Source organism: Leptidea sinapis, chromosome 29, assembly GCF_905404315.1.
Source record: "Leptidea sinapis chromosome 29, ilLepSina1.1, whole genome shotgun sequence".
NCBI classification, from domain to species: Eukaryota; Metazoa; Arthropoda; class Insecta; order Lepidoptera; family Pieridae; genus Leptidea; species Leptidea sinapis.
Genome location: NC_066293.1, coordinates 5527351 through 5599439, shown reverse-complemented (window position 1 = coordinate 5599439; position 72089 = coordinate 5527351). Strand labels below are relative to the sequence as shown.

The 72089-nt window shown below is 35.1% G+C and overlaps 7 protein-coding genes and 1 pseudogene across 7 annotated transcripts; 4 read left to right on the top strand and 4 right to left on the bottom strand.

The window, feature by feature from the left end:
• Positions 1-36760: 36760 nt before the first annotated feature.
• Positions 36761-37506, top strand: LOC126973558 (uncharacterized; annotated as a pseudogene).
• An 8288-nt stretch (positions 37507-45794) lies between these two features.
• LOC126973622 (uncharacterized) lies at positions 45795-49256 on the top strand. Its single transcript, XM_050820960.1, has 2 exons — positions 45795-46355; positions 48509-49256. Exons 1-2 carry the CDS (start codon positions 45986-45988, stop codon positions 49207-49209), a joined length of 1071 nt encoding a protein of 356 aa, XP_050676917.1. The 5' UTR covers positions 45795-45985; the 3' UTR covers positions 49210-49256.
• Positions 46350-49768, bottom strand: LOC126973614 (uncharacterized). Its single transcript, XM_050820951.1, has 2 exons — positions 49283-49768; positions 46350-47294 (listed from the first exon to the last, which is right to left on the bottom strand). The coding sequence occupies exons 1-2, from the start codon at positions 49552-49554 to the stop codon at positions 46400-46402; spliced, it is 1167 nt and encodes a 388-aa protein (XP_050676908.1). The 5' UTR covers positions 49555-49768; the 3' UTR covers positions 46350-46399.
• A 41-nt stretch (positions 49769-49809) lies between these two features.
• On the bottom strand, positions 49810-52495 carry LOC126973628 (uncharacterized). The gene is made up of 2 exons (XM_050820965.1): positions 52041-52495; positions 49810-51150 (listed from the first exon to the last, which is right to left on the bottom strand). The coding sequence occupies exons 1-2, from the start codon at positions 52412-52414 to the stop codon at positions 50505-50507; spliced, it is 1020 nt and encodes a 339-aa protein (XP_050676922.1). The 5' UTR covers positions 52415-52495; the 3' UTR covers positions 49810-50504.
• Positions 52496-55887: 3392 nt separating this feature from the next.
• LOC126973557 (uncharacterized) lies at positions 55888-59573 on the top strand. Its single transcript, XM_050820892.1, has 2 exons — positions 55888-56065; positions 59309-59573. Exons 1-2 carry the CDS (start codon positions 55888-55890, stop codon positions 59497-59499), a joined length of 369 nt encoding a protein of 122 aa, XP_050676849.1. The 3' UTR covers positions 59500-59573.
• LOC126973636 (uncharacterized) lies at positions 56453-58586 on the top strand. Its single transcript, XM_050820980.1, has 2 exons — positions 56453-56779; positions 57860-58586. The coding sequence occupies exons 1-2, from the start codon at positions 56453-56455 to the stop codon at positions 58466-58468; spliced, it is 936 nt and encodes a 311-aa protein (XP_050676937.1). The 3' UTR covers positions 58469-58586.
• On the bottom strand, positions 56572-59225 carry LOC126973606 (putative nuclease HARBI1). Its single transcript, XM_050820943.1, has 2 exons — positions 58602-59225; positions 56572-57611 (listed from the first exon to the last, which is right to left on the bottom strand). The coding sequence occupies exons 1-2, from the start codon at positions 59007-59009 to the stop codon at positions 56802-56804; spliced, it is 1218 nt and encodes a 405-aa protein (XP_050676900.1). The 5' UTR covers positions 59010-59225; the 3' UTR covers positions 56572-56801.
• A 2408-nt stretch (positions 59574-61981) lies between the features above and the next one.
• On the bottom strand, positions 61982-71317 carry LOC126973638 (uncharacterized). The gene is made up of 2 exons (XM_050820982.1): positions 63851-71317; positions 61982-62882 (listed from the first exon to the last, which is right to left on the bottom strand). Exons 1-2 carry the CDS (start codon positions 64017-64019, stop codon positions 62161-62163), a joined length of 891 nt encoding a protein of 296 aa, XP_050676939.1. The 5' UTR covers positions 64020-71317; the 3' UTR covers positions 61982-62160.
• Positions 71318-72089: the final 772 nt, after the last annotated feature.

The window sequence follows — 72089 nt, the reverse complement described above, 5'->3', positions numbered from 1 at the left end:
TCAGCTCTTACACAAACAATTAACTGTATTGTTTATGCGGAATTCGATAATGTTATTGAAATTGATAAAAATCGTAATATTTCTGTAGATTACAGCAGTTAGAATATAATAATTAATGTTTTAATCGTTTGTATCCTTGTGTATTTTTTATGTTGATTAAATACTAGATTACCTTATAAATTTATATAATAAAAATATGTATATAAAATGATATTTTGTTTTATTGTGGTGAAACATAATGGCACTTAAATGATAAGTTCAATTATTGATAGTTTAATGGAGTCAACATTTCCAGATTGTACTAATGACTACGTAAGTATGTAGGTACAAAGTTCGTTTTCAATCAGCTTTTATATTATAATAAAATTGATGAAAATATAATTTCATCAAATGTTCATAGATTTATATTTGAATCGCTTGTAATGATATTTTGTTTTATTGTAACCATAAAAGTTTTAAATACATGAATAAGATACATTAAAGCCTTATTTATTGAGTGCTTATGTTATTATGATCCACATAACTATTCAATCCTCGCAACTGACAAGACCTTACAGACCTTGACAAGCTCTCAACTAATATGAATACAATCGAGATACAGAATTATTTGAACAAAATTGATCCCAGTATTAAAAATAATGTTTACGCGGCAAACCAATTGCCGATATATGTTGTAACGCCCTGTTATATTGTCAGCAATTTAGATAGTGATAATAAGCCAGGCACTCACTGGGTTGCAATACACATTGATGAGCAGGGTATTGGACAATACTTCGATTCATATGGTCGTCCACCTCCAGCTGATGTTTTTACAAAGGAATTGCAGAATGTATAACTACAATACTGCAAGAGTACAGAATGAATATACCGCAGTGTGTGGCGAGTACTGCATAATGTATCTATACTTTAAGTTTAATAAGAAGAGTTTGAATGATTTCATCAAATATTTTGAAAATGATACAATCTGCAATGATGTTTTATTATATACTTTATTTAAATCATGTTTTAAAAATAAATAATAAATACAGAAACAGTCTTTTTAATCGTAGTAACGAATGTAATAGAGGTAATTAGTAAATTACCTGTATCACGTTCATGGAAATTTAGACATTGAGTCGCTCACCAATCATTAGCTAAACGACCAGTGAATTTTAATGATTATGGATCTGTTTAATTTAAAAAGCTAACTTTGAAACTATAAGAGATATCGAAAAACGGATCAGCGCAATCGCTCTGAAATACATCAAAACCCCCAGTTTGACACCAAACTTCTTTTTTTTTTTTTAGTAGGCATCACGAACAAGTGAGCCAGAATCGAGGAGCCAGAACCGGCGAATCCCTACTACTATTTTCTGTATCGTCGTATTTTAATACTACTAGCCATGATTTTAAAGATTTTGTCAAAGAGTATTTATTTATTTTACTTATATTTTTATTATATTTACTGAAGTAGTTATAAGCGTATGCCGAATTAAATTCATATTGTGACTGAGCTGGTTATTCTGTTATGATCATTAGAGTTTATATAACTTTTTACATGAAATCTTGAAATTATTCCATAAATATTTTGCTGACGGACACTAAGAAGTTTACTCTATTCATGTAATTGGTTGGTTGGGTACCTAAACGGCTTATTGAAAATTGTTTTTAGTAGAGTTCTGTTCGCTCGTTCTAACTGAAGCAGAAACGTTTTGCCAGCTCCACCCCATGCACAAATACAATAGGTCATGATTGGAACACAGAGGGATTTATACACCATCATAGTTGTCTCGACTGGGGCCACGTCTCTTAAATTTCTAAATAGTGGAATGAGACGTTTTATTTTATTTTTTGTATTATAAATGTGACAAACTTGATCCGGTCCAGTAATATTGAATTCTAGTTGTGATGATTCATGTCGACGAGATCTTTCATAATCTTTTATAGAAGGGGAAACATACTAGTCAGAAATGATGTCATATCTCGTTGCTTTCAACTGGGTCACCATTTGTAACATTTTTTTTGAGGTACTCCCAAAGGTTTTAGGCACATTTTTCATGGTATAAAGCAAACAAAACCATCAATAACACGACTCTACAAAAAAAATTTCGTTCTTTGTCCTAAAGTTTATACTATTATTTTCCAGTTAGTTATGCACAAAAACGAAAAGAAAATAGCTTTTTTCGGTAAAAAGTTTGCTATTGTGATAGTTATAATAATAATACTCATTTTTCAATTTTTTTCATAATTTTTAATTGATTTTAATATTTTTAAAAAGACCGCGCGGTGAGAGCGGGGTATTAACATTTACACTGTGCCGCTAGATGGCACCCGAGTGATAAACAACCATCAGGTGTTATTTACAAGCCCAGAATAACTTAAAAATGTCGTCACGAAAGTGCAAATACGATGCTGATGCATTTTGTTTTATATGTGGTCAATTTATTAAAGTTCGAGACGTGAAATATGAACTAAAGACATCTCACGTTCTCTGTGAAGCCTATGAAGCATATTTTGACTGTCCTGTACGGAATCAAGTTAACCTATGGGCTCCACGTGTTGCTTGTAGTTATTGTAAAAGGTGTTTGGAAGGTAAGCAATTTTTATTTAATTAAGCGATGAATCCAAAATAATAGACATATTAATTTTTATTTTTATATTTTTAGGTTGGTATCGAGGTGAGAAAAGGTCTATGAAATTTGTAATACCAAGGATTTGGCGAGAACCAAAAGACCATATTACTGACTGCTACTTTTGTATGGTGAATCCGAGTAAAAGACGTAGAGGTAAAAATGCAAAACCTATTGAATATCCTGACCTCGAATCTTCTTCTGCTCCAATTGCTCACGACCTGACACGACCAGTACCTGAGCCACCAAAAAAATTATCGCAGAAAAGTGGCTCATCTTTTAGTTCTTATAAAAGTAATTCCGATAAGGGGTTTTTGCCTACACCTGAACAACCAAAACACTATCTCATTACTTCAGAAGATTTTAACGATCTAATTAGAGATTTAAATTTGCCAAAAAATAAAGCAGAGCTTCTAGGCTCTCGGTTAAAACAGTGGAATTTGCTTGATGCTGTTAAGATCACGGATCAGCGGACTAGGCATGAAATGTTTGCAACGTTTTTCACGAAGGAAGATGGACTTTGTTTTTGTAATGACATTAAAGGTATGTTTGAAGCAATTTGCATACCCTGTGTCCCTAGCGAATGGCGTTTATTCACTGACAGCTCTACAAAAAGTTTAAAAGCAGTTCTATTGCACAACGGAAATAAATTTCCGTCTCTTCCAATTGCTCACTCAGTACATCCTAAAGAAAATTATGAAAGTGTCAAAATTTTGCTTGAATCTGTAAAGTATCGTGAGTATAACTGGGAGCTGATTGGAGATTTTAAAATGGTGGGATTTTTAATGGGGCTACAGGGTGGATATACAAAGTATCCGTGTTATTTGTGCTTGTGGGATAGCAGAGCGGATTCTAAACACTATATTCAACGGTCATGGCCTGTAAGAACAGAATTGTGTGTCGGAAAACAGAACGTCAAATTCGAGCCGATTCTTGAAGCGGAAAAAGTGTTAATGCCGCCTTTGCACATTAAGTTAGGGTTGATGAAACAATTTGTTAAAAAACTGGATGAAACTTCAGAAGCTTTTGGATACTTAAAAAATTTTTTTCCGAAGTTATCGGAAGCAAAGGTTAAAGCTGGGGTTTTTGTTGGTCCGCAAATAAGACAGATTTTCGCCGATGGAAAATTTCCAACGTTGCTGAATCGTACTCAAAAAGCAAGTTGGAACAGTTTTAAAGCACTAGTTTCTGGATTTTTAGGAAATAATAAAGCTGAAAACTACGAAAAGTTGGTTGAGGATATGCTTACAAATTTTAAGGCCATGGGCTGCAGGATGTCATTAAAAGTACATATGCTGCATGCTCATTTGGATAAATTTAAAAACAATATGGGAGCCTATTCCGAAGAGCAAGGAGAAAGTTTCCATCAGGACATCATGCATTTTGAACAACGCTATCAAGGCCAATACAATGAAAACATGATGGGCGACTATATTTGGGGTTTATTGAGAGAAAGTAGCTATGAACATAAAAGAAAAAGTAAAAGTGTGCACTTTTAAGTTATTTTCCACTTTTCTGTAAGCTAATTTGATAGTAAAACTTAATAAAAATAATAAACATTTTTATTTCAATAGTTTTATTTTCAATCAAAAATTAAATTCCGAGATTTTTAAAAATTTCGTTCAATCAGTCTTCTAAGCACAAAAGCAAAGTTTTTCATGCCATATATTTTTTTTCCGTCTAATTACGACCTAAACTACCGAAATTTAATGCTTTGCAATCAAAGTCAAATTTCATGTTGACCCGTGTAATCAAAACATCAATGCGAGAAGGTGGATCGTGTTGTACGCCTTTTTCCAAAGATTTTATTAATACGGATTTTTGAGTCTTACAAATGCCACCTTCGAAATGACACATGGATAAATGGCATTGGAGTTATGGGGTATGATAAGATTTTTGACATATCCACTTTGTGATCAATCGATATACCAAGCATTCGCCCACACAGATCTCTCTGAATACGTAGTTCCTGCACCTTGCCACCTACCTTCGTTTTGATTTTCTTACTAACATAATCTACAGAAAAGTTGTCTAGTGGTACTTTTTTATGCTTTTCTCAAACCTATTTTCATCCTCTTTACATTCTGCAATGAATGTTTGACGCCGTATGTTACCATTTTTTCAATATTAAGGAGAAATTTTTCTACTTTCTCTGAGGCCGCTTTTCCAGATTAAATATTTAGTAAAATATCTCGAGGGATTTCAGCACTGAACGGATTAATAAATTGGTTAAATGTGTCAGCAAATTGTTGCAATTGCTTGCTATTATTTTTCATATTATGATTTGATAACTCTGCTGTCACATCTTGTTCTTTTAGCAAATTTAAATTTTTATATACACTACTAATTACAGTTGATCTTACATCATGACTTAGAGCCCATCGTTGACGTGCTGAGATGGATTTGGTAAATTGTTATTATACCTGAAAAAATATAAATTTTACAATGTTAAAAATTATGCTTGAAATTTTTTTCAAGGGAAAGTTATGATAAATTTATGTAAATGTTTACGTTTGTTGTAAATTAATTGTGCCCTGAGTTTATTACCTGTAAGTCTCCTGGCTGCATGTGCATTGATTGTTTGTTCTAGTACCAAGTCAATTAGTTGCTTTGAGAAAGGTTTATTAGTTTTTTGAATGCAAAAAAAACCATTCGGAAACTGTTCAAACAAGTCAGGATGCCTTTGGCATTTTTTTGTAAATTATCACTGTATTTAACTGTCCAACGAGCATAATTCTGTTCATTACACATGAAAAGAAAATTAGTAATTTTTGGCAGTACAAATTTAAATAGTTCAAAATAATAATAGTTATCATTTATTCAACTAATAATATGTGGTACAAAATGTTTTGTGCCCTACCCACTGCGATAGGATACCCTGAGTTGCAGAGGCTAGGTCCTTCCGAAAGGCTATACATTATTAAACATAATTAGCAAACTCACTAAAAAGGGGTATGTGTGTGTGCGTGTGTTTGTTTTATTTATTTTTAATAAGTCTTTGTTAGTATGTCAAACTGTGCACAAGATTAAATAAATGATAGTAATTGAATATTAAGTTTTAATTTTAAGAACATTTTCTGTATCGTCGTATTTTAATACTACTAGCCATGATTTTAAAGATTTTGTCAAATAGTATTTATTTATTTTACTTATATTTTTATTATATTTACTGAAGTAGTTATAAGCGTATGCCGAATTAAATTCATATTGTGACTGAGCAAAGCCTGTTTTAGTGATTGGGGTATGAAATGTGGTTATTCTGTTATGATCATTAGAGTTTATATTACTTTTTACATGAAATCTTGAAATTATTCCATAAATATATTGCTGACGGACACTAAGAAGTTTACTCTATTCGTGTAATTGGTTGGTTGGGTACCTAAACGGCTTATTGAAAATTGATTTTAGTAGAGTTCTGTGCGCTCGTTCTAACTGAAGCAGAAACGTTTTGCCAGCTCCACCCCATGCACAAATACAATAGGTCATGATTGGAACACAGAGGGATTTATACACCATCATAGTTGTCTCGACTGGGGCCACGTCTCTTAAATTTCTAAATAGTGGAATGAGACGTTTTATTTTATTTTTTGTATTATAAATGTGACAAACTTGATCTGGTCCAGTAATATTGAATTCTAGTTGTGATGATTCATGTCGACGAGATCTTTCATAATCTTTTATAGAAGGGGAAACATACTAGTCAGAAATGATGTCATATCTCGTTGCTTTCAACTGGGTCACCATTTGTAACATTTTTTTTGAGGTACTCCCAAAGGTTTTAGGCACATTTTTCATGGTATAAAGCAAACAAAACCATCAATAACACGACTCTACAAAAAAAATTTCGTTCTTTGTCCTAAAGTTTATACTATTATTTTCCAGTTAGTTATGCACAAAAACGAAAAGAAAATAGCTTTTTTCGGTAAAAAGTTTGCTATTGTGATAGTTATAATAATAATACTCATTTTTCAATTTTTTTCATAATTTTTAATTGATTTTAATATTTTTAAAAAGACCGCGCGGTGAGAGCGGGGTATTAACGTTTACACTGTGCCGCTAGATGGCACCCGAGTGATAAACAACCATCAGGTGTTATTTACAAGCCCAGAATAACTTAAAAAGTCGTCACGAAAGTGCAAATACGATGCTGATGCATTTTGTTTTATATGTGGTCAATTTATTAAAGTTCGAGACGTGAAATATGAACTAAAGACATCTCACGTTCTCTGTGAAGCCTATGAAGCATATTTTGACTGTCCTGTACGGAATCAAGTTAACCTATGGGCTCCACGTGTTGCTTGTAGTTATTGTAAAAGGTGTTTGGAAGGTAAGCAATTTTTATTTAATTAAGCGATGAATCCAAAATAATAGACATATTAATTTTTATTTTTATATTTTTAGGTTGGTATCGAGGTGAGAAAAGGTCTATGAAATTTGTAATACCAAGGATTTGGCGAGAACCAAAAGACCATATTACTGACTGCTACTTTTGTATGGTGAATCCGAGTAAAAGACGTAGAGGTAAAAATGCAAAACCTATTCAATATCCTGACCTCGAATCTTCTTCTGCTCCAATTGCTCACGACCTGACACGACCAGTACCTGAGCCACCAAAAAAATTATCGCAGAAAAGTGGCTCATCTTTTAGTTCTTATAAAAGTAATTCCGATAAGGAGTTTTTGCCTACACCTGAACAACCAAAACACTATCTCATTACTTCAGAAGATTTTAACGATCTAATTAGAGATTTAAATTTGCCAAAAAATAAAGCAGAGCTTCTAGGCTCTCGGTTAAAACAGTGGAATTTGCTTGATGCTGTTAAGATCACGGATCAGCGGACTAGGCATGAAATGTTTGCAACGTTTTTCACGAAGGAAGATGGACTTCGTTTTTGTAATGACATTAAAGGTATGTTTGAAGCAATTTGCATACCCTGTGTCCCTAGCGAATGGCGTTTATTCACTGACAGCTCTACAAAAAGTTTAAAAGCAGTTCTATTGCACAACGGAAATAAATTTCCGTCTCTTCCAATTGCTCACTCAGTACATCCTAAAGAAAATTATGAAAGTGTCAAAATTTTGCTTGAATCTGTAAAGTATCGTGAGTATAACTGGGAGCTGATTGGAGATTTTAAAATGGTGGGATTTTTAATGGGGCTACAGGGTGGATATACAAAGTATCCGTGTTATTTGTGCTTGTGGGATAGCAGAGCGGATTCTAAACACTATATTCAACGGTCATGGCCTGTAAGAACAGAATTGTGTGTCGGAAAACAGAACGTCAAATTCGAGCCGATTCTTGAAGCGGAAAAAGTGTTAATGCCGCCTTTGCACATTAAGTTAGGGTTGATGAAACAATTTGTTAAAAAACTGGATGAAACTTCAGAAGCTTTTGGATACTTAAAAAAATTTTTTCCGAAGTTATCGGAAGCAAAGGTTAAAGCTGGGGTTTTTGTTGGTCCGCAAATAAGACAGATTTTCGCCGATGGAAAATTTCCAACGTTGCTGAATCGTACTCAAAAAGCAAGTTGGAACAGTTTTAAAGCACTAGTTTCTGGATTTTTAGGAAATAATAAAGCTGAAAACTACGAAAAGTTGGTTGCGGATATGCTTACAAATTTTAAGGCCATGGGCTGCAGGATGTCATTAAAAGTACATATGCTGCATGCTCATTTGGATAAATTTAAAAACAATATGGGAGCCTATTCCGAAGAGCAAGGAGAAAGTTTCCATCAGGACATCATGCATTTTGAACAACGCTATCAAGGCCAATACAATGAAAACATGATGGGCGACTATATTTGGGGTTTATTGAGAGAAAGTAGCTATGAACATAAAAGAAAAAGTAAAAGTGTGCACTTTTAAGTTATTTTCCACTTTTCTGTAAGCTAATTTGATAGTAAAACTTAATAAAAATAATAAACATTTTTATTTCAATAGTTTTATTTTCAATCAAAAATTAAATTCCGAGATTTTTAAAAATTTCGTTCAATCAGTCTTCTAAGCACAAAAGCAAAGTTTTTCATGCCATATATTTTTTTTCCGTCTAATTACGACCTAAACTACCGAAATTTAATGCTTTGCAATCAAAGTCAAATTTCATGTTGACCCGTGTAATCAAAACATCAATGCGAGAAGGTGGATCGTGTTGTACGCCTTTTTCCAAAGATTTTATTAATACGGATTTTTGAGTCTTACAAATGCCACCTTCGAAATGACACATGGATAAATGGCATTGGAGTTATGGGGTATGATAAGATTTTTGACATATCCACTTTGTGATCAATCGATATACCAAGCATTCGCCCACACAGATCTCTCTGAATACGTAGTTCCTGCACCTTGCCACCTACCTTCGTTTTGATTTTCTTACTAACATAATCTACAGAAAAGTTGTCTAGTGGTACTTTTTTATGCTTTTCTCAAACCTATTTTCATCCTCTTTACATTCTGCAATGAATGTTTGACGCCGTATGTTACCATTTTTTCAATATTAAGGAGAAATTTTTCTACTTTCTCTGAGGCCGCTTTTCCAGATTAAATATTTAGTAAAATATCTCGAGGGATTTCAGCACTGAACGGATTAATAAATTGGTTAAATGTGTCAGCAAATTGTTGCAATTGCTTGCTATTATTTTTCATATTATGATTTGATAACTCTGCTGTCACATCTTGTTCTTTTAGCAAATTTAAATTTTTATATACACTACTAATTACAGTTGATCTTACATCATGACTTAGAGCCCATCGTTGACGTGCTGAGATGGATTTGGTAAATTGTTATTATACCTGAAAAAATATAAATTTTACAATGTTAAAAATTATGCTTGAAATTTTTTTCAAGGGAAAGTTATGATAAATTTATGTAAATGTTTACGTTTGTTGTAAATTAATTGTGCCCTGAGTTTATTACCTGTAAGTCTCCTGGCTGCATGTGCATTGATTGTTTGTTCTAGTACCAAGTCAATTAGTTGCTTTGAGAAAGGTTTATTAGTTTTTTGAATGCAAAAAAAACCATTCGGAAACTGTTCAAACAAGTCAGGATGCCTTTGGCATTTTTTTGTAAATTATCACTGTATTTAACTGTCCAACGAGCATAATTCTGTTCATTACACATGAAAAGAAAATTAGTAATTTTTGGCAGAACAAATTTAAATAGTTCAAAATAATAATAGTTATCATTTATTCAACTAATAATATGTGGTACAAAATGTTTTGTGCCCTACCCACTGCGATAGGATACCCTGAGTTGCAGAGGCTAGGTCCTTCCGAAAGGCTATACATTATTAAACATAATTAGCAAACTCACTAAAAAGGGGTATGTGTGTGTGCGTGTGTTTGTTTTATTTATTTTTAATAAGTCTTTGTTAGTATGTCAAACTGTGCACAAGATTAAATAAATGATAGTAATTGAATATTAAGTTTTAATTTTAAGAACATTTTCTGTATCGTCGTATTTTAATACTACTAGCCATGATTTTAAAGATTTTGTCAAATAGTATTTATTTATTTTACTTATATTTTTATTATATTTACTGAAGTAGTTATAAGCGTATGCCGAATTAAATTCATATTGTGACTGAGCAAAGCCTGTTTTAGTGATTGGGGTACGAAATGTGGTTATTCTGTTATGATCATTAGAGTTTATATTACTTTTTACATGAAATCTTGAAATTATTCCATAAATATATTGCTGACGGACACTAAGCAGTTTACTCTATTCGTGTAATTGGTTGGTTGGGTACCTAAACGGCTTATTGAAAATTGATTTTAGTAGAGTTCTGTGCGCTCGTTCTAACTGAAGCAGAAACGTTTTGCCAGCTCCACCCCATGCACAAATACAATAGGTCATGATTGGAACACAGAGGGATTTATACACCATCATAGTTGTCTCGACTGGGGCCACGTCTCTTAAATTTCTAAATAGTGGAATGAGACGTTTTATTTTATTTTTTGTATTATAAATGTGACAAACTTGATCTGGTCCAGTAATATTGAATTCTAGTTGTGATGATTCATGTCGACGAGATCTTTCATAATCTTTTATAGAAGGGGAAACATACTAGTCAGAAATGATGTCATATCTCGTTGCTTTCAACTGGGTCACCATTTGTAACATTTTTTTTGAGGTACTCCCACAGGTTTTAGGCACATTTTTCATGGTATAAAGCAAACAAAACCATCAATAACACGACTCTACAAAAAAAATTTCGTTCTTTGTCCTAAAGTTTATACTATTATTTTCCAGTTAGTTATGCACAAAAACGAAAAGAAAATAGCTTTTTTCGGTAAAAAGTTTGCTATTGTGATAGTTATAATAATAATACTCATTTTTCAATTTTTTTCATAATTTTTAATTGATTTTAATATTTTTAAAAAGACCGCGCGGTGAGAGCGGGGTATTAACGTTTACACTGTGCCGCTAGATGGCACCCGAGTGATAAACCATCAGGTGTTATTTACAAGCCCAGAATAACTTAAAAAGTCGTCACGAAAGTGCAAATACGATGCTGATGCATTTTGTTTTATATGTGGTCAATTTATTAAAGTTCGAGACGTGAAATATGAACTAAAGACATCTCACGTTCTCTGTGAAGCCTATGAAGCATATTTTGACTGTCCTGTACGGAATCAAGTTAACCTATGGGCTCCACGTGTTGCTTGTAGTTATTGTAAAAGGTGTTTGGAAGGTAAGCAATTTTTATTTAATTAAGCGATGAATCCAAAATAATAGACATATTAATTTTTATTTTTATATTTTTAGGTTGGTATCGAGGTGAGAAAAGGTCTATGAAATTTGTAATACCAAGGATTTGGCGAGAACCAAAAGACCATATTACTGACTGCTACTTTTGTATGGTGAATCCGAGTAAAAGACGTAGAGGTAAAAATGCAAAACCTATTGAATATCCTGACCTCGAATCTTCTTCTGCTCCAATTGCTCACGACCTGACACGACCAGTACCTGAGCCACCAAAAAAATTATCGCAGAAAAGTGGCTCATCTTTTAGTTCTTATAAAAGTAATTCCGATAAGGAGTTTTTGCCTACACCTGAACAACCAAAACACTATCTCATTACTTCAGAAGATTTTAACGATCTAATTAGAGATTTAAATTTGCCAAAAAATAAAGCAGAGCTTCTAGGCTCTCGGTTAAAACAGTGGAATTTGCTTGATGCTGTTAAGATCACGGATCAGCGGACTAGGCATGAAATGTTTGCAACGTTTTTCACGAAGGAAGATGGACTTTGTTTTTGTAATGACATTAAAGGTATGTTTGAAGCAATTTGCATACCCTGTGTCCCTAGCGAATGGCGTTTATTCACTGACAGCTCTACAAAAAGTTTAAAAGCAGTTCTATTGCACAACGGAAATAAATTTCCGTCTCTTCCAATTGCTCACTCAGTACATCCTAAAGAAAATTATGAAAGTGTCAAAATTTTGCTTGAATCTGTAAAGTATCGTGAGTATAACTGGGAGCTGATTGGAGATTTTAAAATGGTGGGATTTTTAATGGGGCTACAGGGTGGATATACAAAGTATCCGTGTTATTTGTGCTTGTGGGATAGCAGAGCGGATTCTAAACACTATATTCAACGGTCATGGCCTGTAAGAACAGAATTGTGTGTCGGAAAACAGAACGTCAAATTCGAGCCGATTCTTGAAGCGGAAAAAGTGTTAATGCCGCCTTTGCACATTAAGTTAGGGTTGATGAAACAATTTGTTAAAAAACTGGATGAAACTTCAGAAGCTTTTGGATACTTAAAAAAATTTTTTCCGAAGTTATCGGAAGCAAAGGTTAAAGCTGGGGTTTTTGTTGGTCCGCAAATAAGACAGATTTTCGCCGATGGAAAATTTCCAACGTTGCTGAATCGTACTCAAAAAGCAAGTTGGAACAGTTTTAAAGCACTAGTTTCTGGATTTTTAGGAAATAATAAAGCTGAAAACTACGAAAAGTTGGTTGAGGATATGCTTACAAATTTTAAGGCCATGGGCTGCAGGATGTCATTAAAAGTACATATGCTGCATGCTCATTTGGATAAATTTAAAAACAATATGGGAGCCTATTCCGAAGAGCAAGGAGAAAGTTTCCATCAGGACATCATGCATTTTGAACAACGCTATCAAGGCCAATACAATGAAAACATGATGGGCGACTATATTTGGGGTTTATTGAGAGAAAGTAGCTATGAACATAAAAGAAAAAGTAAAAGTGTGCACTTTTAAGTTATTTTCCACTTTTCTGTAAGCTAATTTGATAGTAAAACTTAATAAAAATAATAAACATTTTTATTTCAATAGTTTTATTTTCAATCAAAAATTAAATTCCGAGATTTTTAAAAATTTCGTTCAATCAGTCTTCTAAGCACAAAAGCAAAGTTTTTCATGCCATATATTTTTTTTCCGTCTAATTACGACCTAAACTACCGAAATTTAATGCTTTGCAATCAAAGTCAAATTTCATGTTGACCCGTGTAATCAAAACATCAATGCGAGAAGGTGGATCGTGTTGTACGCCTTTTTCCAAAGATTTTATTAATACGGATTTTTGAGTCTTACAAATGCCACCTTCGAAATGACACATGGATAAATGGCATTGGAGTTATGGGGTATGATAAGATTTTTGACATATCCACTTTGTGATCAATCGATATACCAAGCATTCGCCCACACAGATCTCTCTGAATACGTAGTTCCTGCACCTTGCCACCTACCTTCGTTTTGATTTTCTTACTAACATAATCTACAGAAAAGTTGTCTAGTGGTACTTTTTTATGCTTTTCTCAAACCTATTTTCATCCTCTTTACATTCTGCAATGAATGTTTGACGCCGTATGTTACCATTTTTTCAATATTAAGGAGAAATTTTTCTACTTTCTCTGAGGCCGCTTTTCCAGATTAAATATTTAGTAAAATATCTCGAGGGATTTCAGCACTGAACGGATTAATAAATTGGTTAAATGTGTCAGCAAATTGTTGCAATTGCTTGCTATTATTTTTCATATTATGATTTGATAACTCTGCTGTCACATCTTGTTCTTTTAGCAAATTTAAATTTTTATATACACTACTAATTACAGTTGATCTTACATCATGACTTAGAGCCCATCGTTGACGTGCTGAGATGGATTTGGTAAATTGTTATTATACCTGAAAAAATATAAATTTTACAATGTTAAAAATTATGCTTGAAATTTTTTTCAAGGGAAAGTTATGATAAATTTATGTAAATGTTTACGTTTGTTGTAAATTAATTGTGCCCTGAGTTTATTACCTGTAAGTCTCCTGGCTGCATGTGCATTGATTGTTTGTTCTAGTACCAAGTCAATTAGTTGCTTTGAGAAAGGTTTATTAGTTTTTTGAATGCAAAAAAAACCATTCGGAAACTGTTCAAACAAGTCAGGATGCCTTTGGCATTTTTTTGTAAATTATCACTGTATTTAACTGTCCAACGAGCATAATTCTGTTCATTACACATGAAAAGAAAATTAGTAATTTTTGGCAGTACAAATTTAAATAGTTCAAAATAATAATAGTTATCATTTATTCAACTAATAATATGTGGTACAAAATGTTTTGTGCCCTACCCACTGCGATAGGATACCCTGAGTTGCAGAGGCTAGGTCCTTCCGAAAGGCTATACATTATTAAACATAATTAGCAAACTCACTAAAAAGGGGTATGTGTGTGTGCGTGTGTTTGTTTTATTTATTTTTAATAAGTCTTTGTTAGTATGTCAAACTGTGCACAAGATTAAATAAATGATAGTAATTGAATATTAAGTTTTAATTTTAAGAACATTTTCTGTATCGTCGTATTTTAATACTACTAGCCATGATTTTAAAGATTTTGTCAAATAGTATTTATTTATTTTACTTATATTTTTATTATATTTACTGAAGTAGTTATAAGCGTATGCCGAATTAAATTCATATTGTGACTGAGCAAAGCCTGTTTTAGTGATTGGGGTACGAAATGTGGTTATTCTGTTATGATCATTAGAGTTTATATTACTTTTTACATGAAATCTTGAAATTATTCCATAAATATATTGCTGACGGACACTAAGAAGTTTACTCTATTCGTGTAATTGGTTGGTTGGGTACCTAAACGGCTTATTGAAAATTGTTTTTAGTAGAGTTCTGTGCGCTCGTTCTAACTGAAGCAGAAACGTTTTGCCAGCTCCACCCCATGCACAAATACAATAGGTCATGATTGGAACACAGAGGGATTTATACACCATCATAGTTGTCTCGACTGGGGCCACGTCTCTTAAATTTCTAAATAGTGGAATGAGACGTTTTATTTTATTTTTTGTGTTATAAATGTGACAAACTTGATCTGGTCCAGTAATATTGAATTCTAGTTGTGATGATTCATGTCGACGAGATCTTTCATAATCTTTTATAGAAGGGGAAACATACTAGTCAGAAATGATGTCATATCTCGTTGCTTTCAACTGGGTCACCATTTGTAACATTTTTTTTGAGGTACTCCCAAAGGTTTTAGGCACATTTTTCATGGTATAAAGCAAACAAAACCATCAATAACACGACTCTACAAAAAAAATTTCGTTCTTTGTCCTAAAGTTTATACTATTATTTTCCAGTTAGTTATGCACAAAAACGAAAAGAAAATAGCTTTTTTCGGTAAAAAGTTTGCTATTGTGATAGTTATAATAATAATACTCATTTTTCAATTTTTTTCATAATTTTTAATTGATTTTAATATTTTTAAAAAGACCGCGCGGTGAGAGCGGGGTATTAACGTTTAAACTGTGCCGCTAGATGGCACCCGAGTGATAAACAACCATCAGGTGTTATTTACAAGCCCAGAATAACTTAAAAAGTCGTCACGAAAGTGCAAATACGATGCTGATGCATTTTGTTTTATATGTGGTCAATTTATTAAAGTTCGAGACGTGAAATATGAACTAAAGACATCTCACGTTCTCTGTGAAGCCTATGAAGCATATTTTGACTGTCCTGTACGGAATCAAGTTAACCTATGGGCTCCACGTGTTGCTTGTAGTTATTGTAAAAGGTGTTTGGAAGGTAAGCAATTTTTATTTAATTAAGCGATGAATCCAAAATAATAGACATATTAATTTTTATTTTTATATTTTTAGGTTGGTATCGAGGTGAGAAAAGGTCTATGAAATTTGTAATACCAAGGATTTGGCGAGAACCAAAAGACCATATTACTGACTGCTACTTTTGTATGGTGAATCCGAGTAAAAGACGTAGAGGTAAAAATGCAAAACCTATTGAATATCCTGACCTCGAATCTTCTTCTGCTCCAATTGCTCACGACCTGACACGACCAGTACCTGAGCCACCAAAAAAATTATCGCAGAAAAGTGGCTCATCTTTTAGTTCTTATAAAAGTAATTCCGATAAGGAGTTTTTGCCTACACTTGAACAACCAAAACACTATCTCATTACTTCAGAAGATTTTAACGATCTAATTAGAGATTTAAATTTGCCAAAAAATAAAGCAGAGCTTCTAGGCTCTCGGTTAAAACAGTGGAATTTGCTTGATGCTGTTAAGATCACGGATCAGCGGACTAGGCATGAAATGTTTGCAACGTTTTTCACGAAGGAAGATGGACTTTGTTTTTGTAATGACATTAAAGGTATGTTTGAAGCAATTTGCATACCCTGTGTCCCTAGCGAATGGCGTTTATTCACTGACAGCTCTACAAAAAGTTTAAAAGCAGTTCTATTGCACAACGGAAATAAATTTCCGTCTCTTCCAATTGCTCACTCAGTACATCCTAAAGAAAATTATGAAAGTGTCAAAATTTTGCTTGAATCTGTAAAGTATCGTGAGTATAACTGGGAGCTGATTGGAGATTTTAAAATGGTGGGATTTTTAATGGGGCTACAGGGTGGATATACAAAGTATCCGTGTTATTTGTGCTTGTGGGATAGCAGAGCGGATTCTAAACACTATATTCAACGGTCATGGCCTGTAAGAACAGAATTGTGTGTCGGAAAACAGAACGTCAAATTCGAGCCGATTCTTGAAGCGGAAAAAGTGTTAATGCCGCCTTTGCACATTAAGTTAGGGTTGATGAAACAATTTGTTAAAAAACTGGATGAAACTTCAGAAGCTTTTGGATACTTAAAAAAATTTTTTCCGAAGTTATCGGAAGCAAAGGTTAAAGCTGGGGTTTTTGTTGGTCCGCAAATAAGACAGATTTTCGCCGATGGAAAATTTCCAACGTTGCTGAATCGTACTCAAAAAGCAAGTTGGAACAGTTTTAAAGCACTAGTTTCTGGATTTTTAGGAAATAATAAAGCTGAAAACTACGAAAAGTTGGTTGAGGATATGCTTACAAATTTTAAGGCCATGGGCTGCAGGATGTCATTAAAAGTACATATGCTGCATGCTCATTTGGATAAATTTAAAAACAATATGGGAGCCTATTCCGAAGAGCAAGGAGAAAGTTTCCATCAGGACATCATGCATTTTGAACAACGCTATCAAGGCCAATACAATGAAAACATGATGGGCGACTATATTTGGGGTTTATTGAGAGAAAGTAGCTATGAACATAAAAGAAAAAGTAAAAGTGTGCACTTTTAAGTTATTTTCCACTTTTCTGTAAGCTAATTTGATAGTAAAACTTAATAAAAATAATAAACATTTTTATTTCAATAGTTTTATTTTCAATCAAAAATTAAATTCCGAGATTTTTAAGAATTTCGTTCAATCAGTCTTTTAAGCACAAAAGCAAAGTTTTTCATGCCATATATTTTTTTTCCGTCTAATTACGACCTAAACTACCGAAATTTAATGCTTTGCAATCAAAGTCAAATTTCATGTTGACCCGTGTAATCAAAACATCAATGCGAGAAGGTGGATCGTGTTGTACGCCTTTTTCCAAAGATTTTATTAATACGGATTTTTGAGTCTTACAAATGCCACCTTCGAAATGACACATGGATAAATGGCATTGGAGTTATGGGGTATGATAAGATTTTTGACATATCCACTTTGTGATCAATCGATATACCAAGCATTCGCCCACACAGATCTCTCTGAATACGTAGTTCCTGCACCTTGCCACCTACCTTCGTTTTGATTTTCTTACTAACATAATCTACAGAAAAGTTGTCTAGTGGTACTTTTTTATGCTTTTCTCAAACCTATTTTCATCCTCTTTACATTCTGCAATGAATGTTTGACGCCGTATGTTACCATTTTTTCAATATTAAGGAGAAATTTTTCTACTTTCTCTGAGGCCGCTTTTCCAGATGAAATATTTAGTAAAATATCTCGAGGGATTTCAGCACTGTACGGATTAATAAATTGGTTAAATGTGTCAGCAAATTGTTGCAATTGCTTGCTATTATTTTTCATATTATGATTTGATAACTCTGCTGTCACATCTTGTTCTTTTTGCAAATTTAAATTTTTATATACACTACTAATTACAGTTGATCTTACATCATGACTTAGAGCCCATCGTTGACGTGCTGAGATGGATTTGGTAAATTGTTATTATACCTGAAAAAATATAAATTTTACAATGTTAAAAATTATGCTTGAAATTTTTTTCAATGGAAAGTTATGATAAATTTATGTAAATGTTTACGTTTGTTGTAAATTAATTGTGCCCTGAGTTTATTACCTGTAAGTCTCCTGGCTGCATGTGCATTGCTTGTTTGTTCTAGTACCAAGTCAATTGGTTGCTTTGAGAAAGGTTTATTAGTTATTTGAATGCTAAAAAAACCATTCGGAAACTGTTCAAACAAGTCAGGATGACTTTGGGCAATCTTTTGTAAATTATCACTGTATTTAACTGTCCAACGAGCATAATTCTGTTGATTACACATGAAAAGAAAAGTTGTAATTTTTGGCAGTTCAAATTTAAATAGTTTAAAATAATAATAATCATTTATTCAACTAATAATATGTGGTACAAAATGTTTTGTGCCCTACCCACTGCGATAGGATACCCTGAGTTGCAGAGGCTAGGTCCTTCCGAAAGACTATACATTATTAAACATAATTAGCAAACTCACTAAGAAGAGGTATGTGTGTGTGCGTGTGTTTGTTTTATTTATTTTTATTAAGTCTTTGTTAGTATGTCAAACTGTGCACAAGATTATTAGTAATTGAATATTAAGTATTAAATTTAAGAACGTTTTCTGTATCGTCGTATTTTAATACTCCTAGCCATGATTTTAAAGATTTTATCAAAGAGTATTTATTTATTTTACTTATATTTTTATTATATTTACTGAAGTAGTTATAAGCGTATGCCGAATTAAATTCATATTGTGACTGAGCAAAGCCTGTTTTAGTGATTGGGGTAACAAAATATCCGCAATTTCACGGCGGTATGATAGAGAGATATTGTGCGTGTGGTGTCGCACCAGAATAGCACCACCCCATCTCCTTCCGTGGGTGTCGTAAGAGGCGACTAAACAAACAACGGAGGATGGGCAGCAGCATACTTCGTTAAGAGCCCACCACTACTACGATCGCCAACCCGCCTGCCAAGCGTGGTGATTACCCAAAAACACCCCTCAAAAAATATGGTAGACACAATAAGGCCCCGGCCCCCAGTCCCCGGCGGCCCCGCTCGTGGTGGCCACGGTAGCAGCCACATAAGCGACGGGGCAGGGGGTGCTAAGAATGCAAGAACGCCCCGGGTGCGGCGGAAACAATGAAACAAAGTCAAAAAATTTGTAAAGAAGTAAAGCAGTCTTCCATCCAAGTCACTTATGATCTTGCGATTGCAAAAGTAGCCTTGGAAATGCAAACTAGCTACAAACCCGATCTTGATAATTTATACATACATTTGGGACCGTTTCATATAATGATTAAGCCATCATTATATGAAAGCTATAGGCAAAGTTATCATGGATTGTAGCTTAACAAATGTCATGGTACAGAGTAATTTATTAGCTTCAGGCTCTGTATTTTACTTATATTTTTATTATATTTACTGATGGATTGTTTGATTTGGATGGATTGATTGATTTATCATGGATTGTAGCTTAACAAATGTCATGGTACAGAGTAATTTATTAGCTTCAGTCTCTGTAAATGGACTTATATTTTTATTATATTTACTGAAGTAGTTATAAGCGTATGCCGAATTAAATTCATATTGTGACTGAGCAAAGCCTGTTTTAGTGATTGGGGTACGAAATGTGGTTATTCTGTTATGATCATTAGAGTTTATATTACTTTTTACATGAAATCTTGAAATTATTCCATAAATATATTGCTGACGGACACTAAGAAGTTTACTCTATTCGTGTAATTGGTTGGTTGGGTACCTAAACGGCTTATTGAAAATTGTTTTTAGTAGAGTTCTGTGCGCTCGTTCTAACTGAAGCAGAAACGTTTTGCCAGCTCCACCCCATGCACAAATACAATAGGTCATGATTGGAACACAGAGGGATTTATACACCATCATAGTTGTCTCGACTGGGGCCACGTCTCTTAAATTTCTAAATAGTGGAATGAGACGTTTTATTTTATTTTTTGTATTATAAATGTGACAAACTTGATCTGGTCCAGTAATATTGAATTCAAACAAAACCATCAATAACACGACTCTACAAAAAAAATTTCGTTCTTTGTCCTAAAGTTTATACTATTATTTTCCAGTTAGTTATGCACAAAAACGAAAAGAAAATAGCTTTTTTCGGTAAAAAGTTTGCTATTGTGATAGTTATAATAATAATACTCATTTTTCAATTTTTTTCATAATTTTTAATTGATTTTAATATTTTTAAAAAGACCGCGCGGTGAGAGCGGGGTATTAACGTTTACACTGTGCCGCTAGATGGCACCCGAGTGATAAACAACCATCAGGTGTTATTTACAAGCCCAGAATAACTTAAAAAGTCGTCACGAAAGTGCAAATACGATGCTGATGCATTTTGTTTTATATGTGGTCAATTTATTAAAGTTCGAGACGTGAAATATGAACTAAAGACATCTCACGTTCTCTGTGAAGCCTATGAAGCATATTTTGACTGTCCTGTACGGAATCAAGTTAACCTATGGGCTCCACGTGTTGCTTGTAGTTATTGTAAAAGGTGTTTGGAAGGTAAGCAATTTTTATTTAATTAAGCGATGAATCCAAAATAATAGACATATTAATTTTTATTTTTATATTTTTAGGTTGGTATCGAGGTGAGAAAAGGTCTATGAAATTTGTAATACCAAGGATTTGGCGAGAACCAAAAGACCATATTACTGACTGCTACTTTTGTATGGTGAATCCGAGTAAAAGACGTAGAGGTAAAAATGCAAAACCTATTGAATATCCTGACCTCGAATCTTCTTCTGCTCCAATTGCTCACGACCTGACACGACCAGTACCTGAGCCACCAAAAAAATTATCGCAGAAAAGTGGCTCATCTTTTAGTTCTTATAAAAGTAATTCCGATAAGGAGTTTTTGCCTACACCTGAACAACCAAAACACTATCTCATTACTTCAGAAGATTTTAACGATCTAATTAGAGATTTAAATTTGCCAAAAAATAAAGCAGAGCTTCTAGGCTCTCGGTTAAAACAGTGGAATTTGCTTGATGCTGTTAAGATCACGGATCAGCAGACTAGGCATGAAATGTTTGCAACGTTTTTCACGAAGGAAGATGGACTTTGTTTTTGTAATGACATTAAAGGTATGTTTGAAGCAATTTGCATACCCTGTGTCCCTAGCGAATGGCGTTTATTCACTGACAGCTCTACAAAAAGTTTAAAAGCAGTTCTATTGCACAACGGAAATAAATTTCCGTCTCTTCCAATTGCTCACTCAGTACATCCTAAAGAAAATTATGAAAGTGTCAAAATTTTGCTTGAATCTGTAAAGTATCGTGAGTATAACTGGGAGCTGATTGGAGATTTTAAAATGGTGGGATTTTTAATGGGGCTACAGGGTGGATATACAAAGTATCCGTGTTATTTGTGCTTGTGGGATAGCAGAGCGGATTCTAAACACTATATTCAACGGTCATGGCCTGTAAGAACAGAATTGTGTGTCGGAAAACAGAACGTCAAATTCGAGCCGATTCTTGAAGCGGAAAAAGTGTTAATGCCGCCTTTGCACATTAAGTTAGGGTTGATGAAACAATTTGTTAAAAAACTGGATGAAACTTCAGAAGCTTTTGGATACTTAAAAAAATTTTTTCCGAAGTTATCGGAAGCAAAGGTTAAAGCTGGGGTTTTTGTTGGTCCGCAAATAAGACAGATTTTCGCCGATGGAAAATTTCCAACGTTGCTGAATCGTACTCAAAAAGCAAGTTGGAACAGTTTTAAAGCACTAGTTTCTGGATTTTTAGGAAATAATAAAGCTGAAAACTACGAAAAGTTGGTTGAGGATATGCTTACAAATTTTAAGGCCATGGGCTGCAGGATGTCATTAAAAGTACATATGCTGCATGCTCATTTGGATAAATTTAAAAACAATATGGGAGCCTATTCCGAAGAGCAAGGAGAAAGTTTCCATCAGGACATCATGCATTTTGAACAACGCTATCAAGGCCAATACAATGAAAACATGATGGGCGACTATATTTGGGGTTTATTGAGAGAAAGTAGCTATGAACATAAAAGAAAAAGTAAAAGTGTGCACTTTTAAGTTATTTTCCACTTTTCTGTAAGCTAATTTGATAGTAAAACTTAATAAAAATAATAAACATTTTTATTTCAATAGTTTTATTTTCAATCAAAAATTAAATTCCGAGATTTTTAAGAATTTCGTTCAATCAGTCTTTTAAGCACAAAAGCAAAGTTTTTCATGCCATATATTTTTTTTCCGTCTAATTACGACCTAAACTACCGAAATTTAATGCTTTGCAATCAAAGTCAAATTTCATGTTGACCCGTGTAATCAAAACATCAATGCGAGAAGGTGGATCGTGTTGTACGCCTTTTTCCAAAGATTTTATTAATACGGATTTTTGAGTCTTACAAATGCCACCTTCGAAATGACACATGGATAAATGGCATTGGAGTTATGGGGTATGATAAGATTTTTGACATATCCACTTTGTGATCAATCGATATACCAAGCATTCGCCCACACAGATCTCTCTGAATACGTAGTTCCTGCACCTTGCCACCTACCTTCGTTTTGATTTTCTTACTAACATAATCTACAGAAAAGTTGTCTAGTGGTACTTTTTTATGCTTTTCTCAAACCTATTTTCATCCTCTTTACATTCTGCAATGAATGTTTGACGCCGTATGTTACCATTTTTTCAATATTAAGGAGAAATTTTTCTACTTTCTCTGAGGCCGCTTTTCCAGATGAAATATTTAGTAAAATATCTCGAGGGATTTCAGCACTGTACGGATTAATAAATTGGTTAAATGTGTCAGCAAATTGTTGCAATTGCTTGCTATTATTTTTCATATTATGATTTGATAACTCTGCTGTCACATCTTGTTCTTTTAGCAAATTTAAATTTTTATATACACTACTAATTACAGTTGATCTTACATCATGACTTAGAGCCCATCGTTGACGTGCTGAGATGGATTTGGTAAATTGTTATTATACCTGAAAAAATATAAATTTTACAATGTTAAAAATTATGCTTGAAATTTTTTTCAAGGGAAAGTTATGATAAATTTATGTAAATGTTTACGTTTGTTGTAAATTAATTGTGCCCTGAGTTTATTACCTGTAAGTCTCCTGGCTGCATGTGCATTGCTTGTTTGTTCTAGTACCAAGTCAATTGGTTGCTTTGAGAAAGGTTTATTAGTTATTTGAATGCTAAAAAAACCATTCGGAAACTGTTCAAACAAGTCAGGATGACTTTGGGCAATCTTTTGTAAATTATCACTGTATTTAACTGTCCAACGAGCATAATTCTGTTGATTACACATGAAAAGAAAATTTGTAATTTTTGGCAGTACAAATTTAAATAGTTTAAAATAATAATAATCATTTATTCAACTAATAATATGTGGTACAAAATGTTTTGTGCCCTACCCACTGCGATAGGATACCCTGAGTTGCAGAGGCTAGGTCCTTCCGAAAGACTATACATTATTAAACATAATTAGCAAACTCACTAAGAAGAGGTATGTGTGTGTGCGTGTGTTTGTTTTATTTATTTTTATTAAGTCTTTGTTAGTATGTCAAACTGCGCACAAGATTAAAGAAATGTTAGTAATTGAATATTAAGTATTAAATTTAAGAACGTTTTCTGTATCGTCGTATTTTAATACTACTAGCAATGATTTTAAAGATTTTGTCAAAGAGTATTTATTTATTTTACTTATATTTTTATTATATTTACTGAAGTAGTTATAAGCGTATGCCGAATTAAATTCATATTGTGACTGAGCAAAGCCTGTTTTAGTGATTGGGGTAACAAAATATCCGCAATTTCACGGCGGTATGATAGAGAGATATTGTGCGTGTGGTGTCGCACCAGAATAGCACCACCCCATCTCCTTCCGTGGGTGTCGTAAGAGGCGACTAAGGGATACAAACAACGGAGGATGGGCAGCAGTATACTTCGTTAAGAGCCCACCACTACTACGATCGCCAACCCGCCTGCCAAGCGTGGTGATTACCCAAAAACACCCCTCAAAAAATATGGTAGACACAATAAGGCCCCGGCCCCCAGTCCCCGGCGGCCCCGCTCGTGGTGGCCACGGTAGCAGCCACATAAGCGACGGGGTCGGGGGGGGGGGGGGGGACAAAGTCAAAAAATTTGTAAAGAAGTAAAGCAGTCTTCCATCCAAGTCACTTATGATCTTGCGATTGCAAAAGTAGCCTTGGAAATGCAAACTGGCTACAAACCCGATCTTGATAATTTATACATACATTTGGGACCGTTTCATATAATGATTAAGCCATCATTATATGAAAGCTATAGGCAAAGTTATCATGGATTGTAGCTTAACAAATGTCATGCTACAGAGTAATTTATTAGCTTCAGGCTCTGTAAATGGATTTCTTGAGCATAAACACTTCAATAGGTGCAAAAGACTTCATCCTTTGATGGCTGTGGGGTTGGAAATTTTAAATATTAAGTCATTTTTGGAAATGAATAATGTCAAACTGTGCACAAGATTAAATAAATTTTAGTAATTGGATATTAAGTTTTAATTTTAAGAACGTTTTCTGTATCGTCGTATTTTAATACTACTAGCCGTGATTTTAAAGATTTTGTCAAAGAGTATCTATTTATTTTACTTATATTTTTATTATATTTACTGAAGTAGTTATAAGTGTGCTGTGCTGCCCCGGGGCGTAAAAAGAATAGGGCAGTCCCAGGTCCAAGGGTGTCGTAAGAGGCGACTACGGGCTTTTTGAAAGTGGGAGAGTCACGCTGCTGTCGCATGACGTCAGCACAATCGGGCCAGACTCGTCCGGGTTACTTACCACACTCGCACAGAATACCGGCGTGAAGTAGCGGCCTAGTGCCGCTATGTTTCGCATAGGTTAGGTTAGGTTAGGTTAGGTTGAGTATTTATTTATTTTACTTATATTTTTATTATATTTACTGAAGTAGTTATAAGCGTATGCCGAATTAAATTCATATTGTGACTGAGCAAAGCCTGTTTTAGTGATTGGGGTACGAGGTATGTGTGTGTGCGTGTGTTTGTTTTATTTATTTTTAATAAGTCTTTGTTAGTATGTCAAACTGTGCACAAGATTAAATAAATGATAGTAATTGAATATTAAGTTTTAATTTTAAGAACATTTTCTGTATCGTCGTATTTTAATACTACTAGCCATGAGTTCGTCACATTTATAATACAAAAAATAAAATAAAACGTCTCATTCCACTATTTAAAAATCTAAAAGACGTGGCACCAGTCGAGACAACTATGATGGTGTATAAATCCCTCTGTGTTCCAATCATGACCTATTGTATTTGTGCATGGGGTGGAACTGGCAAAACGTTTCTGCTTCAGTTAGAACGAGCGCACAGAACTCTACTAAAAACAATTTTCAATAAGCCATTTAGGTACCCAACCAACCAATTACATGAATAGAGTAAACTTCTTAGTGTCCGTCAGCAAAATATTTATGGAATAATTTCAAGATTTCATGTAAAAAGTAATATAAACTATAATGATCATAACAGAATAACCACATTTCGTACTCCAATCACTAAAACAGGCTTTGCTCAGTCACAATATGAATTTAATTCGGCATACGCTTATAACTACTTCAGTAAATATAATAAAAATATAAGTAAAATAAATAAATACTCTTTGACAAAATCTTTGAAATCACGGCTAGTAGTATTAAAATACGACGATACAGAAAATGTTCTTAAAATTAAAACTTAATATTCAATTACTATCATTTAATTAATCTTGTGCACAGTTTGACATACTAACAAAGACTTATTAAAAATAAATAAAACAAACACACGCACACACACATACCTCGTACCCCAATCACTAAAACAGGCTTTGCTCAGTCACAATATGAATTTAATTCGGCATACGCTTATAACTACTTCAGTAAATATAATAAAAATATAAGTAAAATAAATAAATACTCTTTGACAAAATCTTTAAAATCATGGCTAGTAGTATTAAAATACGACGATACAGAAAACGTTCTTAAAATTAAAACTTAATATTCAATTACTATCATTTATTTAATCTTGTGCACAGTTTGACATACTAACAAAGACTTATTAAAAATAAATAAAACAAACACACGCACACACACATACCCCTTTTTAGTGAGTTTGCTAATTATGTTTAATAATGTATAGCCTTTCGGAGGGACCTAGCCTCTGCAACTCAGGGTATCCTATCGCAGAGGGTAGGGCACAAAACATTTTGTACCACATATTATTAGTTGAATAAATGATTATTATTATTATTTTGAACTATTTAAATTTGTACTGCCAAAAATTACTAATTTTCTTTTCATGTGTAATCAACAGAATTATGCTCGTTGGACAGTTAAATACAGTGATAATTTACAAAAAGTTGCCCAAAGTCATCCTGACTTGTTTGAACAGTTTCCGAATGGTTTTTTTTTGCATTCAAATAACTAATAAACCTTTCTCAAAGCAACCAATTGACTTGGTACTAGAACAAACAAGCAATGCACATGCAGCCAGGAGACTTACAGGTAATAAACTCAGGGCACAATTAATTTACAACAAACGTAAACATTTACATGAATTTATGATAACTTTCCATTGACAAAAATTTCAAGCATAATTTTTAACATTGTAAAATTTAGATTTTTCAGGTATAATAACAATTTTCCAATTCCATCTCTGCACGTCAACGATGGGCTCTAAGTCATGATGTAAGATCAACTGTAATTAGTAGTGTATATAAAAATTTAAATTTGCAAAAAGAACAAGATGTGACAGTAGAGTTATCAAATCATTATATGAAAAATAATAGCAAGCAATTGCAACAATTTGCTGACACATTTAACCAATTTATTAATCCGTTCAGTGCTGAAATCCCTCAAGATATTTTACTAAATATTTCATCTGGAAAAGCGGCCTCAGAGAAAGTAGAAAAATTTCTCCTTAATATTGAAAAAATGGTAACATACGGCGTCAAACATTCATTACAGAATGTAAAGAGGATGAAAATAGATTTGAGAAGAGCATAAAAAAGTGCCACTAGACAACTTTTCTGTAGATTATGTTAGTAAGAAAATCAAAACATAGGTAGGTGGCAAGGTGCAGGAACTACGTATTCAGAGAGATCTGTGTGGGCGAATGCTTGGTATATCGATTGATCACAAAGTGGATATGTCAAAAATCTTATCATACCCCATAACTCCAATGCCATTTATCCATGTGTCATTTCGAGGGTGGCATTTGTAAGACTCAAAAATCCGTATTAATAAAATCGTTGGAAAAAGACGTACAACACGATCCACCTTCTCGCATTGATGTTTTGATTATTGATGGTTTTTTCTTGCTTTATACCATGAAAAATGTGCCTAAAACCTTTGGAGTACCTCAAAAAAATGTTACAAATGGTGACCCAGTTGAAAGCAACGAGATATGACATCATTTCTGACTAGTATGTTTCCCCTTCTATAAAATATTATGAAAGATCTCGTCGACATGAATCATCACAACTAGAATTCAATATTACTGGACCAGATCAAGTTCGTCACATTTATAATACAAAAAATAAAATAAAACGTCTCATTCCACTATTTAGAAATTTAAGAGACGTGGCCCCAGTCGAGACAACTATGATGGTGTAGAAATCTCTCTGTATTCCAATCATGACCTTGTATTTGTGCATGGGGTGGAGCTGGCAAAACGTTTATGCTTCAGTTGGAACGATCGCACAGAACTCTACTAAAAACAATTTTCAATAAGCCGTTTAGGTACCCAACCAACCAATTACATGAAGGGAGTAAACTTCTTAGTGTCCGTCAGCAATATATTTATGGAATAATTTCAAGATTTCATGTAAAAAGTAATATAAACTCTAATGATCATAACAGAATAACCACATTTCGTACCCCAGTCACTAAAACATGCTTTGCTCAGTCACAATATGAATTTAATTCGGCATACGCTTATAACTACTTCAGTAAATATAATAAAAATAAAAGTAAAATAAATAAATACTCTTTGACAAAATCTTTAAAATCATGGCTAGTAGTATTAAAATACGGCGATACAGAAAACTTTCTTAAAATTAAAACTTAATATTCAATTACTATCATTTATTTAATCTTGTGCACAGTTTGACATACTTACAAACACTTATTAAAAATAAATAAAACAAACACACGCACACACACATACCTCGTACCCCAATCACTAAAACAGGCTTTGCTCAGTCACAATATGAATTTAATTCGGCATACGCTTATAACTACTTCAGTAAATATAATAAAAATAAAAGTAAAATAAATAAATACTCTTTGACAAAATCTTTAAAATCATGGCTAGTAGTATTAAAATACGGCGATACAGAAAACTTTCTTAAAATTAAAACTTAATATTCAATTACTATCATTTATTTAATCTTGTGCACAGTTTGACATACTTACAAACACTTATTAAAAATAAATAAAACAAACACACGCACACACACATACCTCGTACCCCAATCACTAAAACAGGCTTTGCTCAGTCACAATATGAATTTAATTCGGCATACGCTTATAACTACTTCAGTAAATATAATAAAAATATAAGTAAAATAAATAAATACTCTTTGACAAAATCTTTAAAATCATGGCTAGTAGTATTAAAATACGACGATACAGAAAACGTTCTTACAATTAAAACTTAATATTCAATTACTATCATTTATTTAATCTTGTGCACAGTTTGACATACTAACAAAGACTTATTAAAAATAAATAAAACAAACATACGCGCACACACACATACCCCTATTTAGTGAGATTGCTAATTATGTTTAATAATGTATAGCCTTTCGGAAGGACCTAGCCTCTGCAACTCAGGGTATCCTATCGCAGTGGGTAGGGCACAAAACATTTTGTACCACATATTATTAGTTGAATAAATGATTATTATTATTATTTTGAACTATTTAAATTTGTACTGCCAAAAATTACTAATTTTCTTTTCGTGTGTAATCAACAGAATTCTGCTCATTGGACAGTTAAATACAGTGATAATTTACAAAAAGTTGCCCAAAGTCATCCTGACTTGTTTGAACAGTTTCCGAATGGTTTTTTTTGCATTCAAATAACTAATAAACCTTTCTCAAAGCAACCAATTGACTTGGTACTAGAACAAACAAGCAATGCACATGCAGCCAGGAGACTTACAGGTAATAAACTCAGGGCACAATTAATTTACAACAAACGTAAACATTTACATGAATTTATCATAACTTTCCATTGACAAAAATTTCAAGCATAATTTTTAACATTGTAAAATTTATATTTTTTCAGGTATAATAACAATTTACCAATTCCATCTCAGCACGTCAACGATGGGCTCTAAGTCATGATGTAAGATCAACTGTAATTAGTAGTGTATATAAAAATTTAAATTTGCAAAAAGAACAAGATATGTCAGCAGAGTTATCAAATCATTATTTGAAAAATAATAGCAAGCAATTGCAACAATTTGCTGACACATTTAACCAATTTATTAATCCGTTCAGTGCTGAAATCCCTCGAGATATTTTACTAAATATTTCATCTGGAAAAAAATTTCTCCTTAATATTGAAACAATGGTAACATACGGCGTCAAACATTCATTGCAGAATGTAAAGAGGATGAAAATAGGTTTGAGAAAAGCATAAAAAAGTACCACTAGACAACTTTTCTGTAGATTATGTTAGTAAGAAAATCAAAACGAAGGTAGGTGGCAAGGTGCAGGAACTACGTATTCAGAGAGATCTGTGTGGGCGAATGCTTGGTATATCGATTGATCACAAAGTGGATATGTCAAAAATCTTATCATACCCCATAACTCCAATGCCATTTATCCATGTGTCATTTCGAGGGTGGCATTTGTAAGACTCAAAATTCCGTATTAATGAAATCTTTGGAAAAAGGCGTACAACACGATCTACCTTCTCGCATTGATGTTTTGATTATTGATGGTTTTTTCTTGCTTTATACCACGAAAAATGTGCGTAAAACTTTTGGGAGTATCTCAAAAAAAATGTTACAAATGGTAACCCAATTGAAAGCAACGAGATATGTCATTTTTGACTAGTATGTTTCCCCTTCTATAAAAGATTATGAAAGATGTCGTCGACATGAATCATCACAACTAGAATTCAATATTACTGGACCAGATCAAGTTCGTCACATTTATAATACAAAAAATTAAATAAAACGTCTCATTCCACTATTTAAAAATCTAAAAGACGTGGCACCAGTCGAGACAACTATGATGGTGTATAAATCTCTCTGTGTTCCAATCATGACCTATTGTAATTGTGCATGGGGTGGAGCTGGCAAAATGTTTATGCTTCAGTTGGAACGAGCGCACAGAACTCTACTTAAAACAATTTTTAATACCAATTACATGAAGGGAGTAAACTTCTTAGTGTCCGTCAGCAATATATTTATGGAATAATTTCAAGATTTCATGTAAAAAGTAATATAAACTCTAATGATCATAACAGAATAACCACATTTCGTACCCCAGTCACTAAAACAGGCTTTGCTCAGTCACAATATGAATTTAATTCGGCATACGCTTATAACTACTTCAGTAAATATAATAAAAATATAAGTAAAATAAATAAATACTCTTTGACAAAATCTTTAAAATCACGGCTAGTAGTATTAAAATACGACGATACAGAAAACGTTCTTAAAATTAAAACTTAATATCCAATTACTAAAATTTATTTAATCTTGTGCACAGTTTGACATTATTCATTTCCAAAAATGACTTAAAATTTAAAATTTCCAACCCCACAGCCATCAAAGGATGAAGTCTTTTGCACCTATTGAAGTGTTTACGCTCAAGAAATCCATTTACAGAGCCTGAAGCTAATAAATTACTCTGTACCATGATATTTGTTAAGCTACAATCCATGATAACTTTGCCTATAGCTTTCATATAATGATGGCTTAATCATTATATGAAACGGTCCCAAATGTATGTATAAATTATCAAGATCGGGTTTGTAGCTAGCTTGCATTTCCAAGGCTACTTTTGCAATCGCAAGATCATAAGTGACTTGGATGGAAGACTGCTTTACTTCTTTACAAATTTTTTGACTTTGTTTCATTGTTTCCGCCGCACCCGGGGATTCTTAGCACCCCCTGCCCCGTCGCTTATGTGGCTGCTACCGTGGCCACCACGAGCGGGGCCGCCGGGGACTGGGGGCCGGGGCCTTATTGTGTCTACCATATTTTTTGAGGGGTGCTTTTGGGTAATCGCTACGCTTGGCAGGCGGGTTGGCGATCGTAGTAGTGGTGGGCTCTTAACGAAGTAAGCTGCTGCCCATCCTCCGTTGTTTGCATCCCTTAGTCGCCTCTTACGACACCCACGGGAGGAGATGGGGTGGTGCTATTCTGGTGCGACACCACACGCACAATATCTCTCTATCATACCGCCGTGAAATTGCGGATATTTTTTTGCTTATAGCCATTACAACTAATAAAATAGATTGGCCAGATCTCTTATCGAAAATATCTTTTTACACACCTTCAATTTTAGCTTGTAACTATGCTCCTATCTTGATAACCCCTGTCAGCACTAACTATCGTCAAAATTCATTCATCGTACGTATCAGCAATAACTTCAACAAATTATCAAAACAATTAGATCTTGACTTTTCTGTAGCAGCCTGATTCCATTAAGCGTCAATTAGGAAATGAGTTCTTTGGTCAATTTGGTGGTCGAGCTGATAATATGTAATTAGATAAGTAATACAATAGTGTTAAGTATTTGATTCGTGTACTAAGTACTTAAGTATTCTCCAATAACATAAATAAATTATGGTATTAGAACATTCGTGCCTGGCAATATATAGCATGGTGACCATTCTTCGGTGGGTAATAGAAGTGGTCAACGGTAGATTTAAAAGAGATTTTAACTATTCCGACAAAATTATTTTAATACAGCGAGTAAAAATTTGATGAAAGATTTTGAAGCTGCCGCTGCTCTCATCAATAGGTCCCATGGTCAAGTAGACCCTCTTATTACAGATAGTTCTGATGCTAGGGAAAATCTCCAAATAATAAATGAAAAGATATTCATAAATAATACTTTGGCAGAATTAGTGCTACAAACTAATTTGAATCGACGAAGGGCTAACTTCTCAAGAATTGAAGCTCAAAATAATGGATTGGCAGATTTCCCTTAGCTCAACTTTTCTGAATCCCCAATGTTATGGTATGGGGAGGAATCTCTATGTCCGGCAGAACCGAGCTGGTAATTCTAAAAAACGAAGGCACAATAACAGCTCGACGTTACATCGAGGAGGTCATAAGACCCCATGTGGTCTCATATGCACACAGAATCGGCGCAAGATTCCACCTGATGCACGATAATGTTCGCGCTCATACAGCTAGGGCCACCAGAGAAGCCCTAGAGGAGGCTGGTATACAGGTTTTGGACTGGCCCGCAAACAGTCCGGATCTAAATCCCATTGAACACATGTGGGACTTACTGAAACGCAGTGTTCGAAGCACAAACCAACCCGTGCACAATGAAAGACAGCTAATAAACGTTCTGAAATCAAGCTGGGAACAATTTCCTCAAGAAACAGTGATACACCTGGTGGAGAGTGTACCTTCTAGGCTTCAAGAGTGCATTAGTAATCGAGGACGGCATACTAGATATTGAGGAAAGTCATAAATCAACCGACATTTTAGGTTTTTATTTTTCAGAATTTTTTTTCCTGACTTATTAATTTTGCAAAAATGTTAATTTTTAGAAAAAGTGGAGAAAATTTCTTTTTTTAATGGAATGCATCATTATTTTATTCTGTCTATAATAAAAATCAATCAATTTATCCAATTGAATCATTGATCAACCTTTAAACCTCAAGGATTCATGAGAATACTGTAAAAACGTGGTGGCCCTTATTTTGTTTTGACTAGTATATATGGTGAGAGGACGAATTAAGTCCAGGCATGTTAGTGACAGAATATATTTTAATTATATTTTAGTTGACAGCTCTCTTAGAGGCAAGGAAGCCATTATGCAGTGTTATTGTAATTGCATTGTGGGCAAGCGAAAAAGTAGGTGGCTGTGCTCATGTAATGACAATGATTTGGTACCTTAGTTGGGCAAGGTAGCATAAAGGAATGCGGTGGACTAGGAGTTAATATTTGAGTGGAAAAAGTCTTATAATTTTTTAAAAAGTATAAAAAGTATTTAAGGATACAGAAAACCTACTAATAGTACCTAAGTAAATCATTAAATATAGTGTTCTAGTATTTTTTTTAATCAAAGTTATTATATTTTTTTTATATAATTGCTAATAAAATGCTCGCATAATGACTATTTTATTTACGGTATGTGTGGATAGATGCATCTACTGCATTGTACTTTAAGTATGTACTCAATAACTATAACTATGTTTTTTACTCATTATTTTTTTTTTGTTTGTTTATACTAACACATAAACTTTATTATGTAATTACAGTAAGTGGTTTCCTTTTTCTTAGTTTCTAATATTTATGTTGAGGTATGCCTAATTGTTTATTATTATATCAAATGTTTTTGCTATGGAAGAGCGGGGCCTCCTACTACAGGCAACTCATGGTTAAAACAAACTAATGTTGTGTGTTTTTGTATTTTATTGTAACAAACGGTTATTTTTTTTTAAAGGAGTATCCTTTTATGAGTGCTACAGCAGAAGTAATCATGGACAACGCCTTAAATTGTTGAATTAAATTGTCCGGTAGCTGCATTTAAAAATAGTATAGAGAGCACTATTATATAAAATGGAAATTTTAAAATACAAATTAAAAAGCACAACACAGTCACGTCTTGTGTGAGTCAAACTGCGTGTTTAGGATATGGGGAGTGGAGAATAAAATAAAGGAAGTGGTATATATCCAAAAAGATGATGAATTTTGGTAAAATTAAATGAAGCCAAAGTTAGTACAATTTAAAGTGAGTCATATTATTCCTGAACTTGTAGATTATCACAATATTGTGCTTGTAGACGACCATCTCAATATTAGAGAACATTGAGTTGAGAATTGGTGTGATATAGCGCGATACACTAGATTATCATAAAAGTTGCAAACTTTAACAGCCTTAGTTATAATCGTTCCTTAAATTCTTAAGTCACTCTTAGCAGCCATCTATGATTTTTTAAAATCATAAACGTTGTTTAACTTTTTAGGTATCATGGATTTGGATTTAATAAATAGCACCGTCATGCAAGTGCTGAATACACAATCAGCCGCCATTTTGTTACTTAGCATCTTAAACATGGGTCTAACGTCTTACGTTACTGAGACACTGATCAGTGGCAATCAATCTAATGTTTTTTTGTTTTGTAAATATTTAATAACAGTGAATAAAGAAATACGTAATTTGAATTTTATTGGACTAATTGAATTGTTGTGTTGACGTTTGTAGTGTGGTCTATGGTTTGTAGTGGATTGAAAATATAAATAATTCAATAAAACGGCCAGTTAGGAAACGTATATAAAGAGCCAACATTTATGTCCATCAAACTTTATCGGGCCTATGGACTTGCATCCCACACCACTAAATAAATTAATAAAAGAATCAACCTTTATCGTTCTGTTATTGTTGCCCCTGTTGTTTACTTTTGATACGGAACTATGATCATAATCAAGCCCAAGCCAAGGTGTGAAGCATCGTGCTAACGGCTGAGTGGCACCGGGGTTCTAATGACGGTGTCTCGAACGATCTCTTTGGGGCACCAGGGGGAACCCCATCGTATTCTACCCCTTGCCCCGGCATGCGAGGCTCTGCCGGGGTGGACCTTCAGATCCCTAGCTACTCGTGGGTTCTAGATGGACAAAAGAAAAATAAAAAATCAACAAACTATGCAGGAAATACCCCTGCAAAACCCCTCAAGCAGTAAACCTGCGGAGAGGAGCGGTGCTAAGCAACCTCTTACCTCCAACAGTCAGGATGTTAAGAGGACAAATAAAAAGAAGATATGGGCCTCTAAGTGCGCCTTCCCTCTCCAACAGTTGGGTGAACCAGGCGGCTTACACGACCCCCTACGAAGAGGACTAAGCTGTGCAGCAACCAAAAGATACCTCTACTTGTTGCATGAAGGACGCACGCCTGAGGAAGCCAGGAAATTGGCTATCGCTAGTAGAGTCACCCCGACCACCGCAGGAAAGAGAGGTTCTCTATTACAGCCCCCCAAAAACCGCCACCCAAGAGGCGCAAAGTGGAGACAAGTCCTGTCAACCCACAAATCAGTTTTGCACATGCTACCAAATCCATCAAGGTAGCCATAGTAGCCAAGGATCACCCTTGCAAGACCCTGACTGCAGTGTCCTAAATCGACTGCACATTGAACAACAGCAGTCTCAGCTTTTCTTCCGCTTCGGAACCATCCCCGTGAGCGGACTAAAGAAGAAAACTAGTGAAGGTACCTCGGCCGTAACGGATGACACACCATCACCGGCGGACTCACTGGACAAACTTGATGACCGGCGTGCTAGTCTTGAAGTAAGTGAAGACCTGACCAATTTGCGCTTATCTATACTCCTGGAGGAGGAAGAGCTGCTCGGCAAGGAGGCAGGTCTGGAAGTTGACATGAACACCCGTCCTTCCACCTCTACAGAGAAGGCGTGCACAGAAGATCTGGTGCTTCCCCACCCTGAGGGAGGATCTGTAAGCACTGATGCATGCCTATAAGATTTTCCAACTAAATGCCAATCACGCTAAGGACGCATCCGCAGTCCTATCAAACCTCTTCGCTCGGGGAGAGATGGGCATTATGCTGATACAAGAGCAATGGGTCACGCACGGCGATGTAAGATGTTTGTATAACAAATTCTCCGGTGTTGTGTGGGACCGAGCATGACCACCCCCGTGCCTGCGTAGTTGTAAGGAATAGCATTAATTTCACATGTATTTCAGAGCTCATGACGAGGGACCTTGCAGCCCTGCAAACCAAATAGAGCGCAGAAAGCAAACCCTCATCATTGCTTCAGCATACTGCGCAGGTGATAGACCCACGCCAACACTCAAGCTCGTCCGACTAGCGGACTACTGCAACAGCAAGAGGCTGCCCCTACTCCTATCGTGTGACGCAAATGCCCTCCACATAGAATGGGGTAACAGCAACACAAATATAAGAGGTGAGTCGTTTCTTGAATTTATAATTAAAAATAATTTAGAAATAATAAATACAGGTGACACTCCAACATTTATTACCACAGCTAGTAAGGAGGTATTAGATGTAATCAAAATTTTAAATGGTGAAAATTGTCAATTATAAGTGTCCGGTGAGAAAATCTATCAAACAAGTGAAACAAGTGAAAAAATTATCATCGTCAATATTGATACACAAAGAGTTGAAGCAAAAAAACTTTCTGAAATTGACTTAACTTATGATGCTTCATAAATAAAATCCAAAATAAAAAACTAAAACAAATAGAATCTTACAGTTTCCACCCAGAACCTTACAGTTTATTATTAGAAGTTAAATGTAAATAAAGATAATATTACAAGACTACATAAACACAAAGATCAGTCGGAGGACACGGTGATATCAACACCTTGGACTACTAAGAATGAGTTCATTAAGGAAAACAATGAACAATCAAGAGTTCATTAAGGGCCGAAACACATAACCGCGTTGCGGCACCGCACCACTGCGAAATTCCAGCGTTATCACGACATATTGTTGACAATGATTTAGTTTTTTCTATCACTCTTTCAAACAACACGCGTAACCCGGAAGCAGTTTTAAAATTAAAATGTCTGGCACTGACATCGGTTTATTTATATCTTTGGTTCAAGAACGCCGTTGTTTGTGGGATTCTAGTGACGAAACTTATAAAAACAGATTTAGAAAACAATAGGAATGGAAAAGCATTTGTGAAATTATTTATGAAAATTACAACGAAAAAGACGCTACGGAAAAATCAAAACTGGGTAAGTAGTGTAGTATTTTCTTCAATCTTTGAATGAGCATCAAACATTGATATTTCAAAGTCGGGTGCTTCAAATACTAACGGATATTCTTAGGCCTTCAATTCAGCAATATACACCTCACGGCTATACTCAAGATTATCAACATCAGAGGTATAATCAAGGATATTCAACTCAGAGATACGATAACACTTTTCAGAGTGGCTACCACACTTCTGCTCCTGGATGTTCGTCTACTGAACTGAGAACATGAGGCAGCCCTCACTGCCTCATGTTCCCAAATACATTCCGAGCCATGAAACCAACAACGTCCAATAAATTCACCATTTACGCTGGACGAAACGAGAGCTACTTCCTACAAGACGAAGAGTCTGATTTTTCTTGAATTAATCATTGTATTTTCCTAGGATTCCTAGTGCAATAAATGACAATAAAAAGTATTTGTTCTGTTAACGACGTGTCAACTTTAAACCAACATAGTTTTTGTGTTTTTACTTTTTTTAAATTGTATGTGTCATGTATGTGTTTAGGTTGTCTATGCGCCACGAATTAAAAAGTAATTATAAAAATGTCAATTGTCCATGACAGTTGGAGAATAGACTTGTTTGTTGATTGTGCGTTGTTTGTTTTATTGTGGCTCCTGATCTAGAAATCCTGAAGGTGTACCTGAGGTCTGCATACACAACAAACTGGCGACGAGGATGGGATCGAATCGGCGGGTGCAAGACGCGATTGAATCGAAAGTGGTTATCTTGTGCGAACAGAATTGGTGACAATGTCGTTTGGCAAGATGGATGCGTTCGATCGAAAAAGGACAATTGGTCGACCTATATCGATAGACTGGAGCAGTACTTCGTGGTAACCGACGTGAAAGACGAACGAAAAGTACCGTTACTGATCACGGTAATGGGAGCTGAAAGCTATGATCTACTGGTGACACTATGTACCCCGACTAAACCATCACAGAAAAGGTACTCAGAGTTAGTGACGCTCATGCAGGATCATCTGCAGCCTCGGCCGAGCGTGTTAGCGGAAAGATATAAGTTTCGGCAACGTAAACAATCGAAAGTCGAAAGTATAGCCGATTTCATAGCAGATTTGCAGAAATTGACAAAGTATTGTGAGTTTGGTACGTGGCTGGAGGAAAGTTTACGTGACCAGTTATAGCATACGATTACGGCTGTTTACGGAAACAGATTTGAAATTTTCTAAAGCCAAAGATTTGGCAATTGCGATGGAGGCGGCGGAAACAAACGCGGCAGCTGTAGAAAATCGCGGCAGAAGTGACAACAGCACCCCGTGTTTCGTGATGAGCAGTGCCCGTAAGAGAGGCCAAGGTTTTAGAAAATGGCCAGAGCAGACGAGAGACGAAGTAATTGGTGCGAGCCTGAGCGAACAACAAAGAAAAAAGGTGTCGTCGGGACCAGCGGATAACAGCCAGCGACCCGTCAAGGACATACGAAGTGCCGGGCGTGCGGAGGCGGACACGCATCGGAATCGTGTAAATTTCGGTTATATGTGTGCCGTGTTTGTAATTAAGAAGGACACTTGAAGAAAATGTGCCCCAAGCTGACGAGCATTACGGGACATAACTATGTCGAGGATGAGTATTGGGAGGAGGAAAAATATGATATAAATCTTTCCTTTGTAAAAAATGATAACCTCAGTAAATATAAACCATTTCTAATGATAGTCAATGTTAACAGCCAAGATATTTGTATGGAGGTTGACACTGGTAGTACGATATCTTGCATTAGTTCAGATGTGTATCATAAATACTTTACAAACTGTGATTAATACCTAGTAATTTAAGATTAAGGTATTATACAGGGGAGACTGTACTTACACTAGGTAAAATTAAGGCTCTTATTAACTACAAGGGCAAGTTAACTTCACTGGATTTGTATGTTATAGCTAATGGTAAGACAAATTTACTTGGTAGGCAGTGGCTAGCAGAATTGGGGATAAAGTTGTCTACAGAACTGGAAGCACCAGAAATGATAGAAAATTTTAACACATCCAATTTCAGTTCCTGCTGGCGTACGCGCTGCGCGAACCCGTGGAGCGCGAGTTGGAGGCGCCTGTGGAGACATCGGACTGGGCCACGCCCATTGTCCCAGTGGTCAAGTCTGATGGAACCATCCGCATTTGCGGTGATTATAAGATAAGTCTTAACAAATTTCTAGATGTGGACCGTTTTCCTTTACCTAGGATTGAGGATTTGTTTACAAAATTGCATGGAGGGCAAAAGTTCAGTAAAATTGACCTTTCTCAAGCATATGCCCAGCCTGAGCTAGACGATTCTGCTAAGTATACTGTGATCAATACGCACAAAGGTTTGTATAAATATAACCGTTTGATTTATGGACTTTCATCAAGCCCGGGCATTTTCCAAAGAATCCTAGAACAGATGTTCGCGGATATACCACGAGTTGATCACTGGAAGGGATGATAAGGAACATCTTGATAACCTACATAGAGTGTTCGAGAGGCTAGAGAAGTACAGGCTGAAGATTAAAAAAGAAAAGTGTTCTTTTCTAGCTGACTCCATAACATACTTAGGATATGTTGTTGATAAGGAGGGATTGCACACATGCCCAAAGAAGATTAAAGACATTTTAAATGTGGCTACGCCCAGCAACGTGACTGAGTTACGTTCATTCCTCAGAATGACCATGTACTATGCAAAGTTTGTGAAAAATATTAGTGCATTACTTACACCTCTTTATGAGTTTTTAAGAAAAGAGGCCAAATTTGTATGGTCTCAGCGGTGTGAAGCAGCCTTTAAACAAGTGAAAGAATTATTAGCGTCTGGCGAGGTATTGGCACATTATACACCGGAGCTTCCACTGATTTTGACGACAGACGCGAGCAGCGTGGGGGTGGGGGCAGTCATCTCCCACATGTGGCCTGACGGTACGGAGCGGCCGGTGGCATACGCTTCTCGAGTGCTTAATAGCGCTGAAAAGGTTTACTCGCAAATTGAAAAAGAGGCACTTTCAATAGCAGGAAGAAGTAACATATTTAAATTTTGTACAGGATTTCTTACCAATTACCAGTCAAGAGGTAAGGAAAGCAACAGAAAAGGATACAGTTTTAAGACAAGTTTTAACAAATATTAAGGCTGGTTGGTCATTATATTGTCAACAGGATGAATTGAAACCGTTTTTCGCGCGTAGGCAGGAGCTGTATGTAGAAGGCGGTTGCACCATGTGGGGCTATCGTATGATTATTCCACAAACACTGAGATCAACTATATTGAAAGAATTGCACAGCAGCCATCAGGGGGAGTCAAAATGAAAAGTGTGGCGCGAAGCTTCGTTTGGTGGCCGGGATATAGAATCAGTCAGTCAATTGTGTATGATTTGTGCAGCGGAGGGCTCAGCGCCTCCACGAGTAACATCTTAGCCCTGGCCATACTGTTGGGAGCCTTGGTCTAGACTGCATATAGACTTTTTTTGAACAAAAAAGGTTTTGCCTTAAGGGTATTAAGGCAAAACCTTTTTGTTCTAATTGACTCCACAACGAAATGGATCGAAGCTTTTTTGATGGCTAGGACAACGGCATCAGCAGTTATCAAGGTATTGCGAGAGACTTTTGCCAGGTTTGGATTGCCAAAAGAAGTCGTCTCTAATAACGGCCCGCTGTTCGTAAGTCAAGAGATGGATTACTTCATGAAATTAAATGGAATACTTCATACCTTTACGGCACCATACCATCCAGCATCGAAAGGAGCCGCGGAAGGGGCAGTCAAATTATGTAAGAAAGCTATTAAAAAGGCGATTAGAGAAAAGAAACGTTGCAAACTTTCCTTCTAAATTATCGTAACTGTGAACACAGCACCACGGGAGAAACGCCAGCCATGTTATTACAAAAACGCCCCCTTCGGTCGAGGTTGGATTTGTTGAGACCGCACAGTTTAGTAGAAAGAAAAGTGCAGCACAGTCAAAGGAAACAAATCGAATCAGCAAGAGGAAATCAGGCAAAACAGATGATAGAAGGCGACCCCGTATGGATGCAGGAATTTAGCGGAAGGGATAAGTGGGTACCCGGGATGATCTCTAAAGTGACAGGATCTCGAAATTTTCTAGTGACTAGGGAAAACGGTACCACAGGTAGTAAGCATTTAGATCAATTAAAAAGACGTGCAGTATACTGTGTTCCAAATGAAGTTCCATCAGACAACAGACCGGAGGTGACGCCAGCTGGCGCTCCGGCCCCGCCCTCGCGCTCCCCGCGCGCAGCGCCCGCGCCCGCGCCGACCGCGGCCGAGTCGCCCGCCCGCGTCCGCATCCCGACCCTGCCCGCGGTGACACTAGCCCCCGGTCCCATTGTCTCGAAGCGCATAAGGAAACCGCCTGTGCGTTACGGTTTCGAATCTGTTTAATTAATCGTGGATTGTTATATATAATACATAAATATGTAGTTATAAGTTTATTTTGTTTGTTACTAAAACTAGTTAATGTTTAATAAATGTTCCACTCGTACTAAGCAGATGATGATCATATGTGATCTTACCGAGGTAACTTTAGAGCTCGGCGAAACAGTATTTAAATAAATATTATACATAAGTATTAATTAAGAAAGGGGGTGTCATGTATGTGTTTAGGTTGTCTATGCGCCACGAATTAAAAAGTAATTATAAAAATGTCAATCATCCATGACAGTTGGAGAATAGACTTGTTTGTTGATTGTGCGTTGTTTGTTTTATTGTGGCTCCTGATCTAGAAATCCTGCAGGTGTACCTGAGGTCTACATACACAACAGTATGAATGTCATTAAGATTTTAAGAGGCTAGAGTATTTAAAACCTATAAAATGTTTTATTGTAACTCAATGCGAAATATTCTATTCCCGATCTGTTGAAACTACATACATTGTGAGTGTAGTCGCCATACATAATTGTATAAAACTAGTGCATAGTAAATTTACATTGAGTTAAAACAGTAGCATTAAAGACCTCGAACCAAGAGCATGTTTTTTATTACCGACAAGCAAGAAACAATCTAATCACCCTTACAATACAGTACATAGTGGTCCTTCGAGCCGGAATGTTAGCGAGTGCATCAAACAAAAGACGGATTAGTATGAACAGATCCTTTCTTGAATGAATCTTGCTCTGCTAAATCTAAAACAACATGCTTTGAAATGGCGTCAACATCTACAGGTGCTGGAGTTAAGAGGCCATATGAGGACATCATTGTCGATCCCGACACGCAGTAAAGAATTAAAGATGCGAAGAAGCCCAGGATTGATCTAGATGCAGAGCGGAAATTTAAATGTATAAAGTCTATAGTAGACATGTATCACTCTGTCCTCAATCAAGTTTTTGGGTCTGGGAGAGAGCCAGAGAGAAGGAAAGACAGCATGGAAGTGGATGGTGAGAAAAGGCCCTCTAAAGATGATGCAACAAACAATATAACTGTTGAACTGGGCGCATTATATTAGGTATTTGTTAGTGGTAGTCCTTCATCCGCCACAAAGACAAAAGGAATTGCTTTTTGAAAGCCAGGTAACTGTATTGGTGGAGGTATAGGTAATTGACCTTTTATTAATAAATCGTATATATTTTAGTTCTGAAAAACATCCTTACCATAAGCACCTATATCGATATATATACATTTGTAATTCGGATCAACAAGTGCCAGTAGAACTACAGAATTATAATTTTTATAGTTAAAAAATAGCGATCCACTGTGATCGGGACTCAATACGTAGCTACTAGATGTCGCCAGTCACATATTTTTAGAACGAATAATGAAAATAGAGACCACAGATTTAAATTTTTTCTAGGTACTTTGTGTAGTACAGATGTACGCAGGAGGATACAGCGATGAAGCGAAAACAGCAGGCGTGAAAAAATTGTCTCCTGCAAAAGTTAACAAATTGTTTTTTACGAAATTTATATTGATATATTTGATTGTGTAATAAGTGTGACTTTTTGAAAGCCAATTACAGCATTTGTCATCGGAACAAATTAGTGCCATTATAGAACAGAAGCGGGCTGTGTATCAAGATATCGTAAAATCTCTTCAAAACCAATTGAAAATTGACATGAGGCTTGCTAAAGATGATCCCTCCATTGAAACGCTAACCTTTGATCTAGAAAAACGTTGCCTTTACCGCATATACCTACAAATATCGACTCTTACAAGACACACCTCCGGGTATATAATTTAGGTATACATACATACTAGCAGTAACGATGAAGCTCACTGAAATGTATGGGTAGAAGAAGAAGCTGGCAGAGGTGCTCAAGAGATAGGGTCTTGTCTCATTAAACATATAACAGAAAGGCTTGATGAAAACGTGAAACATTTGATTTTATGGAGCGATTCCTGTGGTGGCCTGAACCACATTATTAAATTGACATTAATGCTTAAAACCATTGTGAATGAACATTCAACTTTAAGGCCAATCAATATAAGATTCCTTGAATCGGGGCATAGCTTCCTCCCAAATAATACAGATTTTGGGAAGATAGAATGTGCGTTAAAAATTCAACAGAGACTCTATACACCGGATGATTACATTCAGGTTATGAAAACTTGTAGAAAAACAAAACCAATGCAGGTACATACAACAAGAAGTAAGTTTAAGTAAGATGTAAGGTTTATGGTGATAATAGTATCACATGAGTGTTTTAAAACACCCAGAATATGAATCCTCTAAAAGATTCTGAAACAGTTAGCTTACTGCTAACATTAAAACAGCCACTCCTATTAGTAACCTGATATCATCCATTACTGATTATATTCAAATAAACTAAGTATTAATGAATAAAATATTTATTTTTGGTAGTAATTTTCATTTTGTATAGTGCAATTATTAAAATTCTCGATTCATGTTCTTTTGCAGCGTTTAAAATATCCGGCGGTGTGCTGTTAAAACTTGAATCGCATATTTTTACACGAGTTCTATGTGAAGCTTACTGGAAATGCTGATATAGAAGACGATCTTGAAGGATTTTCGGGTCAACCTGATTTTGAAGTAGAATTGGATTTAGATTAATCAAATATTTTTATATTATTTTAAGAATAATTTTTATTTTAATAAGAGATTTAACTACGATATTTAAGAACTATATATTTATAGCTTGGCAATATAATAACAAAGATCCAATCCACACACAGATAGTTTTGCTAAGAGGAACCAGAGTTTTTTTATATTTATTAAAAATGTTTATAATTTTAATCAATACTATAATTGTACACATAAAAAATTATATTTTTTTAAATATTAAAAATAAATGTTATCAAAAAGAGCAAATAGATAAATTTACTCCACACAAAATAAAGACAAAAACGGCTTTTTTTCAAAACTGTCATTATGTGGGGTGATTCTGTTTTGCGTAAGTAGGTCCAATTGAAGTTCTAGCTAGCTAGCATAGTAAGTAAAAACTAATTGTATTTGATAATTGAACTTTTAGCTCGTAAAATTAATAAATGCAATTAGTTTTTTCAAGGTGAAATAGACACATAATAACTAGGTACTTGACTTGTGTATGTGTAATTTTATGTGTAAGATTCATATAAGTGGGATTCTAGTGACGAAACTTATAAAGACAAATATATAAAACAAGAGGCATGGAAAAACATTTGTGAAATCATTTATGAAAATAACAACGCAAAAGACGCTACGGAAAAATCAAAACTAGGTAAGTAGTGTAGTCTTTTCTTCAATCTTTGAATGAGCATCAAACATTGATATTTCAAAGTCGGGTGCTTCAAATACTAACGGATATTCTTAGGCCTTCAATTCAGCAATATACACCTCACGGCTATACTCAATATTATCAACATCAGGGCTATATTCAACTCAAGATTATCAACATCAGGGATATATTCAACTCAGAGATAAGATAACACTTTTCAGAGTGGCTACCACACTTCTGCTCCTGGATGTTCGTCTACTGAACTGAGGACTGCCTCATGTTCCCAAATACATTCCGAGCCATCAAACCAACAACGTCCAATAAAATCACCATTTACACTGGACGAAACGATAGCTACTTCCTATGGCACACAAGACGAAGAGTTTAATTTTTCTTGAAACAATCATTGTATTTTCCTAGGATTATTCCTAGTGCAATAAATATCAATAAAAAGTATTTGTTCTGTTAACTACGTGTCAACTTTAAACCAACAAAGTTTTTGTTTTTGTTCTTTTTTTTATTGTATGAATGACATTAAGATTCTAAGAGGCTAAGTATTCAAAATCTAAAACAGGTTTTATTGTAACTCAATGCGAAATATTCTATTCCCGATCATTTCAGTGTGCCCCTCGTAATAACAAATAAGCAGAAACTTTCTTACGACGATCCATCCCAGAGACACGTCTATTCACAATAAAGAATTAACTGAATAAAGATAAAAACATTTTCACGACGCCACAACGCCGCAACGTAAACTGCCGACTTCAGCGGCGTGGTGCCGCAACGCGGTTCTATGTTTCGGCCCTAAGGGCTAAAACAATGTACAGTATAAATACGAAAATATCAGCGAAGAACGGCATTCACATCATATTACTTTAGCAACACTTTTATAAAAGTAGAATAATAGAAGATTATTGTAGATTTATTAAAACGAGTAAGTTTTTTGAGATATTTTGACTCACATATCGTCAGGGATAATGCAAAACCGCGTAACTAGCATTGGATAATTCCGCGTTACGGCGCGTACACATAGAACATCCGTTTTACAGGTCCGTTTAAACGTATATGTTATTAGCGTATGTAGTTGTATGAGCGAGTTCATACAGAATACAGTATTCCGGATCCAGTAAAAAATACTGATCCGACAAAATAAGCAGCAATCCGTTTTACAGGTCCGTTTAAACGTATATGTTATTAGCGTATGTAGTTGTATGAGCCAGTTCACACAGTATTCCGGATCCAGTAATACTATACTAATCCGTTTTATCGGATTGAAACCGCACGAGGCTTTGCACGGGGGTGCGCGGGGTGCGATGTGCTACACACAGCCGCCATTTGCCGGTTTCATTCCTAGAGTAGTGCACGTGTCCAGTGCTATCATAATCATGGCAAGCAAGGCGTTTGAAAAATATGTTGAGCAAGAAGTTTTGATAAATTGTGTTGAAAGTAGACCAGTTCTTTGGGACAAAACACTGGAGATTTATAAAGATAAAATTGCAAAAACCGCAGCTTGGCGCGAAATATGCGGTATTCTAAAGGAGGATTTTGAAGCTATGGAACAAAAAGAAAGACAAGAATTTGGTAAGTATTTATTTTATATTGTAATGGAGACATTGTTTTTTATTTTAAATAGCTTCATTCTGCCAAGAAACTGACCCAGATTCGGACACGAAATAGTTTTCGAATTCCGTTCGAACTGAATTTGCAGTTCGACCACCTCGTAGCGTTTCATCATCAGGTAGGCTATTGAAATGAAATGCTTCAGATTCGGATGTGTTGCCATCCTTTAAGCCCTCTTTTTCCCTTATAAAGTTGTGTAGAACGGTACATGCCTTAACTATCCATATAGCTGTTGTTTTGTTGACGTCTAGAGGCCGGTGGAATACTCTCCACTTATTAGCAAGAATACCAAATGCACATTCAACGTATCGTCTAGCTCTGGTCAAACGATAGTTATATATTCGCTTATTTACGTCTAAATGCGTCCCGCTAAATGGCCTCATTAAATTTTCGTGTAAACCGAAACCTTCATCGCCGATTATGACGTAGGGAACTCTCGTTTCTGAGCCTGTTATTAATGGGCAAGGTTCTGGTATTTGTAAACTGCCATCTAGCATCATTTTCCAAAATGTCGACTCCTTGAATATTGATGAATCGCATTCTTTTCCATACGACCCAATACTAACATATAGAAAACGATAGTCAGAGTCTACGATCGCTAATAATATGATGGAAAAAAAGTCTTTGTAATTTAGGTACATTGAGCCACTTTTTGCTGGTTTTCGAAGTCTGATGTGTTTACCGTCCACTGCTCCTAAACAGTGGGGAAAATTTGCTTTTGTGTCGAATCCATTTGATATATGCTCCCATTCACTCACTGTTGTAGGAAGTCGCATAAACTCGTCATTCAAGTTGTTCCATATGCATCGTGTAACTTCCTTAATAATGTTGCTTATAGTTGACACACCGACACGAAAGACGTAATGAAGTTCTTGAAATGTACACCCAGACGCTGCATACCTAAAAAAAATAAATTAATCAATTACTATATTATTACACATATATTGACTTCCCATACAAAGTAACGTTAGTGACTGTAAGGGTTTAGTTTTAGTTAATTTTGTCTATTACTGATTATGTATATGTCTATGTTTCGTAGAGGTACTTCTCTATGGTCAGACTATTAAAGATGGCTTGATGAATAAGTCTTGTTTTATTATAAAACTATAAAATATTATAGTGACCAACAAATTTTGTATGGAAAGTCGAAATTTTTATGAGAGTTTTTAGCAAAGTCGTAAATCAAAACTCATACTTATACAGGGTGTTTTTGACGTCATAACGCAAACTTCGCGAAAAGGCTACACTTAATGCCACTAATCAAATTGTGAAAGTCATTCATCTCGCTAATGATCGGTTACAGAAATTGTCATTTTCGAGCGCGCAATGTATTGTGAACACCGCGATTTCAACGCGCGATAACGTACCTTTGACCACAGAACAATAATGGACTAAGCAGAATAGCGGCTTCTTTTGAGAAAGCGCGCGCAATCCAAAATGTTCATAGTGGCGCAAAATGAAGTAATAATAAGTATTGTTTAGATTTTAGCTAGAGGCGGTACGAATAAAGCGCACGGCTCGCGACTTTTGTAAAAGTTCAAATGAAAGGTCATCGTTCTGTGGTACGATGACCTTTCATTTGAACTTTTATAAACAGCTGAGAAGACACCATTTCTAGTTTTATTTACATTGCTACTTTTAGTGAAAGTAGTGAATTAATTACTTTTTTATTAAAAATCTCATTGGGTTAGGTAAGAATAACGATTATGAAGAGTCTAAAGTAAAAAAAACTCCAAAAAAAATAAAAAAAAATTAGGAAAAAACCGACGAAAAATTCCAACACGGGGGGGTCCAGAATCATGTCCTGGAGCCATGGTATCCGTTTGTGCGTCGACGTGCCTAACACCCTGTATATATAGTACATAAATAAAATAAAATTAAACTGAACTGAACTAAATTATAAAATTACCTAATTAAAATAAATTGATTTAAACATTAGTAATACTTTTTTGCTTCCCATTATTTACTGACCGATTAGTTCTTGCACTGTCAATTTGACTTATCCACTGACCAATATGGTAATTAATTACTGACAAGTCTATTCTACCTTCTTATTCGCCTTTCACTTACTAAGCTATTGACAACCATCTTATATTATTATTTACTTGCTTCAGGAAAATATGTTATAAAAAAATGGAATTCGACTAGAGATGCCTGGATACGAACATTGAGTGAGAAAAAGAAATTGAAGAAATCTGGAGCTGCTGCCTCAAATACCAAGCCTTACAAATATCACAATCAAATGTTATTTTTGAAAAAAGTTGTCACCCCAGGTGATACACACGAGAACGTCCCTGCTAATGACAACATCACGGAAACAGTAGAAAGTAATAAAGACAACGAAGATGAACCTGATCAGATTACGGAACAAAGTGGTAGTGACAGACAAAAGGAAAGACAAAATTTAGAACCGCCGCAACGCAAGGCAATCAAAAGAAATGTGAATGAAGTAGACGCCAAAATGATTGAATACATGAATGATCAGTTAAAAAAAAGTAAAAATGAGTTTGAAGATCCCAATTTATCGTTCTTCAAAGGTATTTTGCCGCAACTGGCTTCACTTAATGGCGATCAAATTTTAGAATTTCAGTCTGGAGTGATAAACCTTTTACAAAATATTAAAAGTAGAAGATATGGTCAGTCAAACTACGAGTGGCCTCCATATTCACAAAGTTCTAGCACTCCTCACTACCACACCCAAGGTTATTTTAGTAGGCCACATCATCTTGACTCTACACCATCAGTAGAAGGTTCGCCATCAGTAGAATCTACATTCAGCCAGGAGTCAGACTTGCCAGATCTGTCTATGTTTTGAAATAAATCTTCATTTTTGTAAACCTTTTTGTCATTTTAAATTTTAATTGATAATAACAAAAATTAGTTCTTACCTTAAAAATATCGCTAGTTTTACTTCAGGGCACAAGCTTTTCCTCCAGTTTGTGTCTTTCTTTTTTAAATCCTTTTCTAATCGTTTAAGAAGGTCATCAAAAGTAGACGTCGTCATTCGGAAATAAGTAAAAAATTTAGATTCGTCTTCTTTCAGCTGACGCACAACAGCACCACGACAAAATCTTTGCCTTAATAGTGGATGTATCCAATAACGCCGGGGCTTCCTCCGCCGCAGACGACGATAGTACCAATACAACACGACAACGTCCATTCTCGTAGAAAGTAGGCGATACACTGAAGAACGAAAGTCCAGTAGCGTCGGATCTGTTAAAATCGGTCCTGTAAATGCTGTGTGAATATTACCTCCAGTAGCGTCGGATCTGTTAAAATCGGTCCTGTAAATGCTGTGTGAATATTACCTCCAGTAACGACGGATCAGTTAAAAAGGATCCTGTAAAACGGATGTTCTATGTGTACGCGCCCTTAGAGTGCTTGTAGACGTCCGTTTTTTTTCACCGGATAACGGACCCTGTTTTTTGCCGGATTCGCGGTGGTGAATTATAATGAATGTGTGTACATGCACCGGACATCGGTCCGGCGAACAATTTACGCCGGATGCACCACCCCTTCCCCTCGGCGCGACGGACACCGGTCCGGTGTAAGAAATGGCGGTCATCCACGCCAGTGTATTGGTGCGTGTTGACGCTGCCGGACGTATTGCCTGTTTTCTGTTAATTGAGTGCCGTCTACCTGCGTTCTTTTAAAAATGGGTGATATTGACATGGAATTGTTAATAAGTTTGGTTGAAAATAGGCCTGTACTGTGGGACAAAACCCAAGAGTGCTATAAAAATAGACAGTCGAGTTTTGCCGCTTGGAGAGAAATTTGTCTTGCGTTAAATGAAGGTTTTGAAACGATGTCCGAGAAAGAAAAAAATGATTTTGGTAAGTAACATTTTTTTTCATTATTTTTATGCATGTTGATTTTGCCATGGTACACGCCCTACTGGTGACATGAAATACTCTGCATATTTGTTACGAATCATATTTGCTTTTACATTACCTCGTGTTGAATGGGAACGAGGCAAATGGCATAGAGTAGATACCATGTGTGAACTAGCATTGTCAGTAGCATTATTAGCAATACCCTCTACTTTATGAATTATGTTTTGTAATAAGCAGCATGTTTTTACAATGTTAATAGCAGTATCTGTTGAAACATTTAATGGTCTATGCAAAATCCTCCATTTATTGGATAAAATACCAAATGCGCATTCGACGTAGCGTCGCGCTCTTGTGAGACGATAAATGAAATTTTTTTTATTGAGTCAAGTTGATGCCCACCGTAAGGACGAAGTACGTGTTGATGTAAAGCGAAAGCTTCATCAGCAACAAATACATAAGGTAACTCACTGCCTGCACCTGGCAACTGCTTAGGTCGAGGAATATTTAATTTATCGCCTACTATTCTTTTCCAAAATTCTGTTTCTTTAAATACTGCTGAATCGCATTCTTTGCCGTAGGCTCCAACATCAATAAAAACAAAATTATAGTTTGTGTCTACCACAGCCATTAATACTATGGAGAAATAGTGCTTGTAGTTGAAAAACATTGATCCACTTTCTTCTGGCTTGATGATTCTAATATGTTTGCCGTCAATGGCTCCCAAGCAATGAGGAAAATTTGCATTCGTCTCGAAATTTTTTGCTATTGTTAACCATTCGTCTTCCGATGGTAGTTTCATATAAATTGGAGAAAGGGTTTCCCACAATGCTTCAAATACTTCTTGTACAATACAGCTGATAGTTTTTATACCCATTCTGAAACTGTAATGTAGATCACTAAATGTGTTCCCTGCAGCTAAATATCTGTAACAATTTTTTCTTTTTTAGGCAAAGATATCATAAAAAATGGAACAATGCAAGAGATAACTGGATGAAATATCACAAAAAAGTTAAGGAATGTAAATCCGGCTCTGGTGCAAAAAGTCTACGTAAATATAAATTCTACGATCAAATGCTCTTTTTGTGTAAAATTGTGACTCGCCGAACAACGGAAGCAAGTATTACATCAGAAAAAAACATCACACAATCTGACAACAAAGAAACTGACTCACAAACCAATAATGACCCAACCACACCAGCCAATACTACCGACTTAACAAAAACAAGCAAGAAGAGAAAGACAGACTGTAGCGAAGTTGATTGACAAATGCTTACTTTAATTAAATCAGTTGAAGATGAAGACAAGAGTAAGAGTATGTGTTTTTTCAAAGGTATTGCTCCGATTGTAGACAAGTATAGTGATGACGATTATGTTGAATTCCAATATGAAGTCATTAAAGTTATGAGAAATTTAACTCGGAGAAATCAAGCGTCCATGCAGCAGCAAAATTACAATTACAATATTAATCGAGGCTACACTACGGCTACACCCGACTACAGGATACACGAATATCAACCAACACAACCCATTCCATCGACATCCAGGATGCCCTATGAATATCAGCCAACACAACTCATTCCATCCACATCCAGGATGCCTCAAGAACTCATGCAGCAAGATGATTCCCAATCTTCAATTATTACTGAATTAAGTTCAACCACATCGCCTGATTACGATTTCGATTTTTCTAAAACTCCTTAATTTATTTTTTGAGTATAATAAAACAATTACTACCTACTAAATTTTGTTTTAATTAATACAGGTAATCAATCCAATTTTCTATAATTTGAAATTGAACATCTCTTTAACATACCTTATCGTAACGGCTAATCTCTCTGCCGGGGAAATAGATTTACGCATATCAGTATCCTCGTGTCTTATTTTATCATATATGGCTGTTAATAATAGTTGAAAGGTTTCTTTCTTCATCCGAAAATAATTGTAAAATTTAGTTTCATATTCTTCCAACTGCGTAAAAAGAGTTTGAAATGCACCATATTTCTCCCTTTCCAATAATATAGGATGCACCCACGATGACCTTTTACGTTTTTCTATTTCTTTTTGTTTCTTCTTGTACAAATAGTAGGCCAATACGAGTTTTTTTTTTCTTATTATTCGACATTTCACACGTGTGTAATCTCTGACGACCAGTTCAAAACTAACGCATATAGACGGCAGTCCATCCATCCGGTAAAAAAAATATGTATACAAGGATAGCCGTTTATTGACGGTCCGTTATCCGGTGAAAAAAACGGACGTCTACAAGCACTCTTAATCTGACAAATGTAGCTAATTATCGATTTCGCGGGCATTCTACGTAAGATCCCAATTTCCAGCCTTCTCGCTGACGTGACGCTCATTCGACCAACAGAAAGCAAGAATTCGCACAAATACAATACAATGCACGTCTACAGCAGATAATTGACAATACCGCGTATCTCATAAGGTATCATTGGGAGCGTATTTTGTTGGATTATTTGAGCTGGGGCCACAAAAATTAAACAATATCATCTAAACATCCACCTACTATTTAAAAAAAAATTGTCAAAATAAAACAACATCAAGTCTTGACGATGAGGAAATAAGACCAAGCACCTCAATACAACTAAGTCCTAACAACCTGTCAAAAGTCAAAAACAGGTGTTGGCAACCCTAGGATAAACAGCTGGTTTTGATTGCTCTTCTAATTGATATTAAATTATATATAATTATTGTCGTTTTGCCATATTTTAATTAGTATAAACGTATTACTAAATAGTGCAAAGTGTTACTCAATATATTACGAGTACATAGAAATTACGAACTCAAATACTGCGACGGAGATTCATGCCGGCTGATGACAAGTTGAATATGAAAATTATTTGAAGTACAACCTTGTCACAAAAACCTGGGGAGTATTTTATTTATTAATCTATAATAATTTCTTTTCATTATATTAGGTCCTTACATATGAAATTGGCGTATTTCGTACTGGCCACTTTAATCACGATGTTCTCCTCTTTGGTATGGAATTCCAAATTCAAATTTGTACAGCTATTTACTCATGTATTTGTGCTTCGATGACCGCCATTCATTTGTTTTTTTCTTCTGTTTGCGTCACTCATTTTACAAAATGGAAAACTTAAAGTATCGCATTATTTACGAGTACGAGTTCCGCCGTGGCACTAGTGCTGCGGAAACGACTCGAAGCGTGAATGATGTGTATGGCGGTCATGTTGCAAAAGAAAACACAGTTCGTTTTTGGTTCCAACGTTTTCGTTCTGGAAATTTCGACCTGCAGAACAAGCCCCGAGGACGGCCTGAGACCCAAGTTGATAATAAAGTATTGAAGGCTATTGTGGAAGCGGATCCATTGCAAACCACGTCCGAGTTAGCTGCAGGATGCGGTGTTGGTGATAAAACTGTTTTAATTCACTTGAAGCAAATTGGGAAGATTAAAAAGCTTGAAAGGTGGGTACCTCACGAATTGACTGAAGCAAACCGGCAAACGCGCGTCGACTGCTGCGTTACATTTCTGAACCGGCACAATAATGAAGGTATTTTAAACCGAATCATTACCTGTGATGAAAAATTGATTCTTTACGATAATCGGAAGCGCTCAGTGCAATGGTTGGATCCTGGCCAGCCAGCAAAATCCTGCCCCAAGCGAAAATTAACCCCAAAAGAGTTACTTGTAAGCGTTTGGTGGACTAGTGCCGGTATTGTTCATTGCAGTTTTCTCAAGTCTGGCCAGACTATTACGGCTGATGTGTATTGTCAGCAATTGCAAACCATGATGGAAAAGCTAGCGGCTAAACAAACTAGGCTGGTCAATCGCTCCACGCCACTGCTACTTCACGACAACGCTAGACCACACACTGCACAACAGACGGCTACCAAATTAGAAGAGCTTCAATTGGAATGTCTAAGACATCCTCCGTACTCCGCGGACCTTGCTCCAACAGATTACCATTTTTTCGAAATTTGGACAACTTCTTGCAAGGGAAAAAATTTAACTCCGATGGGGTGGTCCAAATCGCCTTCACAGATTTTATTGATTCCCGTCCGATTGGTTTTTTTAGTAAAGGAATCAATGAACTACCTATGAGATGGCAAAAGTGCAAAGAAAACAATAGTTCATACTTTGATTAATTAAATATATTATATTTAAAAATATTCAACTTTTTGTTCCTTACATACAAAACGCCATTTTCATATGTAAGGACCTAATATTAATTTGTTAAGCTTTAAACAAAAGTAACTAATTTGTAGATAACCTAATCTCGTTCTAACCTTCAAAGTTCAATCTCGCCACAACTTCATAAAATACTTGTTTGATTCTAGCAAATTTATCTTTTATTAACTTTATTATATAATATAAATTTAAATTTAAGAAATTAATAACGATCCTAGCACCACCTCATAATCGAAATTTTTAATATTTCAGATTTTGTTAAATTTACTTTTTATATTAAATTATTAATTAGCACACAAATTACAGGTTTAAATTAAAAATGAATACTCAAATGATGACTCGAAGAGCAACAATTAAGGAATTGGAAAGCAAATTGAAGACATCGTTACTCGAATTAAAAAAATATAAGGAGGAATATACCTTCCTATTGAGGGAGCGCTCAGATTGTGAGGAGGAGATGTTGGTAATGAACACTAAGATTGCTTCACTAAAGGCTGAACTGTCTGAGATTCATATACAAAAAATGGATCTTCTAGACCAGAGGGATAGACTACAAGAAACAATAAAACAACTGGATCTTAATGTTATTCTAATCGATGAAATATTCATTCGATTACATTTTAATCGATTTTCTATATTTTAATGTTTTTTCGGTTTGTAGATTGCAATATGAGCTACTTTTTTGTATTATACATGAGATTAAATTTTTTAAAGTATATTTCAATTTGTTAACCATCAGGCCCAAAAGTCCAAAGTTTTTTTGTTATACAAAATTCCGAGATGTAAGACTTGTGGGTTATTATAAAGATAAAGCAGATTTTTTATATTTTTCATTTTGTAGTCTGACAGACGAAAGGCAAAAATAAGGTTTGTGAGGTAGGGTTAATAAAACTACTGTAGTAAGTTAAAGTGTAATAAACATCAAGAAACTTTATGGACACAGGAATCAAAATCTTAAATGGTGAAAATTGTCAATTAAAAGTGTCCGGAGTGAAATTCTGTCCAACAAGTGAAACAAGTAAAAAAATTATCATCGCCAAAATTGATACACAAAGAGTTGAAGCAAAACAACTTTCTGAAATTGACTTAACGTATGATGTTTCATAAATAAAATCCAAGTTTAAAAAAACTAAAACAAATACAATCTTACAGTTTCCCCCAGAACCTTACAGTTTATTATAAGAAGTTAAATGTAAATAAAGATAATATTACAATACTACATAAACACAAAGATCAGTTAGAGGACACGGTGATATCAACACCTTGGACTACTAAGAATGAGTTCATTAAGGAAAACAATGAACAGTCAAGAGCTTATTAAGGGCCGAAACACATAACCGCGTTGCGGCACCGCGCCACTGAAATCGGCAGTGGCACCACTGCGAAATTCCAGCGTTATGACGACATACTTGTTAACAATGATATAGTTTGTTTCTATCACTCTTTCAAACAGCACGCGTAACCCGGAAGCAGTTTTAAAATTAAAATGTCTGACGCTGACATCGATTTATTTATATCTTTGGTTCAAGAACGCCCTTGTTTGTGGGATTCTAGTGACGAAACTTATAAAGACAAATTTATGAAACAAGAGGCAAGGAAAAGCATTTGTGAAATCATTTATGAAAATTACAACGAAAAAGACGCTACGGAAAAATCAAAACTTGGTAAGTAGTGTAGTATTTTCTTCAATCTTTGAATGAGCATCGAACATTGATATTTCAAAGTCGGGTGCTTCAAATACTAACGGATATTCTTATGGTGCTCCCACATTGCCGTTAGAAAATGTTTAATAACGTTAGTAAACATTTGTTAGCAAACATTTAATCACAAATAAATTTTCATGTTAGAAAATGTTTAGTAATGTTAGTAAAATGTGTTATCTTTTGTTTGTAAACATTTTATAAGGGTGATGGCGGGATAGGCGGTGCGGTGCGGTGGGGGTTAGAGTACGCAGGTCGCTGCGCGTGGTGTCTCGCTTGTCAGTTCCTTTGTGTCAGCGTGCATCGCTGTGCGTGTGTATTAGTGGTTGCGCGTGCGCCAAGCAATAAAATATGTCCGGTAATTGGAATAACGATGATGTTTACAAACTGATTGAAATGTTTCAAGCAAGAGAAGTACTATGGAACACGATGTCAGAGAGCTACAAAGACCGAAATAAAAAACACGATGCTTGGATGGAAATTGCCAGTGAATTTAATATGGATAAAAAAGTAATTGAAAAAAAGATTCGATCACTCGTAGGTCAATTTAACCGAGAATGTAAATCTAATAAATCTGGTGCAGGAGCTAATGAGTCAAGTAAATGGTTTGCATTTAAAAAACTCATGTTCCTTAAAGGCAAAAATATTCCAAGTTTAACTGTCGATGGAGGGTTGCAGGTGAGTTTTATTTTAACGTCTTTTAATAATATTTAGATGCCCAGTCCAAAAACCCTTCATTTGAAAAATATTCTGCGAATTCTTTTCTTATTTCTTTCCCATCATCTGTCAGGGATTCACATGCTTCAAGTGGTGTTAATTGCTGCTGTTCTAATCTCCATTGTCCATCGATACGTGTACCAGTTACTATGTCATCTCCATCATAGTATTGAGATGGAGCGTAAATCATGCTCGATTCAGTTTTTCTTATAAAATTATGCAGTAGCACGCATGTCATAATTAAAGTAGTAGTTTTTTCTGGATCTAATAATATTGTAGTTCGTAAAACTCTAAATCTGGCTGACAAAATCCCAAATGCGTTCTCTACTGTTCTCCTCGCACGACTCAGTCTATAACTGAAGATTCTTTCCTTAGAATTGCTATCCTGTGGTCCTGGAAAAGGTTTTAATAAGTGTTTTTGTAAAGGGAACGCATCATCTGTTACGAACACATAAGGAAGAGGTTTGTTTCTGCCTGGTAGTGAGCTGTCACTGGGTATTTTTAAACTATTGTCGTTAATTTTATTTCGAAATTTTGTGTTTGCGAAAACTCCGCCATCACTTATGCGTCCTTGGCAGCCAATATTCACGTACAGAAAGTTGTATTCTGCGTCCACTATCGCTAAAAGTACAACGCTGTAAAATCCTTTATAGTTGTAATATTCACTGCCGCTATCAATTGGCTTTTGTATGGCTACGTGCTTTCCATCGATACTTCCTAAGCAATTTGGGAAATTCCATTTTTCTTCAAATGAATTTGCCACGTGTAGCCACTCTTGAGGTGTTGTTGGTATCTGGAACAAAAATAGAAGATTAAGAAATAGGCGCGAAAAATAAATTTATAACTCGTTATTCTAACAAATTTTATTGGATATTTTTATTAAGTATGAAATATTAATAGAATACACTATAAAAAAATATGATTTCAGTTAAGGGTTGTTAAGTAATAGAAAAAGAAAATCGCGGTTATAGATTTTTTTACAATTTTAGCTAATTTGACGCGCCTATAACTTGAAATTATCGTTTAGTTCTATTCTTTCAGGGTAACGAAGAAAACAGAATTGCTTCAGAAAACACTCTCAGTTTGAACGAAACAGGAAATACTGTCACTGATGAAACTACGGGCACGCCTTTCGCCACCCCAAAACCATTTCGGAAAAGAAGACGGCCTGAAGTAGAACAAGATCCAACACAACAAGAAGCTGTAAATATTTTACAAAGAATGTACGAATCTAGAAAAAGCAGGGATGAAAATGACGCATTTGGAGAGTATGTCTCGATGAAACTGAAACAAATAAAAAACAGTCATGCTAAGAATACTGCTCAACATCACATTAACAATATTTTGTACAATGCGACAATGGGACAATATGATTTTCCAACAACCTTTACAGACCCAACCGCTAGTAGTTCCTGGGGATACAACTCTGAACCAAATCTATCCACTTTTTCGGAAAATAATGCTGACTGTAGCTCGAGAGGATACTACACCGCACCGAGTCCCTCGGCTTCATTTGAAACCAGTTCTTCGGATAACTCCAGGACACATACTCGTACCAGCGCAAGAACACAGAGTCCGTCTAATTTATCGGAATCAAGCCAAGATTCGACCCAATCATTAAACGATTTGTTGGAATCAATCAAAAATTAAAAAATACATGTTTGGTTTGTTAAGTATTAAAAAAATTATTAGTAAGGTAAGATAGGTACCTACCTAAAGTATGATTAGATTAGATCATATTAAAAGTAAATAAAAAAATAATTAAAAATGTTGTTTGACTTACCTGTATGTATTCCTTTAAAACCTCATTGAGAGCCTCGCACACTTCTGGTACGATAATAGATATCACTTGGTCTGACAACTTGAACACATTTCCAAGACTTTTATAACTGCTACCAGTTGCCAAAAATCTTAACGTTACCGCAAGTCTTTCCGTCACACTTACAGATTTTCTAAATGTAGTGTCTCGTTTGCCTATTTTTGCCCCAATTAAATTTTGTAGATATTCAAATTCGGAACTGTTCATTCTTATAAAATCTTTTAAGCAACCATCAATACCTAAATCCTTGAGATAGTCTGTGGCACTATATTTTCCTCTAGCTTTTAGCGTTTGGCGCATCCAATAAGAGCGCTTTTTCTTCTTTTTTAAACAAAAAATAAAAGCTATTCCAATGAGCAAATCTTCTTCCATTTTCGTGTAGACGTCCTCAGCCCTCAGAAGGCGAAACCAAACTGCGAGCCAATACTAGATGTTATAAAATGTTTAAACATTTTCCATCAATGTAGGAGCACTTATAACATGTAACAGTTTCTAACAAAGTGCAACAATTGTTAACATTTGTTAGTAAATGTTTTGGTGTTATAAAATGTTTACAAACATTTTATAACGGCAATGTGGGAGCACCATTAGGCCTTCAATTCAGCTATATACACCTCACAGCTATACTCAATATTATCAACATCAGGGCTATATTCAACTCAAGAGATAAGATAACACTTTTCCGAGTGGCTACCACACTTCTGCTCCTGGATGTTCGTCTACTGAACTGAGGACTGCCTCATCTTCCGAAATACATTACGAGCCATCAAACCAACAACGTCAAATAAATTCACCATTTACACTGCGCGAAACGACAGCTACTTCCAATGACACACAAGACGAAGAGTTTGATTTTTCTTGAATTAATCATTGTATTTTCCTAGGATTCCTAGTGCAATAAATATTAATAAAAAGTATTTGTTCTGTTAACGACGTGTCAACTTTAAACCAATATAGTTTTTGTTTTTCTACTTTTTTTTTATTGTATGAATGTCATTAAGATTCTAAGAGGCCAGTTTTCAAATTTTAATAAAGGTTTTATTGTAACTCAGTCAGAAATATTCTATTCCCGATCATTTCAGTGTGCGCCTCGTAATAACAAATAAGCACTAAGTTTCTTAGGACGATCCATGCCAGAGACACGTCTATTCAATAAGGAATCACGAGGAACTGGTTGGTGGTTACCCTTCCATAAACAAATTTTACCATACGATAGTAAAACTCTCTTTTTCGCGACGCCGCAACGCCGCACGGTGTGAAATATTCATAATCTCAAGAGACAAAAGTCAAGTTCTACACTAGTCTATCCTGGTCAAACAGTTATTTATATTCAAAGAAGACAAACCATATTACGTGTCCCTAAAATTTATATTCCAAGAACTCGCACCACACAATAGAAAAAAATAATTTAACAAAAAAATCAACCGCCTTCAAAAACACAATTCCAAAACAATATATTATATAATGTGCACTAAAAATTATAAAAATAATTTTATACAATCTAATTCTAGTTATGATTATTTTTATTTTTTGAATCCAAGTTCCAAGAACTCGCACCACACAATAGAAAAAGGGTCAGAACAGCCACCTACCTGAGTTCCACCAAACGCTTAGTCATATCGCGTTATTCGGCTGAGTTTGCTCGTTGAATATACTGTGTTTATGTGCACTACTAGTTATTGTGAGCTGTTATTCTTTTCTTCGGAGTTTTGAGGTAAGTTTTCATATGTATTTGTTTTATTCAGTCTTAAAATGTCATCACAAGCGCCAATTGAATTGACAGAGGTTATTTATTAGTCGAAATATTACTAAGTCAAATTTGTTGTTGAGTTTTAGTGCATTATATCGAAATATACAGATCCCTTATTATATTTACAAGAAAGAACTTTTTGTTAACAACAACAAATACGTAAATTTGTTTGCGAATATTTGCGACACTCATAGAACTTTTTTCTATTTTCAGAATGCCTACGCAAATATCGCGTAGAAAATTTTTCGACGTTTGGTTTGCTAACGCAAAAGAAATAAGAACGGATGCTTTATTACATCACTATTATATTAGAGGAATTTGGTAACCCCTCCATTCCGGATGACGTTATAAAAATCATCAGAAGTGTTTGCCAAAAAATCGAAGAAAAATGGTTGAAGTCAGGAAGACATCGAGATCGATTCCTAAACACAAATTCTGTGGGGTTAGAAGGAAACGTACCGTTACCTGTTATTGCCACTGAAGCGCTTGGAGGTGTGTGACTGCCTGGAACGCGTTCGGGTTCGCTCGGAAGACCGCAAAAAGACTATGAAATTTTCTGAAGAACGTTGAAAACATTGTGTGGCAAAACCCTTCACCAGCTTCGACCAGATATTGTCGTCCCATCAAGTTCGTGTTTGCCAAGGAAACCGTAAATGTTATAACGACGGATGTGAATAAAATTAAGCAACAAATTACTTCCTTCTCACCTACTAAAATTGTTGTAAATTACATGGAAGTCTTGGTTAAGCCAACACTGATAGTCTGCATGATTGACGGCAAAATTTGTAACGCAGTAGCATCATGTGCGTCCACACAGACTTGCTTCTTATGTGGTGCAAAGCCTAAGGACATGAATAATGAAAGCCGCATCTTAGAAAAGCCGGTAAACAGCAAACTTCTTTCTCTGGGCCTGTCACCTCTACATTCATGGATTAGTATTTTTGAATGCACATTGCACATTTCCTGAAAAAAAATCCTGATAAGTCCGCTGAAATAACAGGTGTTAATGTTAGGTGAGCTTATCAAGGGCTTCCATGTCATCTTAGAATGTATAAACAGCGGATTTCACATTAATATCAATAAGTTTTTAAAAATTCGCTAAGTAAACGAGAGACATACATCAAAGAGTACTCATGGTACCCAATGCCCGTTAGTGTCGCCGCACACGAGCCACTCGCCACAGCCACAAACGCCGCCACGAGAAGCTATAAGCGGCTACAAAGGTAGCTGAAGCGCGCGACAGCCACTTGTGGCCGGTGGTCGACACTTGCGGTCGGTGGCTGCTACTTTTTTTAACCCTTACGTGCAGTATCATAATGGACTCTGACGAAGAAGGTTTAATTGCGCTACTTTTGATAAAAAGACGTCGTCGTAGAAGACGAAACCGTAGTTATTGGATACATCCAATTTTAACGAATGTACACAAATGCAACGAACATTTCGATAATCTTCTAAACCATCCTAAAAAGTTTTTCAAACATTTTCGTTTAAGCATAGGTACGTTTTGGGAACTACATGCTCTATTATATGCTGGATTAAAGCACCACGATACCAACATGCGGAAAAGCATCGCACCTGCGGAAAGACTAGCTATCACATTAAGGTAAGTGGAAATAATCACTAGCATAAAACTCCACAGAACACTATGATAAAATAATCTATACTTTATTTATAATCACTATGCATTGTTTTTTCTACTAGAGAATAGCTAGTTAACAAATAAAACACGTAGGTATTTGTATTTAGTTATTGTGTGTTTATTATAATTTGATATCACTCGTCATCATCACGGAACATGTCTTCGATAACAGAACTGTTGTCCATAGACTGGTCAGAATAATATGAATGAGTTGGAGAAGGCTGAATTATAGGTGAAGACGGGATAGATGTAGAAGCGTTTTCTGTAGAGTATGACATGTCAAGCATAGACTTGTCGGAATAATGTGAATGAAGTGGAGAAGGCTGGGCAGATGTAGAAGCTTTTTGTGTCTTTTTGTGTATGTTGGCATTTCCTGAAGAATAACCATAATATTGTGCCGAATAGGTTTCATAATTTTGATTATGAGTGTACTTTCTAATTAACTGTAATATTTCTGATTGAAAATCAAGTTTACAATTTTCGTCAATTTTTTTTACATGTGGAAGCAGCGACATCAGAAATTGCTTATCGGGGTCATTTTGGTCGCTTATTTGATCATGTTTACGTTTTAAATTTTCCGAAAGTGTTCTGAGAATTTCATTTTCTGATTTTTCGGCCCTTTTTATATTAATGTTTCTGTTTATTTTCGGGCGAGATGTTTCCGCATCATTAGTTGCATTAGTAACATCGGTAGGCGGTCTCACTTCTTTTAAGGAATTCAAGAACGATAGATGATTGAAATAAATGTACTGTTTACTGCTTGTTGCTGCCGAACCACTCGCAACGTTCTTGTTTTTTGCATTTTCTCTATTAAAACTGTCACGAAGACTCTTCCACTTCCTCTGTAATTTAGTTACTGTAACAAAAGAAAAAATTAATTTATTTAATTTATTTAAAAAAATATATATAATTTGTTTCAGGTATCTAGGAACTGGATGCTCGTTTGAGGATTTTGAACTCTCTTACCACCGTGGGGCCACTACAGCAAGGAAAATAGTACAAGAAACATGTCAACTAATTTGGAACTATTTAAAAGCCGTTTGTATTCCAGAACCGACCCAAGACATGTGGAAAGAAATTGCCAGCGGATTTCTTCAAAATACTAATTTTCCTAATTGTTTAGGCGCCATAGATGGGAAACATATAAGAATTATTCATCCATTCGATACCGGCTCCTTGTACTGTAACTATAAAAAATTTTTTTCAATAGTACTTCTTGCAACTTGCGACTCGAATTTACTTTTTACGTTCGTGGATGTTGGGGCATACGGTAAAGCATCCGATTCTACAATATTTAGAGAAAGTGAACTGTGTAATAAAATACACAGAAATACATTAAATATCCCCTCACCACGACAGGTCGGTAATCGACAACCATTGAACTATACATTTGTTGGTGATGAAGCATTTGGCCTCAGTGAAAATATGATGAGGCCATATGCTGGAAAATATTTGGACTTAGACAAAAAAGTTTTCAATTATAGGTTAAGCCGTGCCAGACGTTGCATTGAGTGTACCTTCGGCGTACTAGCAAACAAATGGAGAATATTACATCGCCCATTAAACACTTCTGTTCATTTCTCAGAAGACATTGTGAAAGCTTGTTGCATTTTGCACAACTTTATTCGCAAAAGGGATGGTTTCAATTTTCGGCACACTTTGAAAATAGTGGGACTCGAAAATATACAAAATACAGGCTGGCCAGTAACACGAGCGTCTACTGCAAGAGATACGTTAAAAGATTATTTTATGTATGAAGGAGCAATACCGTGGCAAGAAAATAGAATATAAATATATGGTTTTATATTATTTTATTAAACTTACCTTCAATGTTCTTTTCTTTGGCAGTTTTATTCGAAAAATCTCCCACAAACAATTCGCAGATTTCTTCCCAGGCCTTCACTTTTTCTCCTCTATTACTATAACTATCACTTTTTGAATCCCAAATCGCAGGACGGGATTGTATCTCTGATATAAATAATTCTATATCCATATTTATCTACATATATGAACTACAGACTACGTGCGTGCGTTACCGTCGACTTACACAGGTTAACTGAGGCAAGGGAGAGAGGGGCGCGGAATCGCGCGAGTGGCGTGTGGCGGCTTTTTGTGTCGGCGTTTAGTGGCCGGTGCGAGCCACAAGATGCAAGCTGCGACGATTTGTAGCGTGTGGCCGCCACCGGCGCCAACCGTGTGCGGCGAGTCCATATAAAATGTATGAAAATTACAGGAAATATGCCAGTGGCGGCGTTTTGTGGTTGTGGCCGGTGGCCCGTGTGCGGGAGCCCTTAGCGTCCACAAAATACTCTTTTACGGAAAAGATATTATTGCTTCTTGTGTTCTTCCTCTGTTCCTTCTGTTTCAAAATAAGCAAATTTAATCAAAATTAAATATAAAGGTGAAAAGTGTTTGCTGTGCTGCTGTTGAGGCAAGCTGATGATGTGGTGATCACAAACTTATTGAAAATAAGAGATACGGCAGCCAACTTATTAGACTATTCTCTCTTTACGATCATCTGGGTTGTCAAATTGTGGACACAATAACAAAACCAGAAATCTTGTCTCTGACATTCCGCACCTAAATATCTCACATCCTGTACCATCTGCAGTGAAGTTTTGTTTTCATCATTTGATTTTAAAACAGCTGAGTGTCTTACTCAATAGGCCATTAAAGGCTTAAACCTTGTCAAAATTATTCAATTCAGGATTACTAACAATAATGTTCCTCAGATAAACGAATTAATAGTGAGAAAAGATTTAAATGAAATGACTGGAACAGTATGTAAACAGAAATATTCACCGGCCTTACGAACTTTTGCATACGAATATGTAAGAACTACCTTTAACACCTGCCTCATTCACGGACACTTAAAAAACTTGGTAGTGAACCAGGTCTTACTAAAGAAGTATATGAAGCATTCAAACTTAAAGTCTAAAGACTACAAAATACCCCATCATTGGTGCTCTAATGATCGATGAAATGGCTATACGAATGCGCGTAGAGAAGGTTGAACAAATATTGCACGGCTACGTCGATATAGATACTGGGTTAGAAGGAGATTACTTGGAAGATGCCAGAGAAACATGTGTATTTTTAGTATCTGCTATAAATTGTAATTTTAAGAATTCATTCGTGACAGGCTTACAACGTGTTGAACTGAAGCAATGTCTGGAACTACTTCACGATTCAGGCATCCGCAATGTATCGCAACTTTCGATGGTGATGAAACTTAAATTTGCAACACAACCATCACATAGCACACACTTAAGTATGGCAAGTAAACTAGGCTGTCATTTTGAAAATGGGGGCAACAGTTAAAAAATCCTGTCACACAAACACCCGTTGCCGCTGTATTAGACAGCTGCCACATAATGAAGTTGTTAAAAACCACCTTGCAAACTTCTATAATATTAGTATGTTGGGAAAATCAGTCTTTTTGTGATTTTATCTCCTTCCAATTTAAATTCATAACCAGATTTTTGACAGTAAGAATCAATTATTGTTGTTTTTGTTTCCAACTCCTGAGACAAACCTGTTCTTGCTTATCTTTCTAATTCCATCACCAATTCCTACTCACCCACTATCTATAGCTTTTTAATAAGACCAATTCAATGAGCCCACTTGTTACTAAATAAGAGTATCCTGCAAATACCAGCTTATGCTGTAGCATCTTTAAATGGCTTAACCAATTTTCTACATCAGCCTTAAGAACACTCTCCAAGTAAACAAAAACACAAGCAGTTCAGCTGACCCAAACAGCTGAAGCACCAGAGAGACACAAAGATACACACATTATACCACCTTTCTGTTTCAGTTGGGGTTAAGGAGTGTTTCCTTTACTTTAAAAATTAAAAGTAAAGAGTACATTTTATATTTTCTTTTCCATTGTTTTTAGACTGTCAATAACTTAATACATTATTGAGTGACTGATTCTTCTATAACGACTAATAATTTACACACTGATATTTTTTAATTAAAGATAAAAACCATTGCTTGATGGATTACAAAAAGAAAAGTATGCAATAAAGAGTGTGATGAGTGCAATGAGACTAGAAGATACTATTAACTCAAATATTTACAACAGGTTCAACAAGACTATCCAATACACATTGGTAACAAGACCATCAAAATAGAAACGAAAATAGTAAATACTAGTTATTACAAATAGTTACAATATTGAAGAAGAATTAAAGAATAATAAATACAAATATGCATTTATGTCAAGGGATTTCCCTGTACATTTGGGAAATAAAACTGTGTTGTACAAAAGATAACATAGAAATAAAGGTGAAACAAATCCATTCCATTCATTTAAAAAGTATCATCAATGAGAATTTTGAACAAAAAGAGCAATAGACATCAACAAGAAGTAATCTAACGAAAGGAACGTGGAACTCCACAACATTTGGGAGAAACTTGTTCTGTCAACTCTCTCAAAACATATATTCGATTAGAGACAGCTCTGTTTAAGAATGAGTCGTTATTTATGCACAACTTATGACCACCTCCTAATAATATGACCTACCAGTGTAGATTCCGAAAGAATTTTTTCTTCAGCCGGACTGTAATGTAATAAATAAGGTCGAGTAAGTAAGGCAGTAAAACAAGGGACTATTAATTATATATCAAACTTCATACAGTCATACTATTCCTAGTGTTCTGGCTTGCTTTTTATAATAAAGCAAATGACACAGGACAAATATTGTGCAAGCAAGGACAGGACAAATATACCCAAGTTTAACAGCACTATTTATCTATATTTTATGAACGAGTTCAGGGGTGATATAAGCAAAATGCTAAGGCTCAGATCAGAAACATTTATAGACTCACTAACTGGAGACACTAAAAAGATTTAAGGTTACTTCTGGACATCTGTGTAAAAACACAATCAGCATCATTGCCAGTGTTATGGGAATGAAAAAAAGGAGGTAGATAATGCCAAAGAATTTAATTTGTTTCTTATAAATAATAGGAACATCTGAGGTTAAAATTGTTATTTTAATGTATCTTTATGCAGGTATTCTTAGTGTTAAAATAATTAACCCCAGCTTGCTGCTAATAAAGAAAAAGCTACTTGGTGAGGACAATTGAGGCGTATAGTTGCAAAACCCCCTAAAACAACATTTTGAATAGATTGGCTTTTTTAAATCAACGGCTAGTATTTTAAATTCTCTTTGAAATAAAAAGAAAACTTCCTAGCAAATCCCACTATAACCGTACCAATTTACAAAAGCTAATTCGTGTTTAGTTGCAAAAACCGCTATAACGATATGTTTCACTTTCAAAAGGCCCTAAAATCAAAGTGACCAATCAGAGCACTTCATTCATTCATTCGCAATATGGCGATTTCTGTTGTGATTGCGGAGAATAACGTACGTTAATATTGTGTTTTTAGTGTTAAATAATGGATAATTAGTACAATTTGAGAAGTAGCACGTGAAAAAAGGTATGTTAAATGGTTACTAGAAATGCACCTATTTTTGGCTTGGGATGGTGTAATACAAGCGTGCGCAATTTAAAAAATATTGAATGACTTAGAGAAAAGATAACGATATCTATAAAGATGGGTTTGTATTGTTTTTTAGGTTTTATTGTTTTTTTAAGTAAATCGAGTTTAAATTTTAACCGGACTACGGAAGTCTATGTATGTATGTAGTAATTTTCCACCCTAGCGCCTTATCGTTGAGTGGACTTAATAATTGAGGTATATTGATCCATTGGGATTCGTAATGATGGCCCGAGTGACATAGGCTACGAGTATAAAATATACGTAGTCGGGTTATAGTATTCAAAAATTTTAGGTTATGATTTGTTTCTTTCAGATACAAAGCTGCTGGTTTACCAAAATACCCTACCTGAAATCACAACCAAAAGGCATTTCAATGCAAACAACTAACTATGCAGATGATTAGAAAATTTTACGAAAAATTTTACCTATGTTCCAACAAAGTTACTCAAGATAATTTTATTTTGAAATTTAGTTCAATACAGGAAGCAAAAAGGAAGAAAAATGATAAACGAACAAAGGCAATGAAATACTACATTTTAGGAGATAAAGGTGCTAAAGTTCCAGTATGTCACAAAACATTTATGGGGGCTCTGTTAGTTAAGAAAGATCGGATCCAGGGTGTTTTAAAAAATTGTCTGTTCAGTGGTTCATAGAATCATTTAAAGGCCAAAAGAGTCACTAATGTAGATCCAAAAATATGCATAGTGTATCTTTCGGCAGAACTCAACATACGTAAAATGTGGCGCATATACAATGAATCTCGTGAACCAGACTTGCAAGTAAAACAACATTTCTTTAGAAATGTCTTTAACAACCAATTTTAACCAATTAATTATTGAGAAACGTATTCACAGATTGAAATATAAAGCATTCTACAGCAAACTTCAAGAAGAAGCTGATAGGCTTTTGAAAATATCTGTCGATTGTCAAAAGAACCAGGCACTTCCTAAATTACCAGATCAGTCTGCTTATTACAGTAGACGATTTAGTTTCTACCATTTTGCTATTGTAGCAGGGAACTCGAAGGCAAAATTGACACCAAGTAATGTTTATTCTTATTACTGGGACGTACAATCCATGCAAAAAGCAGTAATGAAATAATTAGTGCTTTTTACAACTTTCTGCAAAATAACAATTTGATGGACAATATTAAGGTGTTAAGAATAATATCTGATGGGTGTTCTGGACAGAACAAGAATACCGGCATGATCTCAATGCTCGGTAAATGGCTTTACTTAGAAGCACAAAGGCAACTTAAAAGAATAGAAATAATTTACCCTATTGTTGGCCACTCGTTTATTCCCCCAGACAGGGTTTTTGCTAAAATTGAAAAGGTCATAAAAACTAAGGAAGTTATAACATCACCAACTGAATATGTGTCCGTATTGCAAGAACATACACAATGTACAGATCTGGCATCAATTCCTGTATATGACTGGAAGACTAGTTATCAGAATATTATAAAGCCTACTACTAGTTGGCATTTTGCTTTCATGAAGTGTAAACGAATATTTATTACCCGGACTAAGACTGAAAATGTATTAGTGCAAGGAGAAGTTAACTATCGGGCAGAAAACAACACAAAAATGACAATTACCAAAAAAGGGAAAAAAAAACTATGATTCAACCTAATAAAATAATCCCGAATGCTGCCAAATTACACAATGTTTTGAAATTATTAAAAACGCATTTCGGTGATAATTGGGAAACCTTGGAGACATTAACTTTTTATAAAATAGTTTAAGAAAGAGCACAAGAACAACCGGAAAATATGGTTGAAAGTCCTACTATGTCTGACTTGTGTGAATCTGGATTTACAGAAAATAATAGTTATGTGTAATCTTTTATAACAACTATGCAGGGTATTATTACAAAGTTTATAACTCTATTTTAAGCATTTTGTTAAAATAATAAATTTTTTATACTTAGCAGTAACTACCTGTATGTCTTGTCAAATTAATTTTAATATAAAGTGTTAATTTCTTATGTACACACTTGTCTTTATTAAATATAATGCTTATACTAACCACTGTTACCTATCCTAAACCTGATTATACACAATGAACGATGTATAAACCCATCCAAGTTTAATTTTATGTTGCTTGCAAAGTCCCCTAAAACGTAACGAGTCAATTTCAAATCACACTATAATGAACGATGAGTTTCAAAATCCGCTATAATCAGACTTTTTTGTTTAGTTTTTATGACTATATTGACGATTTTATTTTTTTCTTTAGTGTTGCCGTGCTTTCTACAGTAAAAATGTTAACAGATACAAATTGTATTCTGGAATAGTAAATAATAAAATAAAAAAAGAACTTTCTCATCTTTTTCCTAGAATCGTTTTAGAGTACTTTGCAACTATACGCCTCATTTCAACTCCATTTCAATAAGATGAGACCATCCAATAAATTCAGCCATCTGCAGCTTCTGACATCCGTTTTGCCCCTTGTTTACAATCCTGTGCTTAAAAATTTTGACAAGGGCTTTTTAAGAAAAAAATTGATTATTATATCTCATTTCCATAGTGAATTTTATTTGGAATATAACAAAAGATGATGTAGAACCTAAGTCTAAGTCTAGTTACTTTGTACTTGTCTGGAAGTGCAGTGATAACTGATGATTCATAAACATAGTTCCGAAAAAGGCAAATCCTTTGTTTTTATAGAATTCAAACTGGAAAAGTGGAAATAAATAAAACTATATTTTTAATCTTATTTCACTATTATAACATATTACCTATCCTATCATCCTCTTAATTTTTCAAGATGTAATAAAACTAAAAGCAAACTCTACCTCATAACTATGATCCAAGAACAGACGCAACTGCTAAAACAATAAAAACCAATGATTTGATCTCCGTCCAAACTAAATTCATAACCAGATTTTTGACAGTAAGGATCAATTATTGTTGTTGTTGTTTCCAACTCCTGAGACAAACCTGTTCTTGCTTATCTCTCTAACTCCATCAATTAATAAGGCCAATCAAATGAGCCCAACAAGACTATCCTGCAAATTCCAGCAAATCTTTAAAAGGCTTAACAAATTTCCATGTCAGACTTAAGAACACTCTCCAAGTAAACAAAAACACAAGACTGACCCAAACAGTTTAAGCACCAGAGAGACACAAAGATACAAACATTATACCACCTTTCTGTTTCAGTTGGGGTTAAGGAGTGTTTCCTTTACTTTAAAAATTAAAAGTAAAGAGTACATTTTATATTTTCTTTTCCATTGTTTTTATACTGTCAATGACTTTGTACCTACATTATTGTTCGACTGATTCGTCTATGAAGACTAATAATTGCAGGCTTATATTTCTTAATTAAAGATAAAACAACCATTGCTTGATGGATTACAAATAGAAAATTTTGCAATAAAGAGCCAACCTGACAGATTATTTACTACAAAATACAGATACTATTAACTCAAATATGTACAACGGGTTCAACAAAACTATTCGACACACATTCGTAACAAGACCATCAGCTCAAACCAAAACAGTAAATACTAGTTATTACAATATTGAAGAAGAATTAAAGAATAAAAAATACGAATATGGGTTTGGACTTTGGACTTAGTATCCCGTAGCACGATTTTGTAGATAAAAAATATTGTAGTTGATAGAGCTTTAGTCCACGACTATAATGATACCACAATTATTACAAGGAAATGCAGTATGCACCGTTTTCAAGAAAATAAAGAAAAATAGTCTAGCCTAAAACAGGTAAACCACGTAAACAAACACTAAATGAGCGCTGAGTCACCGCTGAGTGCTGACATCGCGTACCTACGCGGCAGGAGGCTTAAAACTGTCATGAAATTATTTTGGTTTCTTCGTAAAATGTTAGGACAGGCAAAGGGTTCAAGCCCATTCAGCCATATATTTGAAAAACAGTGAAATGAAAATGTAAAAAATAGTCTGTGACAGATTAGACGGCTAATTATTTTTAGATAAAAGGAAAACATTTATGAAAAGTTCATTGTTCAACTTCATCAATCCCCAAAGCTCTGATAGAGCTACTACAATTTATTCAAATTGGCTAGGTTAGGTTATGTTAGAACAGTTAAAACAACGTACGAGCCGAGCGTAGCGTGCCGCAGCGGCCAGCGAGTGCCAGAAACGAATTCTAGATGTTTCCCGTTCTTACCTCCCCTAAAAATGTCGCAATCCTTAAAAATATCATAACTTGCGGTTAGGTTATAATAATTATAATGCCTTTTTCACTGGAACGGTGCATTTTCTTGTAATAAGAGTGGTATCATTATAATCGTGGACTAAAGCTCTATCAATAACAATATTTTTTACCTCATAAGTCGTGCTACAGAATACTAAGTTTTAACCCGAATATGTATTTATGTCATAATGCTACGACAGGGGTCGTCCCTGTTAAAGTTAAGAGTAAAGTAAGTAAATAATAAGTTACTCTATGGGAAAATTGTTCAATAAAAATATTAGTTGGAGACATAGTCTACTTTTATTATTTCCCATTATTATTCTAATTTTCCAAGTATAAAATTAAGATTGATAAAGCGATTCTATACCCTTAA

Bases quoted from the DNA above. Each gene is read 5' to 3' on its own strand.
- LOC126973638 (XM_050820982.1), bottom strand. From the start codon at position 64,019: ATGGATATAGAATTATTTATATCAGAGATACAATCCCGTCCTGCGATT. The intron at 62,883-63,850 runs GTAAGTTTAATA...CTTTTGTTACAG, and splicing joins CAAAGAAAAGAACATTGAAG to TAACTAAATTACAGAGGAAG.
- LOC126973628 (XM_050820965.1), bottom strand. From the start codon at position 52,414: ATGGATGGACTGCCGTCTATATGCGTTAGTTTTGAACTGGTCGTCAGA. The intron at 51,151-52,040 runs GTATGTTAAAGA...AAATTGTTACAG, and splicing joins AGATTAGCCGTTACGATAAG to ATATTTAGCTGCAGGGAACA.
- LOC126973614 (XM_050820951.1), bottom strand. From the start codon at position 49,554: ATGGACGTTGTCGTGTTGTATTGGTACTATCGTCGTCTGCGGCGGAGG. The intron at 47,295-49,282 runs GTAAGAACTAAT...TATTTTTTTTAG, and splicing joins AAACTAGCGATATTTTTAAG to GTATGCAGCGTCTGGGTGTA.
- LOC126973622 (XM_050820960.1), top strand. From the start codon at position 45,986: ATGAGCCAGTTCACACAGTATTCCGGATCCAGTAATACTATACTAATC. The intron at 46,356-48,508 runs GTAAGTATTTAT...TACTTGCTTCAG, and splicing joins AAAAGAAAGACAAGAATTTG to GAAAATATGTTATAAAAAAA.
- LOC126973557 (XM_050820892.1), top strand. From the start codon at position 55,888: ATGTCTGACGCTGACATCGATTTATTTATATCTTTGGTTCAAGAACGC. The intron at 56,066-59,308 runs GTAAGTAGTGTA...TCAAGAGATAAG, and splicing joins TACGGAAAAATCAAAACTTG to ATAACACTTTTCCGAGTGGC.
- LOC126973606 (XM_050820943.1), bottom strand. From the start codon at position 59,009: ATGGAAGAAGATTTGCTCATTGGAATAGCTTTTATTTTTTGTTTAAAA. The intron at 57,612-58,601 runs GTAAGTCAAACA...TTTTTGTTCCAG, and splicing joins TTTTAAAGGAATACATACAG to ATACCAACAACACCTCAAGA.
- LOC126973636 (XM_050820980.1), top strand. From the start codon at position 56,453: ATGTCCGGTAATTGGAATAACGATGATGTTTACAAACTGATTGAAATG. The intron at 56,780-57,859 runs GTGAGTTTTATT...CTATTCTTTCAG, and splicing joins CTGTCGATGGAGGGTTGCAG to GGTAACGAAGAAAACAGAAT.